Raw genomic sequence first — 72089 nt, 5'->3', positions numbered from 1 at the left:
AAACGGGACAACTAGGGGGCGCTGCGGCTTGCACAGGTGTGAGCCCTGAGAAAGGCCAAGGCGCAGAGTCTAAGCAGTAACCAGGTCTTCCCCACAGCCTCTGATGGTGAGGATGTTGCGCCGCTGGTTACTGCTAGGTTGCAGTCTTTGATCCAGGAGACAGACATCACTGACACAGGGGCCATTGAGGGCACAGGGAACACAGAAGACAGTGGAAGCAACAGGAGGCACAGGTGACTCAGTGATATGCACAGACAGACAGGAACACTGGAACAGCACAGGGAAGTTGGCTGGGAATCGACAGACTGGGCAACAAGGGGATAACGCAGGAGCTGGGCACAGGAAACACTGAATGAAGCACCGGGTGAACAGGAACTAGTTCACAGAACTAGGGGCTCGGCACAATAGAGACACGTTGCACAAACACTGAGTGCAGTGTGTGAGCTAGCTAAATAGCCAGGGCTGGTCAAGAGGCTATTTTTAGTTTGGCCAACGGATTGGACGGAACTGATAAAGCTTGGAAACAGAGGCACGCCCAGCGTCAGAACCACCCGCATGCACAGGAGAGAGGGGTCTGCACATTAGTGAGGAAGAGTTAAATGTGACAGTATTTTTACATGGGAACATTATACCACAGTTGCAGCTACCACTATCCCTGCTGCCGCCTCAGCTGAATCACGTCCCTTTAGTGTGAAACCATCTTATTGGATAGTACAGCTAGGCCATAGTGAGTCTGTTTTGACCTAAAGATGAGTAGGCACAGCTGTGTTAATAAAAATATACCCCATGTGATCAACACAAGAACCTAACCAAGAGGGTGAGATTTGCTTACACGTATTACTTTGGATGTGACATTGGAGATCAGGATAAAAACTGAGCACCTCATATCTGCTGTCAGGTGTGTTACGTTGTCCTAACACAATGGTTTAATGGTATAAGGAATAAAATGCCTTTGGCAGTGCCTATGGTTTGGCATGAGCCAAAAGACCATCACTTGGACTGCTACTTCTGTATGAGTAAAAAATATGTCAAATGTGAATCTGCTCTGAAGCCAGTGCCACATGATGTAGAGAATCCAGTGCCAGTCCCTCCTACATCTATTGTTACTGACAGTGACATGTCGGATGAGGAACGGGAGGAGATGTCGATTTTAATGAATGGTATGAACTCCAATTTTAAGAGGGTATGCCACATTTTATAAGCCAAACAGATTTAGATGATCTAGTAAGTGACCTGTCTTTTTCAAAAGAGAAGTCTGAACTGCTGGCCTCCAGATTAAAGGAGTTGAATTTGCTACAAAAGGAATGACAACGTCACACTTTCGTGATCGTCACACAAAGTTTCCTGGTTATTACAAGCTGGAAAAGAACATTTACTGCTGTACCGACGTGAGTGGTCTGATCATGGAGTTAGGTTTCGAATACATACCAGAGCAGTGGAGATTGTTCATAGACTCGAGCAAAGCTTGAAAAGCTGTATTGCTGCATAAAATTAATGAAAACCCTTCTGTTCCTCTTACTCATCCGAAGGGAACGAGAAACATACGAATCCATGGAGGTCATTTTGAAAGTGAATAACTATTGAGAACCTCAGGGGAACATTTGTGGTGACCTGAAGGTGATGGCACCCCTTGGCCTGCAATTGGGATATACAAAAAATATGTGCTTTCTGTGCCTGTGGTACAGTCGTTATGACAGAAACCATTACATTGGCCAGTACAAAGTGAAGCATAAATCATTCATTGATTAACAGAAAGTTTACCTTCCGCCACTTCATATTAAACTTGGAATAATGACTAATTAAATAAAATAAAAACTAAATAAAAACTTTGTCGTTGCAATGGAGCATGATGGTATGGGTTTTCAGTATCTGAAGGACAAGTTTGGAAAAGTTATAACAGAAGCTAAACTGAAAGCAGGCATTTTTGTTGGTACCCAAATCCACAATTTGATGCTTGATGCCACATTCAGAGACAAACTCAACCCACTTGAACTTGCTGCTTGGGAATCATTTCTGCTAGGTACAAAAAACTTTCTGGGCAACCAGCGAGCTAAAAACCATGCTGAACTCGTGAACAACATGTTAACAGCATACCATCAACTTAGCTGCCGAATGTCACTCAAAATTAATTTCTCACATTCCCATCTGGACTTCTTCCCACGAAATTTGGCTGATGTGAGTGATGAACAAGGGGAGAGGTTCCACCAGGACATTTCTGTTATGGAAACAAAATATCAAGGCTGGTGCAACACCAACATGATGGGCGACTACTGCTGGTTTCTGTAACAGGAGACAGTGGAGAGCCACAAGCGCAAATGCAAATGCCTGAAACACTTCTAAAGTGTAGATGTGTGTTGAACAAGCACTCAGGTGAATTTTGTGTAATTGCATATGTTATTGCAACATAAAACTATGTTTTTGTAATGTCATAGAATTATGAGGCAAAAGTTAGTTATGTATAGAGATTACATAGTAACTGCGGAACGAGAGAATGTAGCTCATCACACCTATACATGTAATTAACCTAAGATCGGGATGTCCTAGGCAGAATTGGACTTCAGATTTGGATTCAGCGCAGTTGATTTAGTATCGGACACATGGATTTGACCAAGTAGCAGACAATATTTATTTTTTTGGGATGCAGTTTAATTTTCTTGCATCTTTATTGTGATAACATCTCATGTACTATGACAACATTTCATATTGTTTCACCAGGTTAGTATTAATTAATAAATATATTTGCTAGCTTTCTATTACCTTTTGTATCCATAATGTTGAGGAAAGCATTATAATTTCCCTTTTTTTTTTAAATTACTTTCTACTTTATGAAAGTTGATAAATTTGAGTTGCTGTTTTTCCTTTCTCTCAATAGCAGCCACAATCTATTATCTGCAGTGCTTCACAGAGACAAGCTACTAATGTAATTTCTGTTAGAGAAACGTGATTGATTTTAAATTGGTTTTACCATTTACAAATTGTGACCTGTATAGGGCTTGATATCCATGAAATGCCATGGTTAATAGGAGAAGGGCTGGGGGTAGGGCAGTTTAGAGCAAAATCAAGTTTTTTTTTTTTGCTGCCGTGTAATTCTCTGTATTTGCTCCTTGAAAAAAAAGGGAAAATCTTTATGGTCTCTAAAATATGAATAGAGGGGAAAGCTTCTATTGTTGACAACTGTTACAAAGACTAATCAGAGGGGGGTTCCTTCCAGTTTGGTATGATATTCTCAATTTTCCTGTGGAGTTTTATTAGAGACATAATGCTATTAGATAGTTATGATTCAAGATGTCCAATCCTAACTCATATTGAGTTTATACTATATTATATTATATTATTGCAAAAATACAGGGTCTTAAAGGCCTAATTCTTAAAAATAGACCACCTTGTTTTTTTACAAAAGTTAAAATGCATAAACCAGATCAACATTCATTTAACATTTGGCTGCTCTTGAGTACTACTAATTAATCCAAATACTATTATAGCACATGTTCCCCAGGTTTCTGGTTAGTTACTTGAAATCTCTGCACATATTGTACCAAAATCAACTTGTTTTAACCCAGAAGCATGATGATTTAGATGCGTTTCACAGCAAGAAGAAGCTGCTTATCAAGAATCGTGGGAGCAGCTGATCAAATTCATACTCAAAAGCGTTAAAAAAAGCAATCCAAATATGTTACACAAAAGTATTTGCATTAAAGTCTCTGACATCTTCCAAATAGATTGCTGCACACATACCATTTATAGTAATTTATAGATAAATCTACCTGGGGGTAACTCCTACTGACAAGAAGCCCCCTCCAATAAGTAGATCTGCCTTCATATATAGGTGAGGTTTTTTTAAATTTTGGTTCCACTTTAGGCTTAGTTGATCTGCTGCTGTTGTGTTTTTTGTTGGATTTACTGTTGATGCCCCTGTCTGTTCCTGACGCTGTGATTATATGCTACCTGGACAAACTTTTGCCTGTGATCCCCACTCTGCTTTGTCTTTACCCTTGGATACCTCGTCTGGTGGACTGATTACCTGTATATGACCTTTGGCTTTGTATTCTGGACTTGTCTCTGCTGGAATCTTGGTACTGCATCATCTGTGGGCTCCTAGTCCTCGTTCAGGCACTAGCCCTGTGCACAGAAGTCCTGGGGGCAACTCTATGCTGGGAAGGTGCTACTAGCCTCTCAAGGCCTTACAGGTAAAAAAATATCACTTCCCATGCACCAGTAACCAAAACCAAGTTTGAAGGAAGAGTATATGAGATGAAGAGATGTATTCAGACAGATATTTCACCTTCATTCATTCTGGGCTGACACATCTTTTAGTCCTTAACTGTTCTGTCGGGTGGAACTATATTAGGATAATAAAAAAAGTATTGATTTCAGCAAATCTTCTGTGTTGATGGTTGGGGGATCAGATACTGAGATTTGTTTTGCAGGATGGCTATTTACAATCTCACCCACATGTAGGGAAGTAGTCTTTTGAGCCCTTTATTATCTCACTAAGGGATCCTAAGCACCTTTTCAGAGCCTAATTTCCTTTTCCTCTCTTAAGGACAGATGTCAGAGTAGACAAAAATAACTGACTACTAAACTAAACAAAAGTCTGTTCATTGTCTCCATTCCCTGTGTGCCAAAATTGAATCAGCAACATTGACAGCTTTGAAAACTAATCACATGTGGCTTTGGATACACTGCTTGCTCTGCACTAAATAGATAATGTTCAGGTAAATTGATCAATGATAAAGGAGCATTTCCACTTAACATCATGTAGATAAATAAATAGATAGATAGATAGATATATAGATAGATAGATAGGGGTAGAGGTAAGGTGAGCATAATGGGATGGGGAACGTAGTTCCAGAGAGTGGGGGCAGCCATAGAGAAATCTTGGAGCTGTTTGTAGGAGGAGGTTATGAGAGACATAAGGCATTAGTACGAGAAGAGAGGGTATATATAAAGATATGTCAAACGTTGGAAATTTAAGGTAGAACAGGAGCTGTGGGGTGAATTATAAACACAGTAGTTTGAATTTGATTCTACGATAAAGTGGAAGCCAACGTAGAGATTTACAGAGTAGAGCAGTGAGAAGGATAGGTCTTGCAGAAATCAAGGGGAAAAATAAAAACATGCGTCATGAGTTTTGTGGTCCCTGGGGAGTGAAAAGGAAAAAAGTTGTGTAGGTAAAAGTGTCAGACCTGGCAACGATCTGAATGTGTGGAGTGAAAGAGAATAAAGAAATGAAGGTGAAACCAAGATAGCATGTCTGTGATGTAGAGGATTTTAATAAAAGGTACATTGATGATGGAGGAGGTTTTGTGGGTGAAGGGGGGGGAGATGATGAGTTCAATTTTCAGTCCAAGATGGGGTTTGGGTACATATCAACCATCGACAAGTTGGCGGACCTGGAGCATAAAAACGTTATCCAACAACGGGGAAGAGAAGCCAGAGGTGGACAGGTAGATTTCAATGTCTTCTTCCTACAAATGGTATTGTATCCTAAAGCAGATGATATATATTAAAAAGGGAGTTTTCTGGGTATATGGAACAGTCTTTGTGCTAATATTGGGGGAACAGCAGGTAGATTGAATAGTTATGTACTGCTAGTAAGAAAGTTTCAGATAGATGTAGTGTAGAAGTAGGCTGACATCCCTAAATTTCCCAGTATATGGTATACTAGAAGAGTCCATATCTCAGGGTCTGTTTTTTGGTGTATGGTAGAGAAAAATATGTTGGGCACCCATCACCTTAACATTCTTAAGATTTTATTTGTTATCACTTATTAGAGAGGGTTTCCGGGGCAGGATATCCAGATAAATAGAATCTAGTCCTCCTCTGATATTTGACTAGATCATTGTTCGCCTAAACTACCGAGGCCTAATGTGAAACAGCCACCAAAAGGTACTGTGGTTCACAGGGTTGTTTCGGTGCTACCTTGGGCATAATGCCAGAAAAGTGAAGGTCTATCATGGAGAACTAATTCTGGATTTTATTTTTTAAAATGGCAGGGTTGTTAAAAGGTTGGGGGTCATGAGGGTTTACTTTACTTTTCTTATAGATTTCTGCACTAGAAATCCAAGGCCTTTAACTAAAAATGAAAGTTACCTAGTTACAGAATACAAATATATATTATTGTACCGAGTAGTAATAAAATAATATAACACAATGAAAACAAAAAATCCAAAGCATATATTCACCCTAAAGCAAAACTTCAGGCAACACTCCCATACCAGGATCCCAATATATGTGTCCTCCCCTATTTTTATAGCTGCAGGCATCATTCTAGATCTAGTTCAACAACCCTCTCCCTCTGACATAATGCAGTAAAAATGTCTAATAAACCTCCTGGCTGGACAATAAAGAAGCAGTAGTACACTGATGAAGTAACCCTGTTGTTTTTTTCCTCATCCGGAAAGCATGGTGTTTGACAATATGGCCTGTATAAGGAGAACCCCACTGGCCTTGAGCGCTGACCCTCCTGCTCCCTGTCTGCTTGCTGCTGTACATTGGATTACAATAGGCTCCCATTAAAATGTCATATTTTTATATTAGATGTAAAAGTGTCCAAGTGAAAGATTTGAGTCTTTAATCTAATTAAATTGAGTGTACAGCATGTATAAGACTTCTATTAGTCACTTTTGCAGCAATTTACAGAGAATAATAAAACATTAATAAAGTTCCTGCTCTCAAAGAATTATATACAGTTCAATGTCCTCAATAGAATTATACTATGAGGAGCACACAGAAGCTAACTAACCTGCTGGTATATTCCCTGGGTTCAGAAATCACCACACCTAATTGAAACTTCTGTAAATGTGAGCAAGCAGATATCAGATATCATATCAAGTGCAAACTAAACCTGTATAATGTAAACAATATTCAATTATTTTTCTTCCTTTTTTTCTTGATCATTGTACATATTGGTTAGTTGCACTAGGCATAGGTTTACTGTTGTGTCTCATTATCGTGAATCCTCAGCAAGGATGATGGGATTAGATCTCTTTTTATCGGTGGAGGGTATAATTTATGTAGTACATACTTCAGTTTATTGTGATGGTGATTCATGCTGTTACTATGGAACTTGATCTCACCTGAATACTTCTCTGCTTGTTTTTATACATTTTCTGAGTGATTGCTCAACCAAGTGAATTTCAAAAGCAGGTAATTGTAGTGTAGAACCGGGACAAAGTGTGTACAGCGAGCAATGCAATCACCTGACCTGCACAGTACAGTATCACCCTCTCTAAACTCTAGCTAGCCATTTAATAACATGAATCTGTTGGGGAAAATATTCTTTTAACATGGCTTTCCCAAGCCAGTATATATGATAATACATGCAAGCATCAAAACTTGGAGTGTCCAAAGACCTATGTCCATTTGGTTCTTGTGCAGCCCTTGGACCTCAGCAGTCTGTTGTGGGAGCATGGATTTGTAAAAAAAAAAAAAAAGCAGCAATCTCTAGAAGTGATATAGCCATATACAGTGGTACATGTCCCAAGTCTCTTACTGATTTCTGTAGCATATCCACATTCCACAACCACACCTGTAACATGTCTACAGTCTCCAACAACACCAGTAGAATGCCCGCAGCTTTTAGTTATACCTTTAGTGTGCTAAAAGTCTCCAGCTATACTTGTAACATTCTCCCAGTCTCCAAAAATACCTGTAGCATATTTTTAGTCTCCAATCACACATATGGCATTTATCCCGTCCCCAGATATACTTGTAGCATGTCCACTGTCTTCAGCCATACCTATAGCATCGCCCAACAACACTTGTAACCACCCCTAACCAAACCTTCAGAATGCACCTATTCTTTCATCAAAATTTCCTCATACTCTGAAGTCTCTGACAGTGATCTGTAACATTAAATGTACAGGTAATAAAGTTGATAATCACAGCCTCAAGGACGCCTGCTACCTGTGTATGCTACACAATGCTTGCAATAGATTAAAGATATGATTCAATAGGAACACCAAATCCAACTATCCTAAAACATGAAATCCAAAAATCTATACAAAAATAATGCATTCCCATCAAGCGTTAATCGATATATCCATGGGATTGTTCATTCTTTTCAAGCAGTATAAGATATTGATTGTTTACCTGGTCCCCTTCATCCAGTGCATGACCATCTTTAGTCAATATGTCACACAAATACTACCGGTATATAGCAGCTATATTGCGTCTGAATTTAAAGAGCCCCAGGAAACCATCATTTCAATTTTCACTAACTTCAAGAAGAAAGCGGGAGGCCTTAAAATAGCTGCTGAAACCACACTGGCTACTACAGTCCAACCTTGTAATCATATTATTGTGTCCATGCCCAGAAGGGGAAGCTTACTGATATGTGCACATAATGTGTTTGCACTGAAAGCAAGCAGAAACTTGTGACCCAGCAGGTCTAAACTTAATTCCAGTCTACATAAATTGATTGGTATGTTTACTGCTAATCTAAGACATGTAAAATGTTCAAATGTTTTGGGAGTCCAATGTTTTCTTTTACTATTGCTTTGAACCCCCAGATATTAGAATTGTTAGATAGCTAAAGAAGTATCAGACAATGTATGATGTATCAGAATATAGCACCTAAATGTTTTTGTCCCACATGTTTTACTCTCATGTTTTTATATTTACAAAAATTGACTGCCAATCTGTGGTGGAATAAACAGTTCCAGGTGCAAATCAGTAAAATACCAGCCCTACCATCAGTAAATGTTAAACATCAACCTTTACACACTCCCAGACACTTGTGCGTGTAAAAGTACAGTGCCAGCACCAGACAGATGAAAAACCAGAGTGTCTACCTCTGGGGTTAGTAAATATATTCTTGTGCCAACCTCAAGATACACATCACAACGCTGCACATTACTATTAGATACCCCTGGTCAAAGAACAGGGACTAATAAAAATAAAATGCTTGACAGGACTTTGGGTTCTAATAGGACGTAGTCATTTTGATCTTAGAAAACAATTTACATAAAAACACAGCCAACACATTAAACCAGTCTTTGAGCTGCTAACTCAGCAAACCTTGAATTCCTTGTGATCCACCGCGGCCACAGCTTATGCACAGTTCTTCATAGAGTCATTAGGAGTGCATTTTCTAAAGCTTATGTTTAAAGAGCCCCAGCTATTAAAAACTGTTGGTAAAAACACAGAAAATTAAGTTTTTTTAATGCTTCATTATAACATTTTTTCTTTTAAATATTTTTTCATTGCAATGTACTTTTGATTTTCTTGTGCAGTGGTCCACTCAGGGTGGTTCCAGCATCCTAGCACATCCTCCTTGACATTATTAACTATTCGTCTAATTATTGACTGTACTAGCCTAGCTACTCCATCCTTTACGCCCCTATATAGTTTTTTTTATAGCTAGCCAAAGAGGAGAACAAGAAGAATATTATAGGATGTTACTTGAGTTACAGTCCGGAGTTAGCTAGTTTTTGGATGACATCACATCCAAGATGGTGGCATCTAGTAGCGGTTTCAGAAATGTTTTTGAATGTCTACACTTAAAATAAAACAATGCACATAAAATCTTGTTGGAAAGATTTGATGAAAATTAATGATCCGAAGACAGGATTATTTATTATTCTTTTCCATGATGAGCTAATGGAACCAGTATAATTGTTACAACACCTGGCTACTGGATGTTCTCCCCAGTAAGACTTGCCAGTCTGTAGCAAAGGAAGATGAAAAAGTTTTTCTCTGAAGGTGGACATTTGTTGAAAAAGGACCTGTTCTAATTAGAGTTTACTGTAATTTACATCTCTAGGACCTCTGGGTTCTTTGACCCATAAAAGATCCAGACCTTCAGGTTATCAAACTCCTAACTAGAAAGCAAACAGATACAGTCACTGGCAATTGCAGACCACATTTTTCCAAGAAGAATCATCTCTGCCGCTAATTTCTGTAATATTCCATGTCACATTCTGTACTTCCCCTTTGTACGCTTTTATTTATAGTATACAAACAGCTGTTATCTTATATAAAAGCATAGGTGTCACAGTTCTGTTTCGTGTTGCTTATGCTTGGATGGGTCTATTAATCATAACCTGTTTTTTTCTAAACTTGTAACTCACCTGTCCATAAAATCCACCTCACTGTTAAATATAATTACAAAAAAAACATTGCATTTCATTATTATTATTCAGTATTTATATAGTGCCGACATAATATGAAGTGCTTTACAAAGTCCATTGTCATGTAACTAATTGTCCCTCAAAGGGGCTCACAATCTATTGTCACTGTTTTGAGGGAAAGCCAATTTACCTAACTCCATGTTTTTTGGAAGGAAACCAGAGTACATGGAGGAAACCCACAAAAACACCCACGCAAACACAGGGGAGCATACAAACTCCTTGCAGATAGTGTCCTGGCTGAGATTCTAGTGCTGCAAAGGCCAAAGTGCTAACCTCTGAACCAACTATGCATTTGACAATGACTATCTCTGTCATGGGTATAGGAACAAGGGTTGCAAAAGTTATAGTTGCTCCTTTATGAGACCCTTTCCTCTCTTTAAAGTCAAAATGAAGCAGATCAAGATGGGCAGGGAAATGTTGTAAAAAAAAGTTGCAAAAAGCAGGACCGTATTTGGACCAAGCTGTTCTATGCTATTTTAAATGATGACTCTTCTTTTTTGTACAAGCAAACCTCATGGGTCATTTATTTTATATACAAAAATAAAAGCTGGAATCAGCCATAGGAAGCGTGGTCTATTTATGTGGACAACTACTTTTCAACAGTACAGATTGGAAAACAAGTGAAAGGAGAACTGGTTTCACCCTACCTGAACTATAAAGAGCCATCTGCCTTCTATTATCTCTTTTCACTTCACTGTTCTTTTTGCTGAATCTAGCCAAAAATATCAGACGGGGAAAAGCTAACACAAGGTGCAGACTTGGTTGAATCCCCTCCAACCCTTCTATGGTCTAAGGAACTTGGATGAGCTTTTAGTATATATACCACTACCAATATGGATGTCAAGAACGCTTCCCAAGAGTTCAATGCTTTAGGTAACATGTCGGGGATATCTTTGAATAACTATTGGCAGTCAGAAAATGGGAGATTTGGTCTTGTTTCTTTATCTTTTGTATTTTTCCTGAACATTTTCAAACCATCATTGCACTGCTTCCTTGGGTCTATACCAGTGTTTCTTAACCAAAGTTTTGTGGAACCCTAGGGTTCCATCAGAGATTGCTAGGGGTTCCTTAAACAATGTGCAATTTGTACCTCTCAGGTCAGTTCCCACTGACACCACTTATCTTTTCAGCTATTTGTAAAGGTGACATTCTTTCCACTGAGCACCATGCTAATGTACAGTGAGTTATGAATAAAGTAGTTATAATAGGAGTTCTCTGAAGACCTGAACGTTATTTCAAGGGTTCCCCTGTGTTAAAATGGCTGAGAAAGGCATGCTTTACTGTGCCTGGCTATTCACATAATCTATACATGTAGAACCTTGCAGTATGCATCTCTGTGGGTCTCCCAGTCCTACGCACTGATTTCTTCTAATCATCAATTTTTCTTCGGCATTATTATATCCTAAAAATATGTCTGTAGAATATGCATCTTTGTAAAAGTTTCAGATCTGACAAGATGTACTGTAACTTCAAGACATATATAAAGTTAGAGTTGCTTCATTTTTTTGGATAAGTAGGGAATGGTTAAAATCAGGTGTTACATTTACCTGCATGACTTAATACACACATAAGCAGATGCAGGGTTACAAAAACTTCTACAAGCAGAAACTGCCATTAACAATGCAAAACCCATAACTGCATGTCAAGCCATTAATCCATTCTCCATATACATGCCTGTTTTAAAAATCCGGTAACAACCTCACAAATGCCTACACATGCAAATGATCCACATATATTTCCAGGTATTCTAAACAACAGCAGGGTAAGCCCATTCATAGTTATCACCAGAGCACAAGTCCTTGTTGGAAGATTGTGTATAATCCCAGAGACAATGGTCACCAGGACAAATAGAATATCTCTGGAAGAGACACAGCTACATAAAACCTAATAGAAATTATTTCTCTCTCCTATCAGTTTAAAACTAAAACACAGTTTTGGCTTTGACTTCCCTGATGTTTGCATTGCACACTGAATTATTTTACAGCATGGTGGTTTTAAAGGTATTGGGTATATACCGGTAAATATGCTTTAATGCTTGATAGATAGATAGATAGATAGATAGATAGATAGATAGATAGATAATAGATAGATAGATAGATAGATAGATAGATAGATAGATAGATAGATAGACAGACAGATAGATAGATAGATAGATAGATAGATAGATAGATAGATAGACAGACAGATAGATAGATAGATAGATAGATAGATAGATAGATAGATAGATAGATAGACAGATGAAGATGCTCACTTTTGCCCAGAGTGTACAATTGGCTGGCAGTCACTGTCTCTGATAATATTGTAGCTGCTTTCTGCCTGCCCCTTGCACCTTGCCCCTTGCAGCCCTCAGTGCCCCTGCATCCCTGGGTGTATTTAGTGTGTGTCAGTGAGGAGGAGGCAGTGTGTCAGTGAGGAGGAGGCAGAGACTTGTCAGTGCATACAGCACAGAGATCTGCAGATCACACTGCACAGGCAAAGCACAGACCTGACTTGATGAGCTCCTGGCTAATTATTAATGGTCAGTCCCTCCCTACTATAGGGGACTGATCGCAGCTTATGGTTGGCAGCTGATAAATACATCTGGATTGTGGCAGCAGGAGAAAACCCTGAAAAGGCATTATTAGGAAATGGCATGTGCCAGGGCACTGGTCTTGTGGCTGGCATGGAGCTGTGGGCATGGGAGCGCAGAGAATGTATGGGAAAGGTTTGCCAGTTTACCTTACCCCAGGGATAACCTGTTCCTCTATGACACTTTCCCCCCGGGGTTCATGTGGTCTGTGGGCACAGCTGCTTACCAGGTAGAGGGTGGTTGGCAGCAGGATGGCAGGGCACCATCCATCTGGGACACCTACTGCCACAAAGAAGGACGAGACACTGGAGATGTGGCCAGTGACAGCTACAACAATCCATTCAGGGACACTGCAGCCCTCCAGATCCTAGGGGTGTCCCATTACAGGTTCTCCATATCCTGGTCCCGACTCTTTCCTAATGGCACAGAAGCTGGTGCCAGCCATGCAGGGCATTCCTATTACAGGGCACTTATTGACAGGCTGAAGGAGGTGGGCATAGAACCAGTGGTCACCCTCTACCACTGGGACTTACCCCAGAGACTGCAGGATCTCTATGGAGGATGGATCAATGAGTCCATGGTGGGCATCTTCGAAACCTATGCCAAGGCTTGCTTCAAGCTCTTTGGAAAAGATGTCAAGTACTGGATTACCATTGACAACCCTTATGTGGTGGCATGGCATGGGTATTCCACTGGTAAATTACCCCCTGGCATCAAAGGAGAAAAACTGCTTGGGTACAGAGCTGGACACAATCTCATTAAGGTAAGAAGGTGTATTATATATATATATATATATATATATATATATTCTAATAAAAGTAATGTTATATTTTACATTATTGTTTATATAATGGTAATATTTTATAAACGTGTTTTAATTGCATTATCCCCCATGTGACTTTATGATCATTTTATTATGGTGCACCTGTTGAATAGATGTGGTTTAAGCTACATTAAGTACATATTTCTAGATGTAATAGACATGCTCTTTCACCAGTTTATTCACATACCAATTTCCCTATTTATTTATGCATGTTAATTACTTTAAGCTTTTTGGTATAGTATATGTTAGAATGTGGCAATAAAATTATTGATGATCATCTTGGGTGTAGTTGTAAAAGAAGAAAAGAGGACATGGTAATAGTGAAGGCTATGCATGGCGAGTGCGCATACGCATCCTTGTTATATAAAAAGCCTCACTACACCGCTAAGGATCATTCCAAGTGCTCAATACCGAAAGTAATCAGCACCATAGCAGTGTTTCAGATGGCAGCATCCAAAGTTGTATTGATGTACTATTAGCCAACAAATAACTTGGTTGCTTTGATTTGTGCACTGCATCTGATATGAATATTTTTATAATAATTATAGTATTTAAAGTGTCCATTCAAAACTTTGGATGGAGCAGGGAAGGTTTAGAACTCTGTCTATTTTTTACTGATATGTGGCAGTTTGTTAAAAAATGTTTCCATAAAGTCAAGGTGACTTGAGGCTGTATAATAGAGAAATTAGGGGAAAAATCTACAAGGATACCAATACCAATAAAACGTTGACAGAGATTTTAGCTTTCTTTTGTTGTACTACAAAAATGTTTTATTGCTGTCTGGGCTTCTTGCAGATTTTTCACAAATGTTTGTCTTATTAAGTCTTTGTTACCAAGGGTAAATATCTGCTATACAGCCCTGGAATACAGTAATAACCCCATATGGGTACTAATCCTTTCTCACCATTTTTAAAATGAAATTAAAAAAAGTTTTGATGGGCATACATTTTGAAGCTGAACTTTGAGCACAAAAGCTTTTATTTAAATATATGGTAATGCTCAATAACCAAAGAGGATATAAATCCATCTTTAATTGCCTTGCAAATTCTATTACCTTCTAAAAGTGGCAGTGACATTATCACTGTACTATATACAGCCTATGTACAGAGCAGGCTGCCTGTGGAAAACTACTGGTGGGTGGATACAGGACCAGTCACCTGCACAAGAAGAGAGATCTGCAGGGACTGGTCTGTATTATAGGAAGCTCCTGCACATAGTTCCAGTCTGGATTACTTTACAGATGGAGCACAATTCTGAAAGAAATACACAAATTACACCAAGATTCAACTAAGGATGCAGAATCTTCTTGTATTTAGACAATATTTGTTTGGTATGGAGTTGAACTTTAAGCATTCACAGGGTATTTCTGTTTCAAAGGTGCAAATGTTTGATTGACGGATTACTTACAAGTGTTTTAGAGATGTATAAAGATCTTTGTAATTGAATTTTCATACTAACATTAAACAATCTCTGTATGTTTAGGGACTATCACGGTCATGCTATTGCTGGTAAAGATAATATTCCATAAATCTCCTAAAAAAGAAAGTTAATAGGAGCGGGTTGTGTATATATTCCTCCCTTCCTCCCTAAAAAAGTTATTCCTTATAAATGAGTACTTAATAATTATTAGCCCGTTTATGGGTGCGGATGCCATAGATATATATTTTAGGGGAGCTGGGTATCTGGCTTTTTGAAGAATTGGTCTTAGGTTTACCCATTAAATCAGTGCACTTGCCCACATCTTTTCTTATTCCACCAGAATCAGTGTCCTCACCCATGACCCTTTAAAAAAACGGGCATGTAACCCTAAGGATAAATAAACTCCATGAATAATGAATACTCCCCTCCAACCTTACATAAAAAACACAGCAACTTCTGATGTTACAACACACAAGCATTTTAGTATCAAGCCTTTTTGTCATGGCAAGGTTCAGACCAGTGGTATTCCGTGGCAGCATTTACAAGCCCTGGGTGCCTACTGTCAAACACCAGGCACCTGAGAACTGTTTATGTGTTTATTTATTCATTTTTTCGTGCATCAAACATGCTTGTTAAAACAGATTGCAAATACTTAAGAACACTTTTACAAGCATTTTAAAGTTTTTACAGGTGGCACCAATTTAAGTCTATGGAGGTGCCAGAGACTGCAAACAATCCATAAAAGCGATTGGCAGCACTGCTGCTTCTTGCTGCCTGTTAAAGAAAGAATAATGAACAGACTCATTTGGTCCAATGTTAACTATTTTCTGCAAAAAACACCAAGACTGTAAAAACTGCAAAAAAATGCACAGAAAGTAGATCTTGCTCTGTAAAATGCAGGTGAAATAGTCAGATGGCATGGAAATACATTCTCATTCCCTGTTCTGTCAAACATCGGTGAAATAGGTAGAAAATATGGATATTTTTCCTTGTACTACCTTGTAGGAAAAACTCTCAAAAACATAGGCAGAATAACATGTTGATAGGTTAAGTTCTAATACTTACACTTTGTGTCCTAAGCTTAAAAAAAAATATTCTTCGGCCTGAGTTAGACATAAATATCAATTTTGAAAACAAATACCTTTCTGCCAGTGGCTTCATGTATAGTTTTTCTTTGCTTTAAGGAAAAATGCAACATTTTGGATACATTTTTCAATTTAAGTAAATGCATGGTGGGCAATGGCTTTATCTACATCTGTGCTGGGAATTATTGGATCTGTTTACCATCAGTCCATAACCATGATGATCACTTGCTTAATAAAATGAAGGGTGAAGGATTAAGGTTAGCAATAATATACTTTGTAAAATAAAAGTAAAGTTAGGATTAGGATTATTTTTAAATATTAGATGTTTCAAACATGAATGAAAAGCTACATTTTAATAATAATAAATTACAAATAGTATATATATATATATATATATATATATATATATATATATATATATATATAACAGAACACAATACGAAATTTCCTATACAAAATCTATAATGCCCAAACATTTTTCCTTTGGCTCATTGCAGCTTTTTGGTCTCCATGTACACCAAAAAGCTTAAAAGAGCCAAAGGAAAACTTTTGGCAATGTATACTTTGTTGAGCGCGTGTTGAGTACACCTGGCCTAATATTGGCATTATACAATGTTTACAAAGGAGTCTGGTGCATGGAACAGTGTAAATCCTGGACATGTGTGTGGGATTGGTTATGCAGACCGCCCAATGATTGTAGAAATGCATTTCGGCCTCAAGAGAGAATATAGTGACAGCAAAAAATGGGTGGGTGACTGTAGTCTTGATTTTTCATTCCTGGAGAAGGGCATTGTGTGAGAATATATGCAAAATGTAAAACTTGCAAAATGTGGCAAGAGACCCCCCCCCCCCCTCGGCAATTCCAATAAGCAATAGTTTCTGGTTCTAAATCATTCCATTGTAATATTAATAATTTCCCTGTTGGAGTAAATTGAACCATTTTGATAAAGGTTTTTTTGAACTTTCCTCTGAATCAACTATGTATATATGTATATATGGCTCTATCCGGAGTTTGCTGATTTGTAGTATCTAGTTTGCTTTTTTTCAACCCAACTATTAACTAATAAATGTAACTATTTCAATCTTACTTGCTGTCTTGAGTTTATTTCCCTCTAAATCACATACTAGTGGAATATATGTTTACATATGACTGGAATCGATATAGCTATGTTTTTAATTCTAGGTTATTGGAATGTGTCCACATTAATTAAACATTAGTTTGCCAGTGAATGCTTGTTTTTACAGTTATGTGAAGTATACAAGAGAGAGAACCTTTCATATGAACTTTGTAATTCAGAACTAGTCAAGCATTTTTAATGTGAACAAAGTTCCGAAAGTTTTGGATGAACATCTTCAAGTTACTTGAAAAAAAAAAGATTGGGGAATTTACTGATAATAAGGAGACTCAATAGTTGTCAGCAAAAACTTAACTAGTGTTTACTGTGGAATTTTGTATGCCCCTTTTCTTGGCAGGGTACAATGATGATTCCCTGAATAATAGGCCTCTTTGCTAGCAATTATTGTGATACTAGTTAGAAATTTAATGGCATTAAATACAAATACTGGTTTCTTGTTTTATCGTAGAACTGTTTGCAAATTAACACAATTTTTGTTTTAGTAAACAATCTCATAAATAATTTCTTTTAAAACATTTTATTTATTATAATTTGTTATCTTTGCAGACACTTGGTTTGGTTTATGTAAATTATTTTCATAAAAAAAATATTTTTCCAACTTTATTGTGTGGTGTCTTATGAAGCTATTAAATCCAGTTGCTGTGGTTATACCATGCTGTGAAACTATGTCCTTGGAGTTAAGATGCATACACATAGGCAATTTTCACAGATGAACGAATGAGCATCATACACTCCACACCATTCAAATGTTAACAGCCTTTCTCCATCAGTCGTTTATGGATCCATAAGGACTGATTCATTATTGTGATATGATTTAGACAAGAATTGGATCTATAAGGACGGATCTATGAATGATATCAGATGACCTCTGTACACATTCAGAGATTCTCACCCAAGACGTGCATTACTGTTCATACCAGGCAAGAATCATCTGACGTGTGACATAGCCCTATGGAAACAAGACAGTAGAGCAGTGTTTCTCAACCAGGGGTCCATAAAACCTTAAGGTTCCTCTTAAGCAGTTGTCCCCAACCTTAGGGATGTTATTGACCACTAAATTCTCGGACTCTGGACCACGCTTGCGCGGGGAGCAGTGTGTCACTGAAAGGGGAAGAAACTTCCCCCAGAGTGACGTCATGGTGCCAGAACCCGACCACTCCCCTATCGCAGGTCTGAGCACCCACCACCCTGAGCCTACGATGCATAATGGAGACATGGTCATGGGCTCTGGCAGGTGTGCCCCCCCAAGCGAGGTCCTTCTCCTGACCGGCTGAGGGGGTGCACTGGTCAAAGCCGTGGACCACCATTTTCTCACGGACCACAGGTTGGGGACCACTGCATTAAAGGTTTCTAGGGGTTCCTTGAGCAATGAGCTATTGATGCTGTAAGAGTGATGACAATATTCTCCCTGGCCTGCAATGTAAGAAACATTTTTCCCACTGACCACCACACTAATGTACTTTAAGCTGTGGATATACGTATTATTGGTAGGAAACCTGAAAGTTATTTCCAGGGTTCTCCCATGTTCTAAAGGTGGAGAAAGGCTGCAATGGATATGTGGATTCATCATGAATCAAATCATTAATGTATAGTAGTTCTGCATATATGTTTTTGTTTATTATTAGAGTCCAAACTAAAACAAAAGAAAAAAAGCATAAAGATTTTAACATCTTTAAGTTTCATTTCTCTCTATACATAAAAAGTGCATTATAATATATGTCAGTTGCATAATTGTTTGCAGGGATTAGAGCAATATCTTTATTAGGACAAAATGTATCCGCAGTCAGACCTGCATTAGGACCATATGAGGCCATAGACAGATGAAAACATTTGACCCCTCTCTCTAGCTGCTGCTCGGTCCCACCACTGCTAATCCAATAGATAGAACTGTGTTCATCAGATAGTTTCCTTCTGCAAATCTTTTATGTTTTACTAAATCCTTTTTAATTCAAAAGAATGAAAAATGTTTTACTCCCAATACTCTATAATAAATAAGTTTATATTACTATAGTGTGGAGGGAGAGGCAGGGGGAGGTGTTTGGACATATACCAGGAGCCCTTGTTTCTACCTATGGTTCCTTAACAATTCCTGGTAATTTGGCTTTACCCACAATCCTTACATTAAAACCAATGAAGCTTTAACAGGAGTGAATCCTGACTGTATGCCATAGGTCATAGCAACTTGCACATTATTCTGTGTCCCATACCCTGCTAATTGAATAAACTTGTTGAGCACAAGACGGGGAATAACATGACAACACATTAGGCCATTATAAAGCGGACATTTTCAGCTTACTGAGCACTGTAATAAAAATATAAATAGAAAAATATAGATAAAAAATTAAAAAAGCTAACGGTTCCAGCATGCCACTTATCAGGATTGCTGCAGCTGAAATATCTAGTAGTGCACAGGACAAACCTTTACCTAAAGTGTTAAAGCCTTATTGAATTTTTTGGTGAATAGAACAGGGCCATTACACCCCTCGTCATGCAGTGCCATAATACACACATTTTTATGAGTTGATGCACATTGGTGGAGTTTGCTAGGCAGCCAATGCAACATGATTGGACTACAATGTACATGAAAATATTGGACTTGCTGTATTTTTTTTGCAGTGCAACACATATCCTGCATTCACTCTTCAATGGTCTGACATGCCCCCTACTGTCAGACTGACAGAGCTCCTATTACTGAATAACACTATTTCACTGCTCCCTGTTCCTATTTTTAGCATTTGCCCTGAGAGTTCAGTTTAGCTTTAACAGCTGCATGTAATTCCAGTGTAATAAATTGTAATGGTTGGAGAGCTATTGGAGTAATCACTGAAGCAGGAGTCTATGCTCTTCTGCATAGATCATAAATCATCAATCATTTTCCCACTGGGACATGTATGGTGGTAGTGGTGTAACACTGTAGAAAATTATGTGGGCTTTGGACCCATTAACCTAAAATTGGTTATCAAATCCATAAATGGATTATATAGGTATTCAAAGGTCAGATAAAAAAGAGCCTGGAACAAAATGTAGTGGTGGGCATAATATTATTATTAACTTGTATTTATATATCACTGACATATTACACAGGGCTGTACAGAGCCTATACGCATGTCCCTAACTGTCCTTCAAAAAGGGTCACAATCTAATGTCCCTGCCCATAGTCATATGTCACTAACACAGTCTAAAGGCCAACTTTGAGGGTAATCAAATAACCTGGTGTATGTTTTGGGAATGTGGAAGAACATACAAACTCCTTGCAGATAGTGCCCTGGCTGAGATTCAAACCAGGAACATGTGGTTATTAAGTCTATAGATTCTACTAATTTCTCAGTTAATGCTACTTTCCTAAAACTCATCAAAAACTTTGTAACGTAATTAGACCAAAGTAACATGGTAACCATATGTCTGTAGATAAACCTTTTTTTTTTCAAACTAAAGCTTTCAAACTTCACAATATGTATGATTCCGCTACTACTCATATAGCAAAACTCAATCAAAAATTATAGTAATAATGAAGGCCAAGCACTGGGATATACTTTGATTTAGATTTACTAAAAGAATTGTATTCAGGAGAAAATGATAAAACGTTGTTAGTTTATCTTAGTTTAAAAAAAGTTAGTTTATCAGGGTAGTAGGCCATTGTTGGATAAACTAATTTCATCATTCAGGTTAATGGTGTGTTGCTTGATGATGACTGATGATACACTTATGTGGGCTTTAATTATGCAGGGATAATCTGGTGTGGTGATCACTTACAATTGTGCTTGTAGCTGAGGCTAAAAGTGATGTAAAATATTGTCTGATTCAATGGACAAGCTGTGTATATTATGAATAATGATTTGTCTTCTGTTAAATACATATTAATATTTATAATTTAATTTAAATCTATTTTATTCTATTTGTCTTTCTATCTATCTATCTATCTATCTATCTATCTATCTATCTATCTATCTATCTATCTATCTATCATACATACATACATAAGGGTTTTGTAAATAACAACTAAATGATGAACGTATCAGGCAACACTTAAAATTGGTACCATACCCTGCTGGATCTGTTTATAAATGTGTTCACTCAAGATTTACCCAACTGTATAAAAAAATGCATATTTTTCCCATGGTATTCAATTAGAAAATGTATGAATCATGATTTTATGTTGATTAGCACTTATACTAATTAAATTAGTGTGAAAATATGTAAATTTAAATTAAAGTTTAATGAATTATGCAGGAAATATTTATAAATAGACTTCAATCTGGACAGAGTCCTTGCTGGAAATTATTTCATTTCCACAAGACAAAGATGCTATATAATTCTTAATTTCTTTTAAATCTTCTAAATTAACGTTCTGACTTCTGACCACCAATGAATGTGCATAGGGATAGGATATAATGTTCTTTGGGCTGGGTCTACACGGACATTTTTAAAAAGGCATGTAAACATTTATATGCGTTTTATGCACTCTTATTAGCGTTTTAAAGCTTGCCCTGGAAAACGTCTATTCTGTGTTTTCCGTGTCTCGCAATTTTAACGCACTTACGTTTCAAGTTATAAAACACAGGAAACCGCAGGAAAATGCGGGTAAATGCCCCATTGAAATCAAAGGAAACGTTTACCCGCGTTTTTAAGCGTTAGCCCAGCATTTTAATTTTTTAAATGTTGCAAGCAACGTTATAGATAACGCTCATAAACGTGCCTCAAGGAAATGTCCAGGTGTAGATTAGCCCATTGGAATGCATGAGAATTTCAAACATTGGCTTTTAAACCCTCAGGTTAAATGCTGGGGAGAACGTCTGTGTAGACTAAGCCTTAATTTTCCTTTTTGCTTTTTTAAATGTATTTACTAAATTTTATTTTTTAACTTTATTTTTTGTATTTTTTTTACTTTATTACTATCATAAATAGGGCTGATAATATTATGCAGTAACAGGTTCTTTTTATGGAGACACCATGGGTCTATTGGAACCCTAATATCTACTATAAATTTGTCTCTTAACAGATTGAGTTCTCTGTACTTTAAATTTGAATTAAAGTGGGGTGGATCTTGGAGGAATTATTTATAAATAGATCCCTATGCCAACAGATTCCTTGCTGGAAATGACCTCAGTTCCTCACTAAGATCTCTTAAATTTAAATTCTTAATTTCCTAAAATAGTCTAAAATCACTGACCACCAATCACTAACCACTAATACAATTTTCAGTCTGTGTCTGGCCATTATTCCTATTCATGACACACAGAGCAAGAAACAATGTTTCAGAAATTAGCCTTTTTTCAAGCCCAGTTTCTTAAATCAAGGGGTCTTTAAACCATTGTCTATACTTTCTCCCCCTCTACCATCTAATTGTGCCCTTTTGCCTGTATTGAGCAACATTTGATGTGCACTTTTTTCTGTATTTCTTTTTTCTATTTTTGTTCATGTGTATAAATGATACAAGCAGTATACATTTAGACCAGTGTTTCTCACCCTTTTTAACATGGGGGAACATCTGAGAAAACTTTTAAGTCCTTAGGGAACCCTTTCTACAATGTATATTATCCACAGCTTACAGTACATTAGCCTGGTTCTCAGTGGGTAAAATGTCATCCTTACAGATAGTGAAAAAGATTATTGGTATCAGTTAAACTTACCTTAAAGGCACAAAATTCTCATTGCTCAAGGAACCCCTAGCAACCTTTGGAGGACCCCGATTGTGAGGTAATCTAATGTTTGTAAGGGCTTTAGCACCCACTACCGGCTGTGTGTGTAACAATTTATAAAGCTATGCAGACCATTTTTTGTTAATATATAAAGCTTTCTACCATGGAAAGCAGTTGACTTAATAACTGCTTACCAAACTTACATTATGTATGAGAAAAATACACAAGTTTTTTTTAGTGCACACAAACATTACAATAACTTTTATATCATAAGATTGCGTTAAGATAACAAACACATGAAGCCTACAAATTGTGTGCAACCACGAAATATTGTATGAACCACAACGTAAATAACACAATTATCATTCACATAAATGGGTATTAAAGTATTATTATGTATGTGCATAGGGATGGTGAAAACAGTTTGTGATTCTTTTTCAATGTATTTACTAAATAGTATTATTTTTTAACTTCATATTTTCTGAATTTGGCAAAAGCTCACCCACAGCAATGAGCAGCACTCCAGTGTTTCTCAACCAGGGTTCCTCCAGAGGGGTTCCTTGAGCAATGGACAATTATTACTCTCAGGTCAGTTTAGGTGACACCAATGATCTTTTTGGCTATCTGTAGGGGTGACAGTGTTCCCAATGGCCAGCAATGTACGAGGAATTCTTCCCAATGAGCATCACACTAATATACTGCGAGCTGTGGATATTAATTATAGCATGAGTTCCATAAAGACACGAAAGGTATTTAAAGGGTTCCCCTATGTTAAAAAGATCAAGAAACACTGCTGTAGACAGTTGACATTCCCTGTCAGCATATTTGTAGGCAGGATAACTGATCTGAAGTGCTGCCCCTACCCCTTTTAGATTGTTTACTATTGCGGAGGACACAGCAGAGTACCTATGGCTTGTTCGCTCCTGCCATCTGCATAAAGCATAAGAGTGACGTCTGTACAGTGAGTTGGGATTCTACTGTGACTGGAAACAATCACTAGCAATCATTTCTGGTGAGTGTGTGTATGGAGATTTTGCATGGCTGATTACAAGAGACAGACACCACATCAAATTCATTTTATTATACTAGTTGAATTTAAAGTATATTAAAGTACATTATATTTTTACTTTATACATAACAGCAATATTTGGTGTTTTTAATATCTGTTGGTTGTTTAGTAGTTGAATAGTACAGTGAGAGAGATTTTGCTTGCCCTGGAGTGGTGATATTAGCTGCTTTTATTACATATGTTTGAGGTCATCTGTACACATAAAATAATTCAATTACACTGTTTTCAGGCAGTAAACTCTGGATGGACCTTGTTATGGGACCTGTCACTGGTGCAATCACTCGCTGTTAGAACTACTGCAATTTCCCATTGCCTGTTCTCACTCCACAGAGCAAATACACGTCTGCCTTGGAGCTATTATCCTGGGTTCAAATCTGTGAAAATCTAAAGAAAAACTACAAGTACTTTTAGATCACGGAAGAAGGTTATAATAAACACAAAATTATATATTAACATGGATAAAGTAAAGTGAAGAACATATCAGATTGCTTGAGGACATAGCTCCCCAAAAACTCTGGTTATAGTAACCAGTCAAAGCACTAAATAGATGCTTTACATATATATATATATATATATATATATATATATATATATATATATATATACATAATGTGCTTTTTTATTGCTAATTATGTATTAATCTGTAAGCCAATTTTTGCTTTAAAGACTTTTTCCACACTGTCAGATATGTGCCATACATAGCATACACATTCCAATGACAAGTATTGTCTCTCTAAGACAGAAATGATTTAAAAAAAATACAGCATGTAAATAAAATTGTCTACAAAATTTGATGCTGCGATATATTCATATGTACGCGTTAGGGCTAAGATACACCTAAAAAACCTTTCCAGACCTCTGTAGTTACTGGCACTGTGGATCAATTTATTGTCAGAGTTCATAAAGTTGCCTAAAGTGTATCCATACCCACACTTTTTTACAATTTGGATAGCATGGGAAAAGGTTAGAACACTGAAAGTTTTTTTTTGCTTTATGGGTTGTTAGTTGGAGAGATTTCCCCTCACTTCTTGTCCTTCCAACACAACCTTTTTACTAGCAGGAAGTTAAAGAATGTCTCCAAAAGAGCATCCAACTGCAGAAACAACTGGTGAAAGTTTTATTTTTTACCCTCTTTTTTCATAAAAATAAAGGTATACTTTTTCCCGTTTTCTTTCATCTCAGCATCCCCTGCTCCCCAGTTCTAGTTGTTGCTCAGTAGCTTTCCAACCTTCTAATATGTAATTTATCCACAAAGTCAAAATATAAGTAATAATGTACTTGTTACATAAATGTAAATTGTTATATTGTTCATAGCCAGCCACAGGTTCACAATAAAGCATCCACTGCTTTGTTTGTGTATTTTTTTTATAAAATAACGCTTGTGCCTGGCTGATTTGATCATTTACTTAGTTTGCTAATCTGAAAAATGAGCCTTGTGCACTGCAATAACACAAGAGTTTTAACACATTCCTCTACAGGTATGCTAATGCGATTAATTTATTTCTTATTTTCCATGAACACAATAAACAGACAAGTTGAGTCTGGTTATAGTGTTTAATGAACAGGTTATTCTTTATCCAGGACAAAGGTTGTGATTATTATGTTGTGAGTATGATATATCCTCACTGTTTTGGAAGAAAAGGAATACATTGTGGTTTATTTATTTTGTTATATTATATAATTTGTTATATTTGTTATATTTTGTGCCACTGACCAGTGTCCTGTCTCTGTGCTCAGTCCAGCCAAACTGTCTTCATTGTATTGATTAGTATGTAGTATATTTACTAATATAATTTTTTGGATTTTATCTATCTACTGTGTTAGCACATGTGTGAGGTCCCAACATTAGGGCTATGTGCAGACATCAGATTGAAAAACATTCTTTTCTGAAAGTTTCCAGTAACGGTAACACAAACGAGAGCGTGCACACGGCTCTGTTCAATTAAATGGATTGAGGAAGGGGGAGGATGAGCAGGAGGCACCCTGCTGTGTCCTCCTCTAAAGGAACATACAAAGGTTGTTCCTGGTTGGTCATTAGGGTTATCTGTGAACATGGTAGATTTTCACCCTAAGATGATTACGAACGTTGTTCTCAGGCGACAATTTTCTAGTTTGTACATAGCCTCTAGCAATCAACTTGGTTGGCAGCTATTAATGAAACCAAAGGATTTGAGTTTTGAAGGAACTCTTACATTTTTTTGGAGGTGTGTATTAAAGTTTATCAAAAGCTTATCTTACATGAGGACATCAAGGACCCGAGGAGAGGAGGTTAGTGCCTTCCTGGGGTAAGGTAAGTGCTTTTTAAGGTTCCCCTACATGAAAACAAGAATGTAATCCTTGCAGCACAGGTAGCATCCCAATGCAAGGGTAGCTTTGCAGTTTTCCCAAATCTTTAAATTGCATGTCCAAAAAAAAATTATTTGGATTGAATCACTGCTGGCCTCCTACCTATCTTGATTACTTTTGTCCTCTGTGTTATTTTTTGGCCTTGCTCCAGTACAGACACTTTAAAATGATATATAAAATTATGAACATAAAATGCTGAGACCCCATTGAAATAGCACTTGTATAAATGCAGCAATAAATGACATCAGATATTTTTGGGAAATCAGTGACATCTAAAGTAAAATCATCATCAACCCCAAGTAGTAATGCATCTTGGACAGAGCCAACTCACTGACAAGGACCAAATCCAAGTCATGCTGTATATGATTTATTAGCTATTACTACTGATAACAAACCTTAATGGTCATTGTCGATTTTAGTATGTCATGCTAAAAGTGTAATTCTCAGAATTAAATCTGACCTCTTACATTAATTGTACTTTGTCATACATATCTCCATTATCTGCCTTTTTTATATTTAATTGTCATTTAAGTAATGACTTCAGCTCACTTTTTATTATTAATGTGCTTTTTGAATGAGGTCAAAGTCATGGCTTCATTACCTCTTTTTGCCGATATGATAAATATGACATATGCCATTACAGTAAAACATCAAAAAGTGGCCCTGCCAGTTTCCAGCCAAAACTAAATATTTACCTTTGTTTTGTTCGGACACTTAACAATCATTACTTTCTGGAGGATGCACTGTGGTTTCATCTGTGATTCCATCTTCCAACCCCAACCCAAATGTGTCCTGCGCCTCCTGTGTCAAAGGCTAAGGCATTTAACAAAGACTGCAATCTATGTATAAGAAGACCTTTGTCTAATCCACTTAGACCAGCACTTCCTAAACTTTTTGATCCAGAAACTTATTTTGTGTTGGTATGATTCTGTCTTTGAGAGCCAATTATATTCTTCCAAACCAAATGTTTCTTTTTGGTGGATCATCATCAATGATTTGGTGGTCAGTGATCAATGCATGACAAATCTCCAGCAGCCAGCTGGCAAAAAACTGGTAGAGGGCATATCCTTGAAGTCCAATATGGAGTATTACTTTGTTTCTCTATGGCATATAAACAAGAAAGAAACACAAAGTTATTTAGATGGATCAGCAAGCACATTCTTAATAAGAATCATCAATTTGCAGCTGAACAAATTGTGCATGATACAACTAGTGTACCAGCACTATATTATTTTTATAGTTCACAGCATATCTAAAAGAAGTAATTAATACAATTTAAATATTTGTATGAACGAAGAACATCATAAATCTTCCACATGTAAGGTTAATTAATGAATGAAATAGTAAGGTAACATTTGGTGTGACCGTATAATATTGGAGTTGATTGATCTATTGGGGCTGATTTACTAAAAGAGTATAGGCTGGTCACATAGCAATGTGAATTTTAAACCTAGCTTGATAAATGAGATAAAGCTCCACTGTCTTCATCCATCCAATAATATAATGCAAAATTAGTTTTCACCACATTCACTAAACTAAGTGAATTATATCTCACAAGGTGATAATTCACCTTGATAAGTGGACAGCCTGAATCCCTTTATTAAATCAAACCCCATTGTTGGTAGGTTTTATGCGTGGGTTTTTTTCAATCACAGAGAACCACTTACGAAATGGTACTGTATAATGAATGAATGTTATGCCCTGTAAAGCAAACTATTTTTTGGTTCAAGGCTGTGTGAGCACAAATAGACATAGACAGATACAATGATTACAAAGAGCCGTTTGACATCACTGTGTCTATACTGACTCATTTATCATGTGTGTAATAAATGATGCATGTTGAAGTATCGTTTATTATTCAGTGCTCATCCAGATGATGGATCACAAATATTTCTACATAGAACTATTGATCCAGTGACATTGTGGAAGGCAATCTATCAGTCTGCGTGGTTTGATATGAGTGAAACTCATTGCTGCAAATGGGATACATACCTGTGGCAAATAATCTGAGGTTATACTACCTTGTATGAAGTATTAAGAAGAAAAAGTGGTGTGTGATGGACACTAATGCTGGCAAGAATATACATTAGGTATATATATTCATCACCTCTTATAAATATTCACATTATGTTGCTTTGCAGTCTGAAATAAAGACATGCACAAAAAATATTTGTCAGCTATACTTACTCCACTATGCAAGTCATAACAACCAAGTAAAAGATATAATAGCAACAGTTCAGAAAAAATCAGAAACACTGAGATGGATAAAGGATCTTCCCTCACCTAAAAAAACTCTTGTAAACCCAATCAGGTGTAACCAATCCTCTTCTCCATTGCACACCAAACTACATAATTGGCTTTTGTGATCAATAGAAATTATTTTTATAGTTCATCATAACAAAAAAAGATATTCATGGAGCAGTCCGGTGCTTGGTAGCCTAACTGAAAGCAAATAACCAACTATGGCAGGCAAAATACTATCAAAAGGGGATGAAGCTGTGGAGAGGCAGGAGATGGATACCAACAATTGAGAAGTGGAAGTACTGCAAGGATGCTCCATGGATCAGGCCATCCCTCCAAACTGGAATAAAGATCCAAATCGTCATGGAGGCTACCAAGAGGCCTATGGCAACTTTAAAACATTTACAGGAATTTATGGCAAAGAGTGGTCATTTTGTGCATGTGACAACAATATCACAAGTGCTCCACAAATGTGGTTGGCAAGAATGAAGAAAGGCCACATTAAAGCTGTATACACACGTGCAATTGTAGTCGTTGGAAAGGATCCTTCATGATCCTTTCCAACGACTAATTACTGCATGATGCATGAACGAGTGCTGTACATACAGCACCGTTCTGCTCTATGTAGAGGAGGGGAGAAAGATGGACTGGCACCCCGCTGCGCGCTCTCCCCCTTCCCTTGCATTAGGACCGTTTGTTGTCCATCGTCCCTGGGTCCGCCAGGATGGTCATTCTGGTGCTGTATGGGCGCCAGATTCTCGTCCGATATCGGCCCTGAGCTGATTATCAGACGAGAACCATTGGATGTATGTACCTAGTCTAGGACTCAATTGAGCTTTGCCAAAATGCACTGTGAAGGTTCTGATGTCAAAAGTTTTATGGTCGATGAAACTAACATCTATTTGTCTTTAGCGCTATACTTCTTGGAGAAAACCAATACAGCTCTCTATCCAAACAACACCATACCTACAACATGAAGGTATGAAGGTAGTAGCAACGTATTGTGGGGGTGTAACTCAGGAGCAGGGACTAGGACACATGTTAATATAAAATAATATAAAAATAGATGAGACAAAACACCACCAAATTTTTTGAGGAACACCTTCTGCCCTTTGCCAGAAACGTGTCAATGGGAATTAGGTTCACCTTCCAACATGGCAGCAACCCAAACCACACAGAAAAATTGACCAAACAGAGGCTGAAGCTTCAACAGTTCTGAGTAAGCAAATATTGCAAAGTGTAGATCTGCAAAACTGGTAGAGAAATATCCCAATAGACATCAAGGCTGTAATAAAGCAGAAAGGGTTGGGGTAGTTTCTTTGTATGATTAACTGCTGCTATTACATCTTTCACTTGGTTGTTACAAGTTTTATTAGGTATATGTAGCTGGAAAAAATATTTTGTGTGTGTTGAAAAGCAACAAAATGTGAATATTCTGAAGATGGTTTTCTATATACCTCCTGTATTTAGAGTATGCTGCATATAGAGTGCTCTAGAAGAAGGTGGCTATGGGATATTTTTGATTTGCTCATAACAAATGTTTTTTTATTTTGTTGGCATTGTTCATGAGTATTTAAAATAAATTACAATTTTCTCCTTCCCTCTTTACCACTCCAGCTCTCTTTACTCTTTACCAGGAATACACTATTTCTCTTTCTAGATATGTACAGTAGTGGGGACAGTATATATATAATACATGTTATATCCTGCAATTCTTAGAAGTCACAAAACCTTAGCATCAATGCTTGGAGAGTTTTATGATTGTCTTAGACAGCTTCTAGACAATTACAAAAGGTTAAAGGCTAAATGCCATGCAGTTTGTAAGGGGTAAAAACAAATCTGGCTTTGTAACAAAGACATGTTGTACGAAATGTACTTTGAACAGCATCCTGCTAGTAAACTAAATCAAAATGTGAGCTGGACTCACTATCATTAATCAAGTTAATGTTACGCTGAGCTCTACTGGAACTTCCTATTGTGAGACATACATCAAGATTTAGGCATCCAGTTGTGCAATATAAAATTAGTATTTTGTGAACATTTTTTAAGGGTTCATATTGAGTACAATGCAGTGAATGTACCTGTTAACATTACATTATTTCCATACTATCTGAACCACTACAGATCCTCTAACTCTGAAACCAAATCCAAATTACATTCTGAAGATAATCTGTAACAAACTGGGCCATTAAAACTGATCAAATAAATTAGACGGATAGGGGTTGAGCTCTTTCCGAGCCTAGGCCACCCATCCCTAGATTTGGATGCTCCTTAATGTTGCTGAGTGTCATCACTGACATTTTCTGTGTGCTGTCAGTCTGGATCAACAAGGTAATGACCAGCAGCAAGTAGGTTCAGTGATGCTGACATAGTCTTCTGCTGGACCATGGACCATGCATGCTTGTGGGATAATTGCATGTGTATAGGAATGGAATGTAGGTATTTAGCACCTTAATATTTTAATAAAGAGTATGAAATAAAACATTGATTACACCATGTCAGCATTCATCGTTTGAGACATGTTTAGTTTAAGCTCTCTATAGTTATATTTATGACTATGCATGATTATGATAAACTGTTATCGTGTTTAGAGCTGGTTGCTGACTTTTTTCTTTACTACCAGTAGACTGCAAAAATAATGAACGTGACAAAACATTTAACAATGTTGGTATCTAACTATAAAATATTTTCTTTTTTTCAATAACAGGCTCATGCCTGTGTGTGGCATCTCTACAACAAAGAATTCCGATCCACCCAAAAAGGTCTGGTGTCAATAGCGCTGGCCTCTCATTGGATAGACCCGGACAAAGATAACATAACAGAAGATAACATCCGTGAATGTAGGAAATCCTTGGATTTTGTTCTGGGATGGTTTGCAAAACCAATATTTTTAGATGGAGATTATCCTCTGTCAATGAAGACCAACCTTTCTTCTTTGCTGCCTGAGTTCACAGAAAAGGAGAAGAAGCTTAACAAAGGGACAGCGGATTTCTTTGCTCTGTCCTTTGGACCAGTCTTAAGTTTCCAGTTGTTGGACGTGGACATGATGTTCCGACAGATGGAATCTCTTAATCTTCGGAGGCTCCTATATTGGATCAATGTGGAGTACAACAAACCACCGATATTTATTGTGGAGAATGGATGGCTCCTTGCAGAAATCACAAAGCGTGAAGATGCAAAGTTTATGTATTATCTAAAGAAATTTGTCATGGAATCTTTGAAGGGTAAAGTTATAGTCAACCTATTTAAACCGTATTTGGTGACTACTTCATTTAAGTGTTTAAGTTAGCATAGGAAATGATGGCACAGTCTAGACTCTGTTGGAGAAAAATAGCCAGCATACCGAGGACCAGTGTTAAGAAAAATAGTTTTCCAATAAAATTCCATATCTAGTTCAACTGACATGACATTTCAGGGACTTTACCAAGGCATTAATTATAATAATATTTTATGTTTACATATCCAGCCAGTGAGCTGGACAGTGAGGCCCTGGGTTACATACAAGATAGGGACTGTAGGTTTGTTCCTAAATTGAATTTGTATGTATGTCAGAACAGGTACATTAATTAATTAATGTCAGTTACTGTATAAAATCTTCACTGTGAGTTAATCACAATCAAAGCAAAAACTTTATGGATTCTAGACATTTACTAACTTCTGGAGCATTTGATATGCAAAAAGAAACAACTGCAGAGTTTGTCTTGGTCATTAAAGAGTTATAAGATGTTGCAGAAAAGCTCATTACTTAAAGCCGCATACACACATGCAATTATAGTCATTGGAAAGGATCTTTCAAGGACTGCACAATACATGAACGAGTGCTGTAGATATGTATGCAGAAGGGAGGGGGAGAACGACAGAGCAGTACCCTGCTACATGCTCTCCCCCTTCCCTTGCATTACGTTCGTTCGTCGTCCATCGTCCATGGGTCTGCCAGGGCAGTCATTCGGACGATGGACAACGGGCGCACTACACGTGCCAGATTCTCGTCCGATATCGGCCCTGAGCCAATTATCGGGCAAGAACAATTGGACTTGTGTACGTAGCTTAAGATCACCCAGCAAAAGATTTCTTCTGCGAACAATGCAAGCCGCCCCCTCGCCCCATTAAGCCTCCATCCTGCACATGAGCGAGCAGGGAAGCCCTGTTCCTTTCTAGGAGGTGTCCGTCTGTCAGATGTCCTTAACTCGGGGACTACCTGTATTTGACAAAAAATGGACTGTTTACAGAGCTGTCCTGGTGACAACTGTCTTAAAGGAAAATGACCTACTCTTCAGGCACATGTAAGTTAAGGCAACATGCGACAATACACACTCACCCTGCCAACACTCACTGCTGTACATTGTACAATTTTACAATTGCAGCATGCTTTGCGTTCCTGTTTGCTTTGGTGCATTGGGCTGCCAATTGAAATGACTGTGCTGCTGAACGCAATAAACGGCAACATACAGCGAGAGTAGGAATAGACCTTTCAGGGAGATTTTCTGTCTCTGTCTCTCTCCAAAACTATATTCCATGATTGAACCTTGCAGAGGACACATAAAGCCTAACGTGTGGTCAGATTAGATGCAGTTGTTTCTGTAATTTACTTAAAGGGGCATTCCCCTTAGCAATGGGGTATAAAGTTTTACATTCCCAATGTTCAATGCATGTATTGCTGCTCTGATGGCCAAAATCACTTAGAACACCAATACTGACCAAAGCGATGGTTTTAATGATATGATAGTATTGAAAGAAAAAAAATGCTCTATATTGTAAAAGAAATATGTATTTTTGCCTCTAATTAACAGAAGTATTTCCTTACTTTCATTCTTATTCCAGCCATTAAAACAGATGGAGTGAATGTCATTGGCTACACAGCCTGGGCTCTAATGGATGGCTTTGAGTGGCACAGAGGGTATATGATTCGACGTGGATTGTTTTACGTGGATTTTAGAAGTCGGAACAAAAAGCTGCTCCCTAAATCGTCTGCCTTGTTTTATCAGCAGCTGATTAGGAAAAATGGATTCCCCCCACAAGCAGAATATCAGCCAATCCAAGGAACATTTCCATGCAATTTTGCATGGGGAATTACTGCATGTAGAATACACGTAAGTCAGTGATTTTTTACAGCAATCTAGGTAGGAATCATTAGAATTGCAAAGACTTACTTAATAATGTACTATTTATCTCTATTTTATTTTTAGTTATTTGCTTGTCTGACTTTTTAGAAAACCAGAGGTCATATTTCATTCATCATTGTTGTTATCATATTCCATCATTCATCATTACCGCCTGACCCCTCTCAAGCTTTCCACTAGTTCTTGTTAAAATAATAGTAAATACTTTACCTAATTTCTCAAATACTGGAAAAGTTATTTTACATTTCAAACAATACTATATATCCCCTGTTCATTCCAAAATGCTTTTTAGTTTATAGATTGTGCTATGGAACACTATGGAGCCATGAAAAGGTCATAGCCCCATAGTCATCCAAGCCCACCTGTGATTACCAGTACAATCTTAATCTACCTTGGCTATCTTATTTCCTAGAATCTAAAGGTCCAATAGTCTTTCAACTGTACTTATCTGATAGATTGTAACTCTATGTACTCGAATATAAGCCTAACATAAACCGAGGTACCTACTTTTACCTGAAAAAACAGGAATTGTGCAATGAAGCTAGGACACAAATTACAACTGTCACTACTAACATTCAAAACAGTAATCAACATAAATGCCACTAAAATAATGTTAAGATATATATTCATGGACTTCATTTTTTAAAAGGAAAAAAAATTAAAATCATATAGACACAATTCGTCATTTTCTCTCTGTTTTTACAGGTTAAAGTATTTTGTACTTTTGAGTTGGTTATGATGGGTCATTTGCTCTTAAACAATCTTTTATTCATTATTGTTGGCCACCAGTACATGTTGCTGTGTCCTCATATAAAATATCACAAACAGCCTGACTTTGACAGCTCTGATCTGCCAAAGCAGAGACAAATGCAGTTGCAGGACAGATTTTTTTTCTAATGGCGTTTTCAGGCCAAAAAAATCAAATTTGTAATTTGGTATATATAGTAATAACATATTGCGTTTTGAAAAATTAAACAATCAGCACCACTACAGACATGCCACCAAAACATTCTTACATTTGCACCTCTTTAAAAGTGGGAAAGATTATGCATTGTCACAATTAAAACTCATGTGATTTGTTAAAATCTCTTTACAATAAATCTTTTTCATTTTTTTATATAACTGAAAAAAAATAGATCTGAGGCTTCCTCAACTTGCATTGCAGTTCTGGTTAAAGCAGAAGTAAACTCAAACCTAACCTAAAACAAAAAAAACACTTACCTTCAATCCAGATCAGTCTATCTGCCAGGAGGTTTCTTCCATCTGGTCCCGGGTCGTCCCGGGTATCCGTCTTCGGCCCGGAGCAGAGGAAGCGCCAGGTGCCGCCGTCTTCCCCTCTCTTCTTCTGTGTTCTTCTGTCTACATCACCTGATCTTGCACTGTGCAGGCGTGAGATCAGGTGGCGTAGATTGGGAAAAAAAACTTGCTGATCTCACTGCGCACACGTGCACTGAAGGAGAAGCCAAGAGCCTCCCAGGATGCGTGACGTAGACATCCAGTGAGGCTCTGTGCTCCCATTCAATCTTAATCGCCTGGAGGATCAAGAAATAGGAGGCTGTGCTGAAAACAGTGTTGCACCTAAAAAAAACACTAAGAAACTAATATTTTACTTTAAAGAGGAACTAAACTCAAAAGTCCCCCAAAACAAAAAAAATTCACTTAATCCTGCAGGGCAGTTGATCGGTCAGGAAGTGTCTTCCATCGTGTCCCATGTCATCCCGGCATCTGTCTTTGTGCCAGCGCTCTGGGTACCTCCATCTTCGCCTTTTCCTCCTGGTTCTTCTTCCTATGTCTCCCGACCCAGGCGCGAGATTGGGTGATGTGGATGGGAAAAAAACTTGCATGCGCAGTGAGATCGGCAATTTTTTTATCTTTTTACGAAATGACTTCTTCTGCGCATGCCCGAGCATCTCAGAGTCTCCCGTTGGGTTGTCTACCCTTTTATGTAAAGTGAAATTTCTGAGTTTAGGTACGCTTTAAGTGTTGGTGTCCTGTTGTCACCCCCAGTATGCACGTTGGTATCAGGCAAGACTCAGAAGTACTTGCTAAACTGAACTAACACACAATATTATCAGAAGAAAAAATAAACACTTGAGGTTACTAGGCACAAATTGAATTATTAATATCCAGAGTTCAGCTTTATTCTCTGTGGCACAAGGTCAGATATTAACTGAAGTGACAGTGACTGCATTGTGCTCTAGAACAAACACAAGGCAACCCTGATCTCAATGGCAATAGTTTCATATATGTATTTTTTGCTTTGTTTATTATGTTTAGTTTAGTTATATTTTTACTGGTTTTCACAATTTTCAGGTTCTTCACTTAGTTAGCCTGGTGTTTACAATATTCAATATTTTAGGCTTTATATACATTGGTTTTATATACATATTATTAAAAATGAAATATTCCCTTCCTGATAAATTGTAGTTAAAAATTATATCAAGAATAGGACATATGTGTAGAGCTAAATAGTTTTTATAGTGTTTGTAAGATGTTGCAGAGGATACATTTCCAGGTAAGGTTTACTAGCGTATCAGCACGTGGCTGATAGCATAAATTGTCACATCAAAAATGTATTTTGTGCATTGTTTGATATTCACTTTTTTTACCATGTTTATATGAAATGCTGGAACAATATATAATATGATAGAACGACATAATGGAATGGTGCTGTTTTTGAATGCACAATTTCTTAGCTTCTTTTTAAATTAAAATAGTTTCAGGTTTACCCATTTTCAACAGAAATCAAACATAAGGCTACGTACACACGTGCAATCATTGGCGTTGCAAAACAAACGATTGACGACCGATCAACTATTATGCACGGTTATTTTGAACGATTGTATAGTGCACAATTCTGTACATGCTGTAAGGATACGATCCTTCAAATATAATCCACCAATAATGTACACACACTAGATTCAATTGTTTGAACAATGCAGGTAGTGACGTGTACTAGAGAAAGTGTATCACAGAACAATTCACGATCATTGAACAACCGTACAAACAATAGATTGTGAACAATCGTCACCCAATCAGATTCGCCAGTATGGTCGTTCGTTTCCAGCGACTTTCCTCATTCGTCGGCATCGTTGACCAGTCGTTGTGCACTTTTTTTGTTAAAGATTATCGGCCGATTGGTTGTCAATCATTCATTTCCAATGACAATTATTGCACGTGTGTACGTAGCCTAACAAAAGCTTGCCAGATAGTTGCAGTGTAGACATTTAACTTCAATTACTACCAAATAGGAATCAGACCGGGAAAGATAATATGAACCCATATGTTTTAGTGTGAAGCAACTGCAGAGAAGATATTTATTAAATTATACCAATAAATGTTTTTTCTTCACTTCCAGATTGACACAATGCCATCCCAGTTTAATGACCCAAGTGTCTATATATGGGACATGTATAGGACAAAGGGTCTCACGAAAGTGGAAGGTCTTAAACTGCCAAAAAGGAAAATTCATTGTGCCGACTATGCATCTATTAGGCTTCAGATATCCATGCTACGTTCAACACACATCTCCCACTTTTATTTTGCTCTTGAATGGACCTCAGTAGTTTCTAAGGAGAACATTTCTCAATTTAACCACACTATTATTCACTACTATCGTTGTTTCCTCAGTGAACTTGTCCGGGCCAATATTACACCAGTAGTTTCTTTATGGCAGTCTATGGCTGAACATCAAGGAATTCCATTTGCTCTCTATAAAATGGGAGGTTGGGAGAACTTTACCACTGTCCATGCATTTTTGGAGTATGCCAAACTCTGTTTTAAAGAACTAGGAAAATTTGTAAGCATGTGGATAACCATGCATGAGCCCCCTGTGAGAAATCTCACCTCTAGGGCAGGGCACAACCTCTTGAAGGCTCATGCATTGGTGTGGCATTTGTACGACCGAGAATTCAGAAAATCACAGAAAGGATTAATCTCATTGGCTCTTCATGCAGACTGGGTGGAACCAGCTTCTCCATTTTCTAAGAATGATAACAACACCAGTGAGAGGTTTTTAGAGTTTGAGATTGGTCGACTAGCAGAACCAATATTTCTCAGTGGGGATTACCCTAAAGTTATGCGTGAATGGTACAGCCGGAGAAACAATCATGATGTCTTTGATTTCCACTTGCCCACATTTACAAAAGAAGAGAAACGTATGATACGAGGGACTTTTGACTTCTTTGCTTTGACTCATTATACAACGGAGCTTGTGCATTGGGAGGTGGAGGACCTAGTGAGATATGACCATGGTCTGGAAGTGCAATTTATTATGGATAGAACCTTTCTGCAGTCAGCACACAATAATGCTGTGGTTCCATGGGGACTTCGAAAAATCTTAAACTGGGTGAAATCCAAATACGGAGATATTCCAATATATATCCTAGCAAATGGGATCGATGATGGTCACTTAGAAGATAAATTACGGGTCTACTACATGCAACACTATATTAATGAGGCTTTAAAAGGTAACGCCAATGTAAATTTTCTGTATTGTTTTGCTTTTTCTCTTTAATATAGTTTATAAGTAGATTCTGCAAATATGGGCTCTGTTTATAAATCAGGGAATCTTCCATTCCCTTATAGGAATCCTCCATGTGTTTCAATGTCAGTAATTGATTTCCACCAGGTAATGTTTGAGGGAATGTCAGATTCCCTGTTTTATAAATAAAGCCCTGTGAGTTGCATGTTCGTACATTATGAGAGAAACTGTATTACATCCTAGTTCATACATTTTTTGGGAATTACCCACAGTGATTAGGAGAAAAAAAAGTTCCAAATTTGAAGCTTAATTTGCAAAGCAGCTCTTCAAGGGTGGAATATGTTTTTTCTGAAGCAACAGTAAGGCCGTGGTTATGTCGTGTCCTTTCCTTATAAATTGTATACTAAGTAATTAAATGTATTGGACCCAATACAATATAAGAAGCAGACCCCAAATCTATTTAATTACCAGCAAAAATACAAATAGTAACTATAAATGTACTTATATTTGAAACTCTTATATAAAACAAATACCCCTTTACCCCAAAAATTGAGGGGGTACTTGTTTAATAATGATTTTCAGGACCTTAGAGAAAAAAAAATGTGCAGAAAATATGGCAATCGCATTAAAGTTGCATATTGCTCCTCTCTTTCCAAACCTTTTTTTGAAAAAGTCTCTAATGTGACTTAATATATTCATATTGATTGCTTGTCTCTCAATGCATTTCACCTATACTTACTCCGGTACGAGAAAATATGTATGTTCTCAAAATTGATTCAAACCAACAAGACTTGCTTATAATATGTTCAGCCTTAGAAATGGTAAATGTCAGGTGCACCCACTGATAATTTCTGTGTTCCATACTAGGTAAACTTCCTGGACCCTTCATGCTAAATGTTCCAGTATTGCAAAAGCCAAGTTTTTTTGATTGAGGTCTGGTACAGAAATACGCCGTCTCCTCCTGATGGCAGCCCGGCATGCACGCTAACAGTCATAGGACACTGCGACAGCCAAATGCTCCAGAAAGTCCTAAAAATGGGAGTGCTATAAAATATTTAACTGGATATTAGGAGCTATTAAATATTCTTTATAATATGGCCCAACTCAGATGTTCCAATTATGCCTAATAGATCATTCTGAAACCAGATTTCTGAATATTGGAAAAAATAAAGTTCTAATATTGTAACACTCTGTAATAATAAGTGAGTGCTGTTTGGTATGTCCTATATATTTATACATTTCTGATCCTTCACCCACCTCACAATACCCGGTATGATTTTGATTGTATCGTAGAGCATAAATCTGTCACTACAAAGAAAACCAGTTGCACTTCTGACGTATAAATACTAATATAAAACAGTGCTAAAGTGAGTCAACTTTATGTATTTATTATTTGTACGTAATATGGATAAATATTGTAATGTATGACTTTATTATTTATTTCTCTTTCAGCAACTCTGATAGATGGAGTAAATCTTCGTGGATATTTTGCTTATGCTTTCACGGACAAGATGGACCCCCAGTTCGGCTTGTTCAAATATGTTGCAAATAAGTACGAGGCTAAGGATTCCAAGATCCTATACAGAAAAATAATAGACAATAATGGCTTTCCAGGTATTGAAGCCACTCCTGTCCCCTGTCTGGAAGAGATTTTGGAATGTTCAGACTGTCATTTTTTTCAGACAAGAAAATATTTGCTAGCTTTTGTGGCCTTCATATGTTTCATCTTCATAGTCTCAGTTTTTATGATCACATATTATTCAAGAAAGGGCAAAAAGAGATATAAGTAAACAAGGGAATGATTCAGATTGGGAACAATGAATGAGGACTTTGTGAAAGGTATTCTCATGGGGAATCCTTGTCATCTTTGTTGCTGATGGGGCCATCTGTCCTTGGCTCTAATATTTTCATTATGAGTGAATCCTCATGGGCGTGTACCTTAAGGTTACCAGAGCGGATAGGAGGAACGGTGATAAAGAGGCTTCCCTATCACTAAAACTAGAAATGATAATATCTGTTAATAGTGCTAAATTCCTCTTTAGATAACTGTGAAAGATTGTACACACAGCTTGGGACCAATCCTTGATGCAGAGTTTGCTTTGTAGAGTTCTATTTTCAGATATGCTTTTAGAGGTTTCTCAGATTCACTATTAGATATATTGATCACAAACCCACACTCAGGTACTAAATAAAAAGAACCTAATATTATTTATTATGTAATAGTATATGTAATTTATATATGGTTCCTGGTTGTCCTAGGGCGAGTTTTTAACAGGATGATTTTGCATCTCTTTCAATGTTTTTTTTAGACAAAATTATGGAAAATTCTGTGAATTCCCTCATGCTGGAAAATATTTGCCGTATCATATTTAGCAGTTAGCATTGGCTTTGGTCATTGGCATTATATTATGCCATTATTGAGATAACCACAGATAATAGATGTCCAAGGAAGGACAACGTTAAGATATCGTGAATGGGGAAATAGGGAAAGCTGCCACTAAAATGATGATTAAAACGTGCCTATAGTAGTGACTCCTGTGCCTATTTATTCTTCTAAATATGAGAACTTATAAAAGGAATGGGTATTAGAAAGGAAGAATAATAAATGTCCTGTATCACTCCTGTGCTGTTTCATGTCTGAGCTGATCTGATTAAGATATGTTGACAACAAATAAATCATCCTGATTATGTATGTCACTTGTCAGATCTTAACATATTACAGGAACATTACTGCTATTAATGATTATGTACTAAACTGAAGATGACAGTATAAATTACTAAGAGCCGTACTAAACATAATAAAAGTACACTACTGGAAGAATTATTGTTAATTAAACAGTAAACATTTAAAAAAGAACTGAACTCAAAAAGTGTTTTTATGTTTTAGGGAACAAATAGAGTTTGTAATAGTGCCTTAACAGCACCCTGAACAATTCACCTTCTGTTTTCAATTTCTCCTGGAAATTAAAAGTGAACTTTCCGGAATGTGAGACTGCCTAGCCACTCCTGTGTGTACAGCCTCAAAGCTGTGAGCAGAGGTAGATTATCCACAGGATATTATAGGTGGGAAGGTTGGGTTTGGCAAATGCCCAGGGTGCTGTTGGTAGCGCTCGCCACTGCAAATACCAGAAAAATGAAAACTCTTTTTTTCTGACAAATAATAGGTCATTTTTTTATTATACAGTTTATATTGGCACACTGCATGTAATCCCTCCCCCAAGGAACTAATTTATAGCCAGAATGCCAATCAGAAGCCAGAGGCGGGTTACAAACTGTATGCGGTCTATTCCATAAGACTGGAGTTGCTGGATTGCCTTGTAGAAGGGTGGAAGTAGTTTACAATCTAGGACAATATATAAGAGTGTTAGGTGCTTTAAATATTACGTTTTGGGGTGGAACATTTCCAGTTTTATTAGATTTAAAGGATTGGCACTTGATGGTTAAAAGTTGATTTACTAAGGATTAGTAGCTATTCAAAAGGAGACTACTTTCTGATTAACACTATTCTTTATAAACCAGATTAGCAGGAATGGTGGATAGGAAGCTCAAGATTGGGATCTACATTTTTCCTCTTCTACCCTGTTTTATCCTGCTGCAGCTCTAAATGTTAAATTAAAGGCACTGATACCTCCTGCCAGTCTCTGGAAATCTGAAGTGGGATTGTGTAACGATATTCTTATGCTGCTCATGATTACCCTTGCTGGCATTTGGGGCCCCAACAATTTCCAAGAATGCCATTTTGTCTGAAAATATCCCTTCTACTGGCCCCATTGGGGCTACCCCAGCATGGCCTTTATTACGGTTACCTACTTTACATCACGTTTGCACTTAGCTTGGAGCCAATTTTCATACACCTTATAGCCACTTAATATTTCCAATGTGGTGCCTTATAGGGTCTGGCTTGTCCACTAACCGACAATGCTTTACATTAGAATACTGAAATGTCGTCCGTATACTTTGTTGTTTTCATCCACAATTATTTTTTCTGTTTTTGTAATTTACAAATTGTGCCATAATAATTCAACACAACAGACACCCACAGTGTATGGACAATAGGAAAAAATCTTTAATAATAGAATAGAATATCATGGCAAAAGCCCAACTGGCCTTTACAGGGCCACATAGGGCATTTCAATTAAATTTATTGTGCACAAAAATGTTGCATATATCAATTATCATGTATATTTATAAGATTTTTAATGTGTCAAATTTTATTTATATGTATCAGATGCTAGAAGTGAAATAAAGGTTTATGAATGCTGTGTATAAAAACTTATTTTTATTATTAAAGGATCATTTTGTGTGATCCATAACCTCTGCAAGCCGGGAGGGTATATAAAACCTGGATGCTCAGGCTAAATCTAACCACATCAGCAGGCTTAAACATGAATATATTATATTTTGTAGAAAAATAAAGCTTTAGTTTACACTATAGGGTAAATTTATAAAGCAGTGAATGTGACATATACTGAAATATTCCTTAGTGGTGGATCCTCTAGGTCCGTGTGCTTTAATGGCAGTCCTTGATTACCAAGGGAATGTTTCATTGAGTTTCACATTTGCTGCTTTATAAAAGACCCTTCTGTTTAAAATGTTCTGCCATTTTTCTTTATGCCAGGCTGACAAATTGAAAAAACAATGAAATTAAATTTACCAATCTAAGAAAGTCACTCTTGTGCGATTGACCTAATTTATTAAAGCTCTCCAAGACAGGAGAAGATACACTTCATCAGTGAACATGGGTGATCCAGCAACCCTGGAATAGATTTCTTAAAATTCATTTGCTATTTGTTAGCAAATATTTTCACCATTTTGGACCAGATCCATTCCAGGTTTGCTGGATCACCCAGGTTCAGCCATGATGGTCTACCTAACCAATCTTGGAGAGCTTTGATAACATAAAGTTACTTAAGGTCTATAGTGGCAGATTGCAATCTTTGATTTTATTCTTTATATAATATTTGTATTTGTTTATTAGTGACTATGCAGGTTTATCACTGGACAAACGAGGCCTAATCTACTGATAATTCTGCTGGTATGCAAAAGGCTTCAGCAGCTAATAATGATCCTGGTATCATATCTATTTGACAGATCTTTGATTTATGATTTTGTAAAAGGACCACATCCAAAGAAAATACAACCATCATATAGAGCAGGGTTTCTCAACCAGGGTTCCTCCAGAAGTCCTAGGGGTTCTTTGAGCAATTTGAGAAATTTTGACCTCTAAGATCAGTTATTTTTTTGACTATCTATAAGGGTGACATTCTTCCCACTGACCACCACACTGTACTGTGAGCTGTGGATATAGTAATTATAGCAGGGGTTCTCTGAACATCTGCAAATTATTTCAAGGGTTCCTCATAATAAAAAGTTTGAGAAACATTAATATAGAAACTTGTTTTTGGACCATTTGGATTGTTTTAGATGTAGTAGATAATAAAAAAAATGTGTGTATCCTACATATTAAGTCATAAAGCTCAAAATATAACTACCTAGTGCTTAGGTTAAATAAAAAACAATGTGAACAAACACATGGACACAGCTAAGTTTCTGTGTAGAGCTCACAGTCGCCATCTTGTGGATAAATTTGATAAATTCAAGTTGATTGTTACACTTTTAAAAAGTTATTAAATATACATTTTTGTTTATTTCCTACTCATGGAACAGCTAAAAAATACCAATTCACATTACTAATTTTCATCGCAATCCATTTTGAAAGATCCTTGAAAACTAAGCAGCTCAAATCCCAGGATAATATGTTCCGAGCAGGGCAGGATCTTCTTTTTGGCGTGGTGTTAGCATACAGGTATATTGCAGTGATTATAGATGGAGGTATAGGGAGTGAGCAGACCTTGAATTTTAATTTTTGAATATATTACTTGTTTTCTACACTAATTTTCACTATAGGACATTTGGGGGAGGTAATTTGTAGAATTCTTCTTTGTTGTTTTAACAATGAAAATATTTGAAACTGACAATTTAATAAATTATTGTTTGTTGTTGACTTTAAGGTTTTGTTATACAAAAAATGGTGATTTGGTACCAATCATTGTTTAACCTGAACCAAACCCAGAGTGCAGTTGCAGTCTGCTGCAGTTCAATGAAAGTAGCTAGCCATTCAACAGTGGCCGGCTGCAACTGCCTGCACAAGGTGGTTCCCAGTCGCTCCTATTCAGTAGAATGGGAGCAGTTGGGAGATTGATTGAGCCTGCAACAGATCACTGTGGTGAACTGCAGGTCTGAAATTAGCCTAAAAGTAAACCTGTATTTATTAAATAAATCATTTTATACTTACCTTCGTGTAGGGCTCATAAGTGCTAAATAAATATTGTTAAAAACAATGTCCAAAAGATGCCCATTTCATCGTTCGTTAATCTTTCATGACACTTGTTAAAAATTATTATAGTGAATTAAGTTTTTTGGTCAAAATAAATAACTATCCTGGTGCATTTGTTCGTCTGATGATCTGGTATTATGTAGCAAGTGTACAATCAGTGAATGATTGGGCATTTAAGGACGCATGGGCTTGTTCTTCAATACCAATTGCCTACTTTATTAGCCAATCTCTTACCAATCACATCTGTTACCTATTATCATTACCACATGTATACAATCTTGCAAAGTCCTTCATAGGAGACATTCATATCAAAAATTGTTTATTTCATATAATTTTTGTTTAATGTCTGTTAACAGCTTTAGAAGAAAGTATCATTTTTAAGCTCTACAATAATCCTAGATGCAGTTTTCATGGCTGCCCCTTCTCCTTTATGTGAGGATGCCAATGTTTGAGTAATGAATTGCTAAGCATCAGGACTGTCTTTGGAGAAATGTGGATCGGTAACATAAACCGTGGGGAAGATGAGTATATACAGGAGGGGGTGGACAATAAAGTCAACTTGCTGCTTTGCTCAGGTTCACTTTAAACATCAAATGGTAATGTTACTGTGTAATGGACTTTCTAAAGGCTGGAAACTTCAGATACTGGGTGAGCATTGGTGAAAGAACTTTAACCTGGTGACACAAATCTGGCCAGCAAAAAGTTTTTATAAATGTAACAAGTTTTCCAAACTGTGGCAGAAGAGCAGTGACAGTTTAGGAAAATGATCATTCACCCCATTATAAAGCACAGAATTCAGAGATAAAGTTCTTTGGGAATTTAAAAAGCAAAATGAAGCCTCAAACTGTTAGTTTATTAAAGTTGTATTTCAAACACAAAGATTTTAACATATGTGTTCATTTCTGCTTTTTTTCAGTATCTTAAGTTTTTATTTTCTATGATCAGCTTAAATATTTTGCATATACTTTTGTGTTTTCACACAGGTTCTGCTGTACTTCCGCTTTCTGCATTGCAGCTATGGATGACCCCAAGTTTGATGTCATGTTTCTGCCTTTGTGAATACTTCACAAAATTGAACAAAGTTGTAACAAAGTTGTAACTTCATTATAGGCTGTGCATTGTGATAAATAAGCATAAATCATTGGGTTTTATTCATGGAAACCTGGATTGTTTCTCACTTTCAATAAACCCACCCCTACCGGGTTCCCCATACATAGTCGCACAGACTGTTATGGGACATCCTCCAATACATCTGCCAGATGCCTGATTAGCTACATACCAACATTTTTTGAGACATTCCCACTACTGGCCTGAAATTTTGATGCCTATCCATAGTCAGGGAGTGAAAATGTTCTGGAAATTACAGACAAAGTAAAGGTATGTTTCTTGCTTCAGGGGTGAACATACAAATATATCTTTTACCTAAAAATGACATCCAAAGAAAATATTTTCTGAATCAGTATTGGAGCATATGATATACATTAAGAAACATTAAAATATGTGTGATGGTGCACCAATTATACACTCTGTGTATATAATACAACTGCATTGTAACCTGTGCATAGTTCAAGTTTTCATACCTGCTGTCATCCCCTCTCAAAACATGCCACGGGCAAATCACATTTGAGACAGATTTAATTCTACTGATTTCTTTTCTGAGATTGTACAACAATCAGCTCTGCAGAGGAATCTGCACATGTGGTTTTCAAATAAAGCTGTCTTGGAGTTTATGCCTTCATTCTTTACTCTGTATTTATTAAGGTTGACTGAAAAAAAATGCAGTCTATTTTTTATTTATATTACTGATTTAGTCTTTTGGCTGTGGGTTACTGCTTAGCCTCAAGAGTACAAAAACATACAGTTAGGTTAATTGGCTTCCCCCAAAAAATTGACCCTGGACTGTGTTAATGACATATGACTATGGTAGGGACATTAGAGTGTGAGACACTTTGATGGAAGCCAGTGACATGACTATGGACTTTGTACAGTGCTGCATGTCGGTGCTATATAAATACTGTGTAATAATAATAAGAAGAGCAACACATATTCAACACTATATTGCCTAGGTTTCAGTAAACTTTTGTCATTTTATTCATCTCCAATGACAGTAGTAATAGGCAATCAGGTTAAGTAGTTGGACATGTAGCTAAGCAATACCAGCACAGCACACCCAGTAAGAAAAAGAACATTCTGTACGTCTACATCCTTAGTTACCTGCCATTGTTATATTGGTGCCATTCTACTGTCTCCTCCACTAGTTCTGACATATATTTAAAAACTGAGGAGTCTGTGGAAAAGTTTGACTTTACCATAGCAGAGTTTGCTGCAGGAGGTAAATATGAGGTCTTAATTTATTTTCTTTTTTTGGATGACCATAGCAGAAGAGAGTGGCTCAGTCATGGTGAAGGCAATTGGCATCACACATGGAGAAGCAAAAGACAGAATATGAAGCAACTGTAATTGTTCAATAAAAAATTGATCAAGACTAAATTTGGAGATAACATTGGCTTTTTGCTAAATGCTGTTATATTTTAGCTGAGGGCAGATGTACTTGCCAAGGGGTTTTCATTTTTCCCAGAACTAAATAGTTTTTAAAATGGGATAAGCAGTCGGTGGACAATGTTGTGACTTAGGTTGCTCTGAGAAAACTACCTAGAAAACTGGAATGAATCATGTTGAGTTGTTGCTGTATGCCAGCTATTTCTAATTCCAGCAAGTTCTAGCAACTCGAGTAATTCCAGCCAGAATTGCAGTTTCTGAGGCTGTCTGTAAACAATATGTTGTTCTCTAAAATCACGTACACCTTTACTTGCTTGCCAAATATGGCACATACCTACATTTTTCTTAGCATCCTGCAGCAATGATAGTTCCAGGAACTTGTCACCACTGTATCCTCTAAAGCCACCATCTTTGCTGCCGATCTTTGCCATCTTTGCTCTTTTCTGGGTCCACCTAGATCCTCTTCAGCCACTTTAGTTACTTTCCAGCTTCTAGGTCAACTCCTGGCCAAGATGGACTCTACACTGCATGATATGCTTTTTTAAATAAAGGACAAAAAGCTACCAGGAGCTGAGAAAACTTTGTGTAGTTTGAGTTTCCTTCCGCTTTAACACATCCCATAACTGTAATTTAAAGGATGTGTGTACCTTTACCGTAGCCCTAAAAGCCGCATAAAAAGGCCCTTTCCATTTTTTATACTTTTTTTTTTTACATTGCTATGTCATCCCTGGAAATGCCCTACTTTCTATGTCACTTTTCCGCTATAGTACAACTTTAATATTAGGATTTTTTTTTCAAATTTAGAGGATGCTTTAAAAATAGTCAGTGAACTAAATCTGCTCATCCATATTTAGCAGTCATACCATGTGTCTGTATTTTGAGATTTCTGAGAAATATGTAAGAGTTTCTATTTTTGACATAGCACTACCCTGCATCTCATTCAGCTAAATAGAACTTCCTGTGCTGACAATCTGCTTTCATTTTAAGTGTAAGCATGAACAAACCACTGGGATGGGTTGCTGTATCTGTCTTTATTCAATCTTGTTCTTTTCAATGCTTTGTGTAAGGTATAGTTCTTCAGTAATAAATCAAGCTTACCATTTGTGTAAAATAACCTAAGTAGGTGCTAATAAAGTGCAGTTACAGCTCCTACACATTATTTGCTCTGGATGTCATAGTACTGATGATTTTACATAAAAACAGATTTTTTTTTGTGTTTTTCACTGTCAATAAATTCTAGAGGTTGTTTTACAAATACATGACCATGGAATCCTAGAGCAATATGGGTAAGCAAAAACAGACAGCACAGCATAAATTGAAGAAGGGTATTTAGTCCCTGCTTTTTTAAAAGCACCAGCTAACATGAGCTCACCTCAGCCGTGTACCTTTTTAATGGTCTGAAAACAAATTTGTTGATTATTTATCAAACTTCTCCTGTTGGATACAGAATTAACACCGGGTACGTAGTGCACGTCTCTGTACATTGACCCATTTTTACTTAATACCTTGCAAGTACATTAAAGTAAATTCACATATCTAGTTATCTTTCATGTACATGCACAGAATAAATAAGATCTTTTGTGTATTTAAATGTGTGAACTGTTTTGTAAATAAACTCTATTATATATATATATATATATATAAGCAATATTTAATTAAAAACCATAATATTACGTGTGTTGCAGTGCATTATACTGCAACCTACACCACACAGACACCTGTGTGGCTGTCAGTTGTAATGCTGACCCCGTTCATTACACTGAACGGGGCAGCACAAAATAGCAAACAGAAATGCTTTCAACGGTACGTTTACCAAACACTGAAACACAATGCATACGTACATCAGACATGGCTCTCTATGCAATGTGTGTGAAGGGAATGAGGGGGTGTAATGTGCAGGACTGGTGGTAGAATTTAAGTTGATCAGAGATGGACTTTAATGTACTCTGAAATCTTTCTATACAACACTAGCAAACATTTACACATCATTCATACCGGGACACATTATTAAACAGAATGACAAGTCTTTATTCTCTTATATACAAAGTACCTAAGCAAGGTCCAGACAGTGCAGTGCATTAACAATTGGGACAACTGAAGTACTGTGTCCATATTATTGCTGTATATAGGAGACCACAATTCTCAACGACTTTATATAATACTTGTGGCTGTTTCTAAAAGCATATATACATAGTATGTATAAAGTGGGCAACGTGAAATAAAATATTATGAAAAATGAAACAAAAGAAAAAAGCTTCCACAGAAAGCAATAACTCAAAATTCTTAATTTACATATGTTTGTATACACCTAAAATCCTATTAAATAATATATATATATTTATATATATATTTAGATTACATATTTACATTTTACAATTAATTTAAAAAAAAAACAAAGGTTATTGTTAATAAAGTATCTCCGAGGAATGCTCAGGAGGTCTTTGCATGCACAGCACTGCATTTTTTGTATATTATATAAAGCCACTGGGACAGTCTTCAAATTTTTGTCTCTGGTCCTTCTGTAGTAAGGGGCTGGAATGAGTTGCGAATCCTCAATGCTTCTGCTGCACAGATGTGTCCAAAACATTTGTTATACCAATCCAAACAATGGCCCCTGAAATAAAATAGAGAACATTTCATCAGACTCTGCAAACACATAAGGATAAATTCCATTATACCATACTGATTTACCACTTAGGCTTAGTATACACGGACTTTTTTCCCAGCGTTTAACCTCAGGCTTTTAAAGCCCATGTGAAATCCCAATGCATTCCAATGATTTATTCTACACCTGGACATTTCCTTGAGGCACGTTTATGAGCTTTATCTTAAATGTTGCTTGCAACGTTTACAAAATCAAATGCTGGGTTAAAGCTGGAAAATGCCCAAAAACGGGGGAAAGTTCAATGGGACGTTTTCCCGCTAATAAAAGTGCATATAAACGCAATAGGAACGTTTATATGCATTTTGTAAGACGTCTGTGTAGATCCAGCCTTAAATGGGTGAAATAGGACAGTTTAGATCATGTAATTGATGTTTTTTTGATGCAATAGGGCAACATGTCACCTAATATTCACATCCAGTCCAGCAAGGACCAGGATGTCAGCTCCCATATTACTGTCATGAGAGTTTTCATTAAGACAAATAAGCCATAGACAATTATGTCTTGGAGATTATACTTAGAGGCAGAATTTTTTATCAACTTTAAAATACATTTTATTCTTTTTTCAGTGCCCATCATTCCTAATTATATACCTACATTATGTATTATGCCATATTTTAGGGCTGAGTTAGGTTTATTTAGGCGCTTAATTGCTTTTCATTGTCAAAACATTTGCTTTTGTTTTTGGCATTAGTTATACTAATTCTTGTAACAAAAAAAAAGGGATCAGACAAAAACTTACTTCAGGTCAATCCTGCAGATATGGGTGAGCCTGGATTTTCCAGAGCCACAGGGCTCAATCAGATACCGCATGTCCAGCACAGCTGCTCTCACTCCTCTGACAAGTGGGGCGTCCTCATGCTCCACAGACATCGCCACCAAACTGCACATACCCTTTGCCAAATCCGTCCTCCACGTCCTAAAGATGAAAGACATCATAAGTACCTCATTAAAATACCAAGCGATGCAATCACAATCTCAGCTTTCATCAGTTCAGTGCAATCATACAAAGATGAAATCTGAACCTTTGTTTACTGTATCAAATAATTAGAAGAGAAGGTGCAAACTATTTTGAGCTAAACTATGTGTGTACAACACAGGGCAACACGGAAAAGTGTTTAGATTTATAGTTTATTTCCTGCCAGGACTAGATAATAATCAGGCTATGGGCCAACTAACAGAACATGATAAGAATGGCCTGGAAATACCAATATGGGGTGTTCGTGTTTGTAGACATATACACTGGTAGGCTGCAAGAACGCATGTTTATGTATGTCACGGCAGTCTGTTAGACTGACTGCTAGAATCTATTTGTCAGCCAATAGCTATGGCTGACTTTGATCTCACGCTTTTATGCTGAGGCTAGCAGCTTGGATATAGATTTTTTTTACAGGCTAATATATAAAGGCAATAAATAACACAATTAGCTTTATAAATCTACACTCAGGAATTGCAATTAAGCTCAGCGTACCTTAAAACCACAAATTCCTTAGAAGGATGAGGAGCCATGCTATTCATAACAAACTGGTAAACTTCTGTTTGGTTATCAATTACTTTGATTACTTTTCCCTGCAGAAAATCATCGTCCCATAGGTGGCGCTCTCTTAATAATCGATTTAGCACAATGGGTGGAGGGGCCTCCAATTCCACTGACACCTTCCAGAGCCGTAGAGGATTTCCATCTCCAACCTGAGGAATAAGAAAAGTAATCAGTATACAAACAAATGTTGCAATTTTAATTTTTTTTATACATTTAATTATTGTGTTTTTTACAAAGGTAATAAAGAAATTTTATTAATATAGCCTGTACCTTTTTATAAGCCATGTCAGTGTTCTCTGTGCTGGAAAGTGAGATCCATCCTTTAAATTTATCCCTGGCTTCTTTCTGAAGGTTCTGAATGACATTATCAAAGTAGGCAGCAATGCTTCCTGATTCCTCCTCCAGCTGCTTCCTCAGTTCCTCCATATTGGGAAGATGGACATCAGCATCCACATAGGAATTCCGAGATTGTGCTATTATCTCATGGGGAACCTGCAACAAGCCAGAAAAAAAAATAAGAAACTGAATAAGCAGAAGCTCAATAATTACATCAACAGCCATGATGACTTTGTCAGTGCCCAGAATGATGTCACAACATAATAATATAATAAAATGCCCAGAATATAATTTCAGAGTAATTTTGGATTCACACTAGCAGAGACCATTTTAAATAGTATGTGTCTAGGCACAGAAAAGACCACTAGACTTTATGCAGCTTTATCCTATAGAATCAGAGATTTTCAAGAATGGCACCCAACCATTGCTTTTTTAATTAATGGTTATTAGGAAATGGTGATGAAGGTGTGAAAAGTCCAACTATATTTCAGTTTTCTGTAACACTATAACCATGTTTTACATGTGACTTTAACTGAATTTGGTGAGCTGTTACCGGGGATAATTACATAACCTCAACATAATCCCGGTACCTGATTCCACCAATCCACTGCCACCAAATGTAGCTGAAATCTGCGCATGTATCTGTTCAGAGTACTGGGACAGGTGAATCCTGGTTCTATTTTGTATTTCACCATCATTAGATTCCACAACGCTAGCTATAAATAGAAAACTCTCACCTCAAATAGTCTGTTACATTCCACAATCATGTGTGCCAGGCCCTGTGTAGCTGCCAAGTTCTCATTTAGATCCTTCTGGTCTGGTTTTCCGGTTGCATATTTCTTCTGTATAGATCTGAAAAGTGAAATTATTTAAAGGTAAGCTTCAATATCAAGCTTCTGTATCACTAAGCCATCTTAATAAAAGTGAACATACTCCATGTAGCCACCTATGTTCAATCTATCCTAGTAATTTAGAGGTAATTACCATTACACCGTGTGAAATTAGAAATATACCATATCATAAGAGGATAATTATAATGCTGAAACTGCAGACAAATAATCAGTGAGAATTTTAGGACCTCATCAAAGTGCTGCGGCTTCTTCACAGGCTGCATAGGTCCTGGACCAACTTACAATGATTAACTGCAGTGTTGTCTGCAGGGAGGTTCTGGATCATGGTCTGGTAGGAGTATTTTGATTATAAGATTAGCTTAACAGAAGTTCAAATCTTTTGGCAGATAAAATGTCTCTATGTCTATTTTAATTGTGTATTTAGCTGCTTGTCCTGAGTTCAGCTTTAATATATATATATATATATATATATATATATATAAATTGTTTAGCTGTAACTCCTCAGATCCTAAAAGCAACTGAGATATTCTGGTAGAAAATACATAAGATGTATAATTATCTAAAATCAAAAATATGCTAATAAGTAAGAAAAGTAAAAACCTTGGCGAATTGTCTCTCTTCAGCAAATTGAGGTGGAATAGTGATGGTGCCAAACAGACGGCGAGATTCATGGGGGTCATCTGGTTCTCTTCTACCGAGGTAACATCGTTAAGGAAGCAGAGCAGCGTCTGAAGGACCTCACGATTCTCATCTGACATCAGCATAATGGCCGACTGCACTGCCTGAAGCCTCTGGTCCTTGGGAACAACTGTAGGGATTCAGAGAAATTATATTTAATAATGGCATTCAGAACCATTACTATATTATAATGGTAGTGCAGGAAAAGACACCACCCTTAAGTGACACCATAAGTGCACTTAAGAGCTGCGGAGCACAAAATAAAGGCAACAAATGCATGGTTGACTTTTAAAGGTAACATAAAGTTTTGGTACCATGAGCCTATAGCTCTGTAGATTAGTTTACATCTTGCAGCTGTTACATAAAAATGTATCTAAAATTCTGCACAATAATCCATCTTATCCGAGGACGACCTGTGCACCACAGTACCAAGTTTTACCAGCAGGTGGTGTTGAAGATTTACAGACCATTCTCTAGGTAATCCAAATAACCAAAGCACATTTTTAATTAGTGTTATTTATGTATATATATGACAAAGGTAGTCAGAGGACCTTCCTGTGTGAAAGATCTCCATTTACATATTTCTCATGGATGCAGTCAGGAGGCCATCTGGAGCCAATAGTAGTTTACATAAGAAAAAGATCCCAGAGGTGTAACACAGAGCCTTTCCACATTTCTTTGTTATGCAAAAAAGTTAACTAATGGTGATCTGTTCACACTGTGATACCTATGTATAGGCATCAACCTTAAGATATTAACAACAAGAATCACATTGTAAAACTGAAAGCAGACAGGATACTACAAGCCTAGCATAGGGTATTTAAAAAAAAAAATACCCTATGCTAGGCTTGTAGTAAAAAAAGTCAATTTTAGTATCAATGGTTCATAAATACAACCACTAAACATGTCTGAATAACACAAGATGGTATGGTGCTTCAGCAGGAGACATTTGAATACAATGCTAAGCACCACCATGAACTAGAAAAAAGAATGGGCATTGCACAATGCTCATTTGCTCCTAATGAATGAATGCACATTAATATTATTATTAATAAACAGGACTTATTCAGCGCCAACATATTATGCAGCGCTATACATTAAAAAGGGGCTGCAAATGTCAGACAGATACAGACAGTGACACAGGAGGAGGAGAGGACCTCCTGGTTCTGCATCATCCAGGTAGCTATGGGCTATCATTTGTTTGTTCATATTTTGCTTGTTATGAGACTGAAACCTTTATATTGCTTTATTTTTTCAGGTCCATGGGACCCCTGATGCCTCTAGCCATATGCTGTCATGTAATTTGGCTGTGCTCTGCACACAAATCTGTAAGCTGAGTCTAGACAGTGATCACTTACACTGGTAAATATGCAGAAAAGTTTCTCCCAGTTTACTTGTGAGAAGGGGCTCTGGAAGGTCACGGAAGAATTGTTTCATCATGTCTGCCACATCATACGCACATTGGTCCTCATAGTTTACATTCTCTGGACAGTTCTCATTCATCTGGCGTAGGGCCTGGATTCGAGACTTAACACCGGATTTTCTAAACAAGCCAACCTGTGGAAAAAGTAAACCTTATCCATTACCATGTCGTCCAGGCACAGCTTACTAGTTGGCAGCATTTATCTTCATCAGTAAAGTAAAAAAAAAAGGACTAATTGTAAAATTCCTGATGAAGATCAGACTGTGCTTGTACAGTACTTCCAGGATCTTGAAAACTCATTGTTAGAATTTTTATGTGTAAAATGCATCAAGTAGCACAGACAGAAAGATCACCAAATTTACTGATATTCCTAACTTGCATCCAACATTTTTCATGAGTGAATTCTAGGAACATAGATGTCCGTTTTTACAATGAGTACAATCAGTCATCATCAGAATCTATTTTTATCTGGATTATTTAGTCATTATTCAATAATTATATTTAGACAATTAGTAACTGTCTAGAATCAAGCGTTTTGACTTGACTTGTTGGATGCCTGTTCCAGGTCAATGACTCAGAATCCACTGACTGCCAGGCATGCGCCTGCTTTTCAATGCAATTCTACAAATGACAAATGGAACTCTTTTACAGAAAATCAACATATTCATGTTATTACACCTATTACCGGTATTTATTAACCCATACATCGCCCATACATTACTAGCTACAACTTTTAAAAGCTTAGCCTGGAACTCAATACTATGCACAACATTACAGGGGTGACTTATGAGACCACAGGGGTCTCATAAGTCAACTCGTGGCAATTAATTGGAATCTGTGTTTTATTGAAAATAAATGGTGTCACCTAAACTAACATAAGAGGCACAAATTGTTCATTGTTCAAGAAACCCCTAACAAGCTTCGGAGGAATGCGTGCTGTGCTGAACTATGATGGCAAGCCAATTAGAGAATCCTCTGTATAGATGCCAAGGCCCAACTTCCTATGAAATTGCAATTGGGAGAATTGTACCTATGTAACATGTATTGTACTGGGATGACTGAGTTGATTCACTATATTTATAGTATATATATTTATAGTATAGTTCACAATATATTTCTGAACATAAAACCCTAGCCTTTTCCGTTTCTTTATTTTCCTATGATAGCAAGATTTTTAATAGTTACCTCCATATCAGCAAGAATTATCTTTTATCTGAAATAATAGCACTATTCATTTGTTTTGACATTGTGACATTCATGTCCCAGCAGCTTTTAGCTAGATTTTTTCACGGATAAAACATCTGCCCATTCCATATGTATATGAATACGTCAGTGTTTGCAAGGCAAAAGTTGAGCATACAGCTTTAGCTGTTCACAATGAGCCGTCTCTGGGGAGTTACATGCTCTCTCCCAAGACCTCAGATCTAAAATTACATTGTGTGGGAGGACAGGGAACCAAGCAATCCTTGTTCTAACTGTCCTGAGATCGCCACAAACTGCATTATGTTTTGACAACATCAAAGCTGGCAATCTTATACTGAAGCAAAAGAACATATTTGAATCTAATAGCAAATATAATTTTATTCTCTTGCTAAAATTTATAATATATTTAATATGTATTTTTACTAGAAATTGCCTCAAATAACATGTTACTTTAAAATACATATTACATATTACTTACGTATTAATACATATTAATACATATATTACAGATCAATGTGTTGGGTACATGGGAAGGTTTTATGATTTATTATGATACATTACCACTAACACTGAAATATATACAGTATGTACAGAACATAAAACCTATTGTAAGATCTGAGTAAACAGTGTATGTAACTAGTTTATCTTTTACAGCCATGCCAAATTTTGCGGATTATTGTGGATCTTTGTGTGGTATGTATAAACAGACTTTTTAGTTTCATAGTTCGTTTAGGCAAAGACATGCTGTTAATTCTTATGTTACTGTTTTATTGTGGCCTGGTAAAAATATTACACTGGAGCACCCTATTAATAGATTTACTTTGTGTTCTGCAGATCTGATCTAGGAAACAGTTCCCAATACGAATGCTATTGGGTCAGCAGGAAAATGTTTTCAGTGGTGAGCACGGGCAGTCTCCATATTTCTTGTATGCAGGTTGGTTTTAAAGAAGTCTGTATGGGCTCTACCTACGCACATGGTAGAACAATTTTTGCCACTTCAGCAGTATGAAGAATTCCATTAGGTCTGTCAGGCACACATTTGTGGCACTCTTTATGGAACTCTTATTTTCTGAAACCTGTTATGTTTAAACATATCGTGTGTAAATTTCAGATTTTTTTTTCCTCCTGTTTAAATAGCACAGCACTAACTGAAATTCACAATGACAATCTTCATACCTGATCGAGGCAGTTGCTGCGAAGGTAGCGCATCGCTTGCTGAATACTCTGTGGTAAGGGTTGGCCGCTTCTCTGCACATGGACAAACAACGGAACCCCAAAAACATTTTTATCTTTGTAATCTGGACCCTTCATCCTCTTCATAAACTTTGGTACAGACCTAAAAATTGGATTATCAATACAATTAAAACAATGTAGGCAATGTAGGCAATCCATTGGTAACAAAAAACAAAACACCTTTTTTGAGTTATAAAATGATAATACATACCACGTCCAGCCATGCTTGTTTGACATGGAGTATTTCTCCATAATTGCTGTCAGTCGCAGCAGTGAGAACTTCTGTAGTAGATTCAGCTGCCCTGCAGACTGGTTACTGATTTGAAGTGATGCCAATGAATGGCTCAACCGGTGAGAGATCTGGAAACTGTGCCATCGTAGGCGCCTTGGACAAATATTGCAAATTAAATTATGTTAATATAGTGAGTTAACAAACAACATAAGCAGCTATGTAAAGTAGATGTGCCGCTGTCAAACAATATACCATGTGACTATCTGTGGCCATCTGAGCTGACCACCCAGACATAGATTGACATGAGATCAGTTACTGTAACTAGAACATTTAAAGGTCACAGACAAAGCCACTAATTATCTGTCAGTCAAACCATGGGTCACTTGCTACCATACAAAATATTTACAGATACCATCTAACATTTTATTCATTCCACCAAATGATGTCACAGAAATTACCTTGTCCTTGTTAGGGATGCACCCACTCCAGAATCTCTTCTCTCTCGTGTTCCCGTTGTATCAGATTCATTGAGGGATGCAGCATCCCGGTCTAGATCACTCGGAGTTGTTCTTCCATCAGAAATAGAATTCCCTTCAAAATCTAATGCCATTGGATTTGGCAAGTGAAAAGTAGATGTTCCAGATTCCACAACTGATGAGTTGTCGTCTTGGAGCTCTGGCATAATATCCTTTGACCAGTGATCCACTGATTGCTGGAGTCCATTGATATGTTGCAATACATCATCTAAATGTGGAAAAAGATCATCTTTTTCCAAGTCCATGAGGTCCCCAGTGCTGGCATACAAATGGGAACCTGGAACATTGTCATACACACTAAGCCTGCTTCCTCTCGGACACCTTGACGATGCAACTGTGGGGTCTTTTACACCAAGCCCCTTTTGCCTGCTTATACATATGCTTTCGCCCCGCCAGTTCACCCCACAGTGATTTCCCGAAGGAGAAAGGCTTTCAATTGACAGAGCTTTTGGAAATGTGCCAGGTTTATGGTCTTTTGGAATATGAACTACTAGATCCTCTTGCGAATGAAATTCAATCTTATGACTCTGCCCAGGTTTGGCTCGGATCCCGGCCATCGAGAAAAGGTCAATATCTTCAAGGTACATACCTGATCGTTTGTTTGATTCGGAAACCTCTTTTAAATGTGAAGTGCTCTCAACAACACTCCTTATTTCTGATTTTAAATCCGAATTTCCAGTTACCATAGGGTCCATAGAAGAGTCCAATCCATTTCCTATCTGAACGCAGTTCAAGGATTTGGAGGGCTCTGGCTCCATTTGCAGAATAGGCTCGCTAATTATTAAGCCTCCAGTTTTTGGTGATCCTTTTAATTTTCCTTGGGTGCCTTTGCCTCTGAGGGTCCCCATGCATTTCAGAAGATTCTTTGCTTTTGTATGAGAGGATTTCTCAGTCTTTGCATTCAGCTTACTGTCTGGGATTTCCTTTGGCCAGTATGGAGGTAAAAGGTTAACTGAGTTGGCCTCGGAAATACACATGGTGTCACTGCACTCAAATGTCTCTCTAGAAGCACTGTTTCCAACATATGCACATCTGCAGTCGCTTCCACTGCTACTTCCGCTGTGAATAGAACATATCTCGGGCTCACTGAGATCGGTCAGCACACTTTCACTACTTGTTGTGTTTTTCATGTCCCCGGATGACCCAAGAATTTCTGATCTCCCAAACAGTGTATCAATGTCATCCACCCGAGACCAACGGCGACTGAGTCTTTGAAACGTCCATTTGTCACTGATGGCGCAAAGATCTTCTTCATCTGAATCTTCACTCTAAAATATATGAAAATTATTTGTTAAATTCCCCTGTTTTTTTGCGTTCACAAGTATTGTTTTTTCATAGTTGAGGTATGTAACGTTGTATTTGTATGTAGCTGTATGTTAACAGGATGACACAAAGAATATAAATCTTCGAAGCAGAGTTTACTAAACAAAATACAGCTAGTGGGAGACATTGCTTTTTTTCCTGTAGAATTATGGGACATAACCAAGATACAAGAAAAACAGGTACAAAATAGACACAAATCACAGTAGTATGCATACACATGTAAAACAAGATGGGGCATAGAAATACATAAAACACTTACCTAATCCTCACTACATGGCCACCATGCCATTACCCCACCTATTGTGTACTCCTCCCCCCCACTTCTTAGATTGTAAGCTCATTATGGAGTCCTCTCCTCCACCCGTGTCATTGTTTGTATCTTTCCGTCTTTGCAACCCCTGTTTATTGTACAGGGCTGTGTAATTTAATGGCACTTTATACATAAAGTATAATAAACAATAACTTCCTATTAACACTACAATAGGAGCCAGGTCATTTATTGCCAATACAAACTAAAAAGTACAGAAACAAAGAATGGAACAGGTCAAAACTCTCAATATTCAAAAGAACTAGCCTAGATAAAAAAACTTATTCAAAGCAGTGTTAAAAACTCATATATACTAGAGAGACTCAAGCGAGGCACTAGGAGGAGATGAAAGAGTAAACAGAAAAAACAGCAAGGAATAGACAAGGGGTAGGAAAGATACAAAAGGAAAAAAAAAGAAAAAAGGGCCATGTGGATCGAGCAACCAACTCAGGCTATAGTACTGAGTACAACCCGGACAGAGACCTTGCAAATTCTTTAAGATTGAAGACATCAGAAAAGATTCCAAGATTTACTATTTGTCATCTATTCCAAGGTACTTCCGGTATATATTATCTCATATTCATTCAACATTTTCCTGACATGTTTATGAAGATATATAACATAAATATGAACAAAGAGATTTTTCACATATTTACGGGGATCAAGTAACTCAAAGGAGGCCATATTATTTCCCCAAGAAACTGTTCAATGTCCACAATGAACCTGTTGAATGTCCACTAAATTTTATTTGCAAACAAAGGAGTTATACACATTTGACCAAGTAAAACATATTTATGCAGTCATAGAAGATGAATGAAATATATACATATGAGAGAAATCCATGAAAATTCAATTTTCCTTTTTCTTTTTTTGAATAGAACCCTGAAATTGGATTAGTCTCCATGACTTATTGATAAAAATGACCATCCAACCTAGACCAGGTTATGATAGATAACTGTAGTTGGAAGCTAATTTGCCTCCATACTTTTGTACTGAAATTGCAGCCTCCAGGGCTATTTACACGCCAGATCACTGGAAATTATTTTTTGTGATCATTTCCAGTGACAGATGAACACACAAGCTCCGTGTTCAAACATCACTGTACTGTTCAATGGGGAAGGGAGGGGGAAGGACGAGGAAGTAGTTCCCAATTGGTCATTCATCAATCCGCTGTCGCAGGGGCCACTGTACACATGCCAGATTTTTGTTGTACTAACTTGTTGGTTACAACCATGTGACAAGTGTAAGTAGCCAAACTGTTGTTTGTTAGTTCAGAATAAAATAGAGAAGGATTAAAACCACTGTCATGTTTTTATTGTGTCCCTACCTAACCTATTATCCCTCACTTTCCCTTGAGCCAAGGGGACACAGGAAGTGAAAAGAAATCTCTGCAATAGGCACACACACAGCAATACAAGCTGGATAGAAGTTTATCAATTTCCTAGTGTATCCAAAGTTCTTAAAAGAGAGTTTGGATGGTGTTGCCCACAAATCAGCATATTATTGTCTTACAGCAATGATCTAGCAGGTGTGTATGGCCCCTTACTATATTTTAATCCATACATCTGTTAGCGTCAATCCACTGTAACATCAAAAAAGGCAAAAGGCAAGAAAAAAAATAATTGTTACGTTTCCTATAATGAAATTCACATGTTTCAGTCCTCTGATATTACCTCTGTTTGAAAAAGAGAAATGAGAGCTACCATTATTGACTTGCAGACTGCAAGGTTGTAAATCTAGATTATCTTTATGGCTGAGTCACTAAATACAAATGTCAATAGAAAGTTTTCAGGGCCACTACTTAAACCTAAGAGATGATGGCACCATCAAGATCAACGCATAGTTCAACTTCAGCAGACCAAGTGGTTTGACCAAAGCAATGTTAGTGATCGCACACTGTATAGACGACTAGTCATTTGTGGCCTGGGGAAAGAGTCCCTTGGTGGCTCCGAAAATTCCTTATTAGTGAACTGCTTTGAACAAGCCACTTGGTGTGTTGATGGTGAACTATGCATTCCCAGACTAGACACCAACAGTTATCTGATGCACTAAAGACTTCTGCAGCTGTCTCTAGTATTAGCTTATCAATGGGAACACAATAGCAGTCAGACAAAGTTTTCTATGTAATTGCTTGTCCCTCTGCTTATGTTGTCTGTGGATGGCCTATAGATATTAGAATGTAACCCCATTCTTTCAATAGGCTGGTTCAGGAAACTTTTGTGTGATATCAATAGGTACTTTAAATTGCACACGAACCCATCCAACATTTAAACATTGGAGTCTCTAAGCAGTGGCCAGGTGTCTTCTAAAGATAAAATAAAACTTCAAATCAGAGGATTCAAACAGAGTGAATAATCTCAGGAAAACAGTTGATTTTGGCTTAAATACTCATCCCAATGCACTATGCAAGGCTTTATTGAATACACTTTATAGCATCTAAACATTTTTACAAATTAAACCGATTTCTCAAATTTGAGATATAGATTTTTAACAGAAAGAGGAAGGATCCATTTAAAGATGTTTAAAAAAAACTATTTTGGTGGATTCAATTGTTAAACTATATATTAAATTCAAACCTATTTAATATATTTGGATAGAGTAGGAATGGGTATAATATCTCTGCCACTGATCTATGTCTCTAGGGTTTTACATCCGGGATATGTTTATTTCCCTTTCTTTTTTCAACCTGACTAACTATGTAACTATGAAAAACACCTACAATCTAAAATTTAGCAAAAAATCACAATTAGGATTTAGTGATACATTTTTGGGGAGAACTACAATTTCTTTTAAGAGATGTCCTCTCACCTGCTGGTGTGTTTGAAACCAGAAAGTAAAATAAATTTCTCTCAATGGAATACAAGAATTTTAAAATGTCATGGGTATTATCATTTCCTACTGTATCCAAAATTGCAATGTTTTGGCTTTAGATAAAATTTAAACATAACAACTACAAAATAAATAAAACTATAAGGTATATTTACCCAGAATTCATTTTACAAGTTGCAGTACGAGTGTTTTGTTGCAGACCTATAATCTAATATATTAGACAACAATAGAATCCTGATACAAACTAATATTTACAACTAGACAGAAAAAGTAAAGCTCAGTAAAAAGTGCAGAGCTTGAAGGCAGTTACTCAACTGTAATTTCAGATAATAAAATAGCAATAAAAGAAACAATATTTTACCTTTTTCCTTTGGAGGCTGACATCGAGTTTCATGGATGCACACTTGTTTAATGTGTTCAGTCGTCTGTAAACAAAGACATAACCTTGTATTACAACTTGACCGATGGAAAACAAGGATCTCTTGCGTTTGCCAACCTTCCTATCCTTCCAAAGCTGGCCTCTCATATTTTGTTTGGCCTTAAAGGAATATATCCACGTTTCTTTAGTGTATCTTGGCTACAAAAGCTGCTGACATTTAGCCCAGAATCCTTCATAAATGTTTATCTAATAACATTGTCATCACTTGGCACCACGTCAACCTTTCTGAGAGTTTTCATTAGTATTCCTTACATTTATGGAGGCAGTAGGAGGAGCTTTCCTGAAAAGGATCCAATAGAAGCCAATGATCATCTGCCCAAAAGTTACACCCACTAGCCAGACACACGTGGCCCTGTGAGGTAATGCATTTACAAATCAAAACACTGATTTGTTCCCAACCCCTGTAAGCAGCCCTCTAATTAGATCACAAGGTTTTTTGGGGGAGAAAATCATTTGTGTTCAATTAAGCCTGTCAGACTTTTTTTTTACCTTTTTTAGCATATCTATAGTAGTTATCTGAAGCTACTGAGCCCATTCACAACAAGTTCATACCGGATTGCATCTCTGCAGCAGATTAAGATTTCATTAAACTTGAAATGATTGTGGATTTAGTTTATAAATCTCTTCTTCTACATGAGATTGTTATCTTTTACTACATGATAATATAACTTTGCAATATAATTACGTTTAGGTTACACAGACAAGCAAAAATAGCAAAACAAGTAACAAAACTGACCATTTTACCCTCTATTTATTGAGTAAATAACCTTTACATGGAAAAATGTAAACATTAGAAAGTGACATTAGCGAGGTGTTCTGATCAGTGATATATATTCTTTGTAAGAACAATCTTGAAATGAAAAAACAACAAGCATTTTAGATGAGTATGTATGAGTTCACAATTCTCTTAATCACAGGATCAGTATTCCACTTCACTGTCCTACTACTAAAACAAAATAATGTATTCTTTTTGAAAATATTACTATGTTCATTTAAAAGCATCAACTTTCATAAAACTGAACAAGTACATCTAAAAGCCACATTGATTCACTGAATTATTGCTGAGCCTGTAAATCAGCCATTCCCAATTAGAGTTTCTCCAGGGGTTTTCAAGGGGTTCCTTGAAATTTGGCTGATTGACCTCCCATTTGATCATGTCTGCGTAGTTCTGGGGGCAGTGCCACTAGGTAGAGCCAGCTGCATGACTTTAATGATGTTTTAGGTGTTCATAAAGTTGATATTATTAGCCACCACTGAATGGGGGCATTCCTTCCACTGGCCACCATTTTAGGAGTTCATTTTCCTGATGACTCCCACAAGATTGCTTTAACTAGGGACCCAAGACCTGAAAACAATTTCAAAGGTTCCTCAGGGGTAAAAAGTTTGAGAAAGGCTGATCTAAATCATACTCAGTTTCTTCCTTATAGCACTAGAAATCTGAAGAAAGCTAACATATTTTTTTGAACTGGTCAAACTACCATGTTGGACAACTGGCAGCTTAGGAGAATAATTCTCTAATGCTACCATCATCTATGGTAATGGCTTGGCAATCATTGAGATACAATCTTGAACATCAGAAGTCCTAAATAATAAGATTTTACAATATATTAGGAAATCTTTGTGAGGATTATAGGCATGTGTACACACGTGCAATAATTATCATTTGAAACGATCACTTACGAGGGGAGGGGAAGAATGAAGGAGCGGCACCCCTCTGTACTCTTTCCCCCCTTCACTTCCATTGTTTAGGCACTCATTCATGAAATGAACATGGCCCATCCATCTGAAATCCTCCATGATTTTGTAATCTATAAGTACCTATAGAAAACTCTATAAAGCAGGTTTGTATTGTGGTAATGGTCTTTTAGAGTACTAGTGCTACGGTTCATGGTGAACTTTCACACTTATGTTAGAAAGTAATATGGCAGCTGATTTTCAGTTTTTTATACATGGTCTTAAATGTAAACATGACAATCCGTATTTTTCCATGCGGTAATAATTTGCCTGAGAGAACATTTACCTCATATAGAATTTTAGTGGTCAGACTAGGGAACATTCATAGGTCTCTAGGCCTTATCCAACAACAGCACATATCCCCTGGCCAAACATGTAGGGGGAAAGAGTTGATTGGCAGGGATTTTTTTGCCCCCTTGAGAGACTAGTGCTGGCAATATCCGCTAAGCAATCCCACATTCCTTCTCCATAAACATGTTCACCCAATATAAATGTGCTACACCACATTCTTTTATCCTTGGTAAAGGGGTCTTGGATACATTTCAATCCACACACACAATGCAAACTGTACAGTCATAACAGACTGTAAGCAGCAGCACCTGGTTAAACTCTGCACTGACATTGAAGAACAATGGAGAATCATCCAAAAACATAATTCATTGTCACGGGATCTCATCCAATTGAGCTGTAAACTGTATTACTACAACACATGCTCCCAAGATGTGCTGTGCACAGTCAGGAACCATATTCATAGCACAGGCAGAAGCAAATGAATAGTGGAGGAATTTTAACTAGAGCTCTTCATAAGGCAAAACAAAACAATTGGAAATCCAAAAGTAAATGGAAGCTAGAAAACACCACATTTCTCAATGTCATTGTGTCTTTTGGAAGAGTTCTCTCAGATCATCAGTATTGTTCATCAGAATCTTTTGTACTTTTAAAACCATGTGGGGAAAATAAATAGGTGACAAAAAAGAGGTTGTTACATGTGACAAAAAAACCACCCGGGAGACTGTGAGGTACTGTGTTAAATGCTTTAGCAAAGTCCAAGTACACTGACCATAATTTATTAAAGATCTCCAAGGCTGGAGAAAATACACTTTTATCAGTCATTTGCTGTTTGACAGCAAACGTTTTGAATCCTGAACCATACCCATTCCAGGTTTGCTGGATAACTCAGGTTTACTGATGAAAGTGTATCCTCTCCAGCCTGGGAAAACTTTATTAAATCCAAGTCACTATCAACTGCTACTCCACTGTCTACATGTTTACTTACCTCCACATAAAAAAGAGTAAATTTGTTTGACAACTTCAGTCTTTTTTGAAGCCATGCTGACTATCGCTTTTTTTAGACTTACCAGTCTGTAGTTGGTAATGACTTTGCTCCCCTTTTGAAGATAGGAACCACATTGGCCTTACGCCAATGCTTTAGTACCACACCATGGATTAAAGAGTCTCTAAAAATTAAAAACAATGGCTTTGAAATACCTGAGCTCAGCTCTTTGAGGACACGTGGATGTAATCTATGGGGTCCTGGTGCTTTGTCAATCTTAATTTTGCCCAACTGTTTCTCTATCATTTATATTTGGGGCCATTGTGGCTCATTTAAGGCAGTGACATTGCTATTAGCAAATTGGACTTCAGCTCTGTCATTTTCCTTTGTGTACACAGAGCTAGAAATAGTGTTTACTTTATCCCCAGTCACCAACCTAGAGACACCCTTTAACGGGCCTACATGCTCAGATCTGATCTTTAATTAGTTTTTTGGGGTTTGCCTTACTTTCTGCAACCTGTCTTTCATTTTGAAGTTTTTCACTTTTTATCTCCTTTTTACATATTTTAGTATATTCCTTATATTATTGAAATTATGAAAGTGTTCCTTTTTAATTTTATATTTTTAAATGCCATTTTCTTACTCTTTATGGCTTTTTTAAACATTGGTTGGGAGCCACGTGGGTTTTAATTTCAGCCTCTTAAACTTATTACCCATTGGAATATATGTTTCAGTGTGTTTGTGTAGAACAGACTTGAAACATTCCCATTTCTGTTCTGTGTTCTTTGGGGAGAATATTCTTTATAGTTATTTTATAAATTATGTATTTTAAAAACGTATAATATTTATTATAATAATAACAACATGTATGTAATTTACAGTTTACATTATTTTTCATATTTTTATATTATTAATGAATAATACTGATAATATAATAAAATAATAAGTGACCTTTGTTTACACACATTTTCTCATTTGTGCTCTGATGTAGTCACCATGCCACATGTGCCCATACTAATGAATAATGGTGGCCATTCTATCACATTATGCAGACATACTGTGCTGTTATGTAATGATGTGAACTCCTGTCCTGTCCTGATGCTAGGACAAGTGCATGTAGACAGGAAGTCATTAAAAAAAGGAAACTGGAGGGAATTAGTAACACTACGATGCAAAAAAAAGTGAAAAAAGTATTTAGTAAAAAACAAAAAAAAAAAAAACAAAACATGTTAAAAGTTTATGATACACAGGGTTTAGCAAACAAAATACATTTTCACATTTTTCCCATGTGCTGCTGCATTATGTAAATGCACTCTTTAACTGTTAATGACCATCCTGTTGCATTGACAACCAGTTCATTGGAATGGGATGACAACATAATGCACTAATATAAATGACATAACATGTGTTGATGTGCACGGATTAGAGCACTGCACCAGGATGGATAGATGGGAAATGGGCCCTTAAATATCATCTAGTTAGGGTTAAGCTCTACTTTAAAAGAAGAACAATATACTGATCATTACATGCCTGACATGAAGCTTGGTGGAATGTTCATTTGTACAATTCTATCTGCTTATCAGGCAGGCCTTGTTTTCTAGAAGCTTTAGCTTGGAAATGTTTTTTTTATCCAGTAGATGTTTCCAATAAAGATAAGCTATTGGTTCACACATACAATACAAGTTTTATCACAGTTTCACTGTAATTATTTTGATTTACTGCTTAGTAGAATAGAAGTAATCCTCAGACAAATCCAGTTTCTTCACAACTGTCCCTTTTCAACCTATCTCTAAAATCAGGCTACAAATTTAGAAGCAGAATGGATTGAGAATTACCTGTGCAGTCTGAAAGACATGCTAATGATTTCAAGTACAACAAAGTGACTTCAGGGAATGTTTAACTGATAAAGACAGCTTATTCTAACAATGACATATGGTGAATATGTATTATTATACTTTCCGCAATATAGATGCTCAAAAACAATTATGTTATTAGTCATGTTCTGGTGGTTTAGGTTCAAATTACCAACATTCAAACCATATATTTGTATATGAGAGCAGGCACCCACTACTACAACAGATGGGTTTACATTTATTAGTTGTGTTAAATAAAAAGTGCAATATGAAGAAACTCACAGCAACCAATCAGACTAGTCTCAAATGCAGACTGATAACAAGTTTTATCTGATACTGCTTTGTTTGCTGTCTGCAATGGAAATACTCCTTTGTTTTATAGGCCAGGGCTATATTACCACATTCACACCTGTTACACCTTCCTGACATGTCTTTCTCTCAGCCCCAGTGGAAGTTGACCACTTAGTGGTTAAAAAGATAATTGCTAAAAACCCAGACACCTTACTTCCTTTAATGTTTCTCTGGGTTCCCCTTTTGTTTCATGATATTCAATGTACAGCGCTGCGTAATATGTTGGTGCTATATAAATCCTGTTTATTAAGAATAATAATAATAATGACCTACAAGTGTGTCTCACCCCCTCCCATGCTGTCCTCATTGGGGGCAACATCTACAAGATTCAATTATATGGAATAAAGAAAATTAGTGGTCAAATGTCAAGTGATTGAATTCCACTGCCAACATCCCAGTAACACAGTTGAACAAAATCACATTGATGGGACTTTAAAGGCAGTTCACATAAACTATAAATTAAAAAAAAAAAAACAGATTTTTATTGTAGTACAAAATATATAAAAAAGATCTCAATCAACATACCTAAAAAAGGTCCAAAGTAGCACCACCTAGGCAATATGGTGGGTGTATTAAAAGACCATTTTGCAGAAGTAATCTGCTTCATAAGGGATAAATTGACCGCACACAAAGTATCAATATTCGGGAGTGACAAGACCTGGCATAGGATGTAATACAAGGAGTAGGGAAGACAGCCTCCCGCAGTGAGGGAGGAAGACTCAATCCAGGGGAAAAGATGATAACCACAAGGTGCTCTTAACCGATAATACAGTTACATATTTTGATATTGTATGATGTAGATTTAAAAAATCAACTCAGCATATCATTGATGAGTTAATCGGCAAAGGTTTTGGAAAAAAAAGGAAACCCCAAAATAATAACGTTGCTGAGTATAGTGAAGACCTGGATCCAAAGAGTCTGCCTCCAACAGCTAATCAGACCCCAATGAGAGGTCTGATATCAAGCATACATGCTCTGTAAGCCAGGAATGTACATTCTTATTGATAAATGCCCTGATGATCTGAATGAGGTAGTTTATTAATAAGAGGAGGATGTGTGAAGCAATGAAAATTCAGACTGACCTGTTGCTTTAAAACCCTCAATTCACAAATATAATGTATGTTGCAAAATGGAACTCCCTCATGTCAAGCGAAGAAATACAAACAGTCCATTTGATATTCTGACAGTGAACCTGTGAGTGTACACAGTTTGGCAAAGTGAAAAATTATTCACTGAAATCTTTCTTGTTCTATGATGACAAACAATGGTAAACTGATTTATGGTCCATAGCTTTTTCCTTTAACTCATTTCTTATGCAGATCATCTGCCAGTTAACTTTGCCTCAAAAAAAAAAAATAAAACTTTACAAGTTTTAGTATTGCTAATTGTTAAAACGTATCTCTACCAAAAAACATACTTTTTTTAGACTGGAAATATTTACCTTCACTTGTTACAAGGGAGACACAACAGGTAATAAATCCAAATATCTCCAAATGTTTTGGCTAGAGATACACTTTAATATCCATTCCTCTCTAAGGACAGCCATAAATATGCAAATTTCTCAAAGGTTCTCCAAATGTGGACAACAGAACTTGAAAAAATGGTGGAAAGCTTGTTTTACTTTCCATTGAGATAATTAAAAAAATGTAATGTCAGGTTATTGTCACACCTGCCCATATATTGTTACATTTGTCATACATATGTTACCTGCATGTATGTGCCATCTTAGTGGGACTCAATATAATTTCTGTTCAGGAACCCATTGCTGACTGTGTCTGCAACTACTGTCCTCAGGCTGAGTAAACATGGTGACCATGTCAGTTCCAACACTTACAATGAATTGTTCTATTTATTTATATAGTTAGGTGACATTCTGAAATACAATTGACAACCACACTCCTGGGCAATCACTGTTAGGCATCTGGAAGCATTCACTAGTGCATTCGACAGACGTTTGAATACATTTGTCATATGCAGTTTACAGCCATTGTATTTTTCCACATTTGTTTTACACTGGAACATGGAAAATTTTTATGCAGTTTTACTCTATTGGGAAACACATTTCAGCCATTTCCAAAAGCAGTTAAATTTGGTCCCATTCAAGTTTAGAGAAGTAGTTCAGCAGAAGACAAATATAAGACTATATGAAGCTTCTGAAAAAATGCAATAGAACTACAGCATATGCAAACACCTGTACAAAAAGGGATTGTGTGCTCCAATTTGTTTTAATGGTAACCAGGGCTTAGTGGTGGTTATGCAATCAAATGCATCTGAACTTAGCTTTAGCCTCTGCTTTCTAAAGCTGCGTACACACTGCCAATTTTTGTCGTTGGAAAGGATCTTTCACGATCCTTTCCAACGACAAGGGAGTGCATGATGCATGAACGGTGCTGTACATACAGCACCGTTCATGCTCTATGGAGAGGGGAAGGGGGAGAGCGACGGAGCGGCACCCTGCTGCGCGCTCTCCCCTTCACTTTCATTACGATCGGCTGTCGTCCATCGTCCGTGGATCCGGCAGGTCGGTCGTCCGGACGATGGACGACACCGACTGTACACACGGCAGATTTTGGCATCGGCCAATTATCGGGCGATAAAAATCTGACGTGTGTACGTAGCTTAAGGGTTTAGTCTGCATTACAGGTGCAGAGGGGTGGGTTATAATACAATTATTTTTTTTTTACTTTTACAAAATCATGGAAACTCCTTGCTACATCCATGTTATACATCATCTTTTATGTTGGGGAAAAAGTTACTTATTTGATGTTTTACCTTTTCTGTCAATATTGGAATTTTCCCCTTTATAAAAAAAATAAATAAATAGGCATCCTTATAATTAGTGTCCCTTGTATTGCATGCAGTAATCTGTATGTGTTACTTTAGATAAATACGTGCTTTTCTTGTGTTTCTGTAGCCTCTAGCAGTCACTATTAGCATACAAAGATAGTATTAAGATTGTGATTGAACTGTCTACCATCAATAAGTTTATGGTTCAGGAATACTAGAATCCTATTAGATAAAATATAAAGTCTTTGTGGTAATGATGTAATGTTTCAAGATAACCTCAAAAAATCCATCAACTGCTTACTTAGTTTGTAATACTTATTTTACAGGAAAGCTTAGATTGCCCTGTACACCACACACTACATTTATGCAATAAACACATTAACTGGTTGTATACAATTTAGATGGGCCTTGTTTTGTGTTCCCTGCTGATGGGATAAAAACTCTGATGTGATGAGTCAGGTCAGACACTTGTTCCAATTCACAAGGATATCAGCAATCTAAATGACCAATTTGATTATCTGGCAGTCCAGACACTGATAGGAGTTCAGCCAGTAATTGCGTTTTACTGACCATGGCTTGGATTCAAATATCACATTTTGAGTGATGTTGAAAATATGAGTAGTACATATATAATTGTATATATAAATATATATATATATATATATATATATATATATACACACACATACGTGTTTTATAGGAGAATAAACTAACCAAAATAACTTATTTATTAAAATATAATCAATGGTCTGGTTATGGAGACAAATTCACACATCAATTACCAGTTGTAAACAGCAAACAGCTGTGGAAGATTTGGCATAGAGTTGGAAAAATAATTTAGTTTACATGTTCTCCCTGTGTTGGCATGGGTTTTGTCCCGGCAAGTCAATGTACCCCACACCACCAAAAAAATGCAGCTGGGTTAATTGCCTACCCTGGATATTGTCCTTGGTATGTTCTGGAAAAAATGCAGCAAAACCAAAGTGCAGCATAGGCTGCCACTTGCTGGAACGGATATGGTTGGGTGAAAATAATAATACAAGAATAAAACTATATAAATGCTTTCTAAAATATAAAGTTTATATGTTAGAAAATCCCAATCTGCACAACCACACAATATCTGACAATAATGTGTTGAAATATAGCCTTGATGCAGAGTCCCTTAAAACAAGATAACTCATTGGTCCTGATTTATTAAAGCTCTCCAAGGCTGGAGAGAATACACTTTCATCAGTGAAGCTGTGTGATCCAGCAAACCTAGAAAGGATCTGGATTCAAAACATTGGCTAACAAATAGCAAATCACTTTTAAGAAATCCATTCCAGGTTTGATGGATCACCCAGCTTCACTGATGAAAGTGTATTCTCTCCAGCCTTGGAGAGCTTTAATAAATCAGGTCCATTGTGTAAATAAGGCTATTAGGAGACTTTCTTTTACAGGAGACAATAGTAGGTAAAGTTTGTGCCCTGGGGCTTTCTCACAGGTTTTGTTTAGTGTTTTGTGGTTTGTTTATTACCCAGGTCATGGGTAATAAACAAAAGGGAGGGGGAATCATCTCAATGGAGACACCATTCCAAACTTGACAAAGGTTTTATTTCTA

General features: G+C 37.0%; 2 protein-coding genes across 6 annotated transcripts in view; one reads left to right on the top strand and one right to left on the bottom strand.

Annotated features, from left to right (window-relative positions):
• The first annotated feature begins 12592 nt into the window (after positions 1-12592).
• Positions 12593-46136, top strand: KL (klotho). Of its 2 annotated transcripts, XM_072404298.1 has the most exons (6): positions 12593-13465; positions 31168-31684; positions 33282-33550; positions 36939-38049; positions 39516-39677; positions 45384-46136. In XM_072404298.1, the coding sequence occupies exons 1-6, from the start codon at positions 12761-12763 to the stop codon at positions 45497-45499; spliced, it is 2880 nt and encodes a 959-aa protein (XP_072260399.1). In that variant the 5' UTR covers positions 12593-12760; the 3' UTR covers positions 45500-46136. The 2 variants fall into 2 exon arrangements, with proteins under 2 accessions (XP_072260399.1, XP_072260389.1); XM_072404288.1 differs by lacking the exon at positions 45384-46136 and having other exon boundaries at positions 39516-42335.
• A 2767-nt stretch (positions 46137-48903) lies between these two features.
• STARD13 (StAR related lipid transfer domain containing 13) overlaps positions 48904-72089 on the bottom strand; it is a 117567-nt gene continuing 94381 nt past the window's right edge. For all 4 annotated transcript variants that reach the window (XM_072404252.1, XM_072404240.1, XM_072404263.1 and 1 more), the window contains exons 4-14: positions 62414-62477; positions 57516-58861; positions 57037-57210; positions 56769-56928; positions 54325-54523; positions 52889-53096; positions 52175-52289; positions 51372-51593; positions 51033-51250; positions 50304-50480; positions 48904-49513 (exon numbers count right to left, since the gene is read on the bottom strand). In XM_072404252.1, coding sequence (XP_072260353.1) covers positions 49396-49513; positions 50304-50480; positions 51033-51250; positions 51372-51593; positions 52175-52289; positions 52889-53096; positions 54325-54523; positions 56769-56928; positions 57037-57210; positions 57516-58861; positions 62414-62477 — 3001 coding nt within the window. In that variant the 3' untranslated portion in view covers positions 48904-49395. The remainder of the gene's footprint in view (positions 49514-50303; positions 50481-51032; positions 51251-51371; positions 51594-52174; positions 52290-52888; positions 53097-54324; positions 54524-56768; positions 56929-57036; positions 57211-57515; positions 58862-62413; positions 62478-72089) is intronic.

This window comes from Pyxicephalus adspersus, chromosome 1 (genome assembly GCF_032062135.1).
Source record: "Pyxicephalus adspersus chromosome 1, UCB_Pads_2.0, whole genome shotgun sequence".
Taxonomy (NCBI): domain Eukaryota; kingdom Metazoa; phylum Chordata; class Amphibia; order Anura; family Pyxicephalidae; genus Pyxicephalus; species Pyxicephalus adspersus.
Note: the sequence above shows the minus strand (reverse complement) of the source record. Positions and strands in the feature narration are given on the sequence as shown.

Excerpts from the sequence above, each read along its gene's own strand:
- KL (XM_072404288.1), top strand. The coding sequence starts at position 12,761 with ATGGCATGTGCCAGGGCACTGGTCTTGTGGCTGGCATGGAGCTGTGGG. Across the intron at positions 13,466-31,167 it reads CTGGACACAATCTCATTAAG|GCTCATGCCTGTGTGTGGCA; the intron begins GTAAGAAGGTGT and ends TTTCAATAACAG. Across the intron at positions 31,685-33,281 it reads TGTCATGGAATCTTTGAAGG|CCATTAAAACAGATGGAGTG; the intron begins GTAAAGTTATAG and ends TTCTTATTCCAG.